At 31.6% G+C, this 58,791-nt stretch overlaps 7 protein-coding genes and 1 pseudogene across 8 annotated transcripts; 3 read left to right on the top strand and 5 right to left on the bottom strand.

The window, feature by feature from the left end:
* The first annotated feature begins 5,124 nt into the window (after window positions 1–5,124).
* LOC111292902 (protein RER1B-like) lies at window positions 5,125–7,046 on the top strand. The gene is made up of 3 exons (XM_022885527.2): window positions 5,125–5,680; window positions 6,323–6,503; window positions 6,634–7,046. Exons 1-3 carry the CDS (start codon window positions 5,337–5,339, stop codon window positions 6,682–6,684), a joined length of 576 nt encoding a protein of 191 aa, XP_022741262.1. The 5' UTR covers window positions 5,125–5,336; the 3' UTR covers window positions 6,685–7,046.
* A 286-nt stretch (window positions 7,047–7,332) lies between these two features.
* On the bottom strand, window positions 7,333–11,780 carry LOC111292901 (uncharacterized). The gene is made up of 11 exons (XM_089766659.1): window positions 10,243–11,780; window positions 9,981–10,091; window positions 9,846–9,878; window positions 9,309–9,486; window positions 9,026–9,207; window positions 8,454–8,590; window positions 8,235–8,330; window positions 7,997–8,066; window positions 7,835–7,909; window positions 7,720–7,765; window positions 7,333–7,610 (listed from the first exon to the last, which is right to left on the bottom strand). Exons 1-11 carry the CDS (start codon window positions 11,596–11,598, stop codon window positions 7,558–7,560), a joined length of 2,337 nt encoding a protein of 778 aa, XP_089622785.1. The 5' UTR covers window positions 11,599–11,780; the 3' UTR covers window positions 7,333–7,557.
* A 931-nt stretch (window positions 11,781–12,711) lies between these two features.
* Window positions 12,712–14,960, bottom strand: LOC111292033 (eugenol synthase 1-like). The gene is made up of 5 exons (XM_022884211.2): window positions 14,592–14,960; window positions 14,344–14,478; window positions 13,986–14,223; window positions 13,620–13,823; window positions 12,712–12,999 (listed from the first exon to the last, which is right to left on the bottom strand). Exons 1-5 carry the CDS (start codon window positions 14,772–14,774, stop codon window positions 12,833–12,835), a joined length of 927 nt encoding a protein of 308 aa, XP_022739946.1. The 5' UTR covers window positions 14,775–14,960; the 3' UTR covers window positions 12,712–12,832.
* A 569-nt stretch (window positions 14,961–15,529) lies between these two features.
* On the bottom strand, window positions 15,530–20,063 carry LOC111292159 (alpha/beta-Hydrolases superfamily protein). The gene is made up of 7 exons (XM_022884400.2): window positions 19,682–20,063; window positions 19,485–19,586; window positions 18,896–19,034; window positions 18,183–18,353; window positions 16,677–16,917; window positions 16,223–16,314; window positions 15,530–15,944 (listed from the first exon to the last, which is right to left on the bottom strand). Exons 1-7 carry the CDS (start codon window positions 19,782–19,784, stop codon window positions 15,671–15,673), a joined length of 1,122 nt encoding a protein of 373 aa, XP_022740135.2. The 5' UTR covers window positions 19,785–20,063; the 3' UTR covers window positions 15,530–15,670.
* Window positions 20,064–36,495: 16,432 nt separating this feature from the next.
* LOC111291858 (syntaxin-112-like) lies at window positions 36,496–40,102 on the top strand (annotated as a pseudogene). The gene is made up of 7 exons (XR_016345466.1): window positions 36,496–36,754; window positions 36,858–36,929; window positions 37,100–37,159; window positions 37,257–37,351; window positions 37,684–37,753; window positions 37,910–38,035; window positions 38,983–40,102. The product of XR_016345466.1 is annotated as a syntaxin-112-like (transcript).
* Window positions 40,103–40,884: 782 nt separating this feature from the next.
* On the top strand, window positions 40,885–42,787 carry LOC111291855 (Tetratricopeptide repeat (TPR)-like superfamily protein). The gene has a single exon (XM_022883952.2). It carries the CDS (start codon window positions 40,919–40,921, stop codon window positions 42,785–42,787), a length of 1,869 nt encoding a protein of 622 aa, XP_022739687.2. The 5' UTR covers window positions 40,885–40,918.
* An 18-nt stretch (window positions 42,788–42,805) lies between these two features.
* LOC111291856 (putative glucose-6-phosphate 1-epimerase) lies at window positions 42,806–46,182 on the bottom strand. Its single transcript, XM_022883953.2, has 10 exons — window positions 45,994–46,182; window positions 45,786–45,899; window positions 45,459–45,572; window positions 45,199–45,250; window positions 44,644–44,781; window positions 44,351–44,449; window positions 44,013–44,110; window positions 43,483–43,590; window positions 43,320–43,401; window positions 42,806–43,053 (listed from the first exon to the last, which is right to left on the bottom strand). Exons 1-10 carry the CDS (start codon window positions 46,059–46,061, stop codon window positions 42,988–42,990), a joined length of 939 nt encoding a protein of 312 aa, XP_022739688.2. The 5' UTR covers window positions 46,062–46,182; the 3' UTR covers window positions 42,806–42,987.
* Window positions 46,183–46,578: 396 nt separating this feature from the next.
* LOC111291857 (laccase-11-like) lies at window positions 46,579–49,031 on the bottom strand. Its single transcript, XM_022883955.2, has 6 exons — window positions 48,840–49,031; window positions 48,585–48,736; window positions 48,255–48,499; window positions 48,005–48,133; window positions 46,913–47,836; window positions 46,579–46,829 (listed from the first exon to the last, which is right to left on the bottom strand). Exons 1-6 carry the CDS (start codon window positions 48,945–48,947, stop codon window positions 46,699–46,701), a joined length of 1,689 nt encoding a protein of 562 aa, XP_022739690.2. The 5' UTR covers window positions 48,948–49,031; the 3' UTR covers window positions 46,579–46,698.
* Window positions 49,032–58,791: the final 9,760 nt, after the last annotated feature.

The following is a 58,791-nucleotide window of genomic DNA, read 5'->3' as shown; positions in this document are numbered from 1 at the left end:
AAATTCTATGTCCACAATTATATATTTTTTCCATATCATGACATATTAGCTATATTAGATATCAACCTAAAATGAAAACAAAAAAAAAATTATTTTTTAATTGAGATAAATTTTTTTTGAAGAAGCTAGCTTCAATAAAAGTTTTAAAAGAAGAAAGAAGAAATAGTCAACATATAATGTGAGTATTTAGGGTTTGAAATTGTGTGACTTCTTTTAGGTATTTAGCGAAGCTATTTCAATCTTTCTGTTTCTTTCTTTGATCCTTTTCAAATGGCAAAGAGTAGATCTACCTCAAGTTCAAAATCAATAAATCATTAAAGAAATTTGTTTTGTCATTGTCTATTTAATGCTCCAATTTACACCACCACTCCATGAAATAGAGGAAAGAAATTTTATGGTTGCCCAAATAAAAAGAGGTATGTAACAATATTGGACACTAAATTGGGTTTTGAGTTTGGGTTGATATTGAAATCTGCCTCTTTTGAAATTTACAACCAAATGTCTCAACTTCTAAATCAATTTCTCATTTTATAAGTCTATTCTAATGTTCCTACTTTCAAACCTTTAACCTACATTGTCACTAATATAAAACCCCAATTTCAAAGGCCTATCAATTGCTTTAAACACAAAACCCCTTATCAATTGCATTTTTTAAATCGATTGTCCTAAACCCCCAATTTCAAAGACTAGTCGATTGCCGTAAACACAAAACCCCTAATTGATTGTACTTTCTAAATCGATTGTCCTAAATACCACACTCCAATCACACAAAACCCCCAATCAATTGAACTTTTTTTAAAAAAAAAAAACAGATTTTTGAAATTCTTTATTATATCGATTAAAAAATAAGTGTTAATTTTTTTTGGGTTTTATAACCTATATCTTATGTGGATTTTGAATGATGTGAAAAAAATCCAGGTTGAAGACATGGACCTTTTTGATGACAAGGGATGTTATTTGAATGACCATTTAAAATACATTAGTTTTTTTTTTATAACGGAGTTAAATTTTGGAGTAAATTGAGTTATGAAATTAAAATTTAGGTATCAATCTGACAAAAAAAATTCTTTAGGTATTACTGTAATCAAAATTTGAAAGTTTGCGGGCCAACTATATATTTAATTCATTTTTGGTGCAAGTTTGTATAAGTCGTACGCATCTCAATAATTGAGTTTCTTTCTCAAGATTTTAGATGTCCACTATTATCATATTACTTTTTATCTTTTTGTTTTTGGTTGTATGCATAAAATGTATCATCTATTTCAAGTGTGATAGTGAATTCTTTTAGCTTAAATACATTGATTACTTATGATTAAGGTGGACATCTGTAATTTTAAAAAAATCAATCTCTATCCATTCACAATGAGAACAAGCTGAGAAAAGAAACTGGAAAGCCTTGGTTTCACCTCCAATTACTTACTTGAAACTTTGGTTTCATTTATTTATTTTATTTTGTTCTGATTATTCATTTGTAAATCTATCCATGGCTTAAAGCAGATCCAATTGATCATTTAAACTTAACTTAGGGTTTGACCCACCTTTATTCATTAGATTCAATATATATGAATTTTTTAATATATAATTATATGAAAATTTTTATTGTTTTAAAATATAATTTAAATTTAAAATTAAATAAATAATAAAATTTATTAATAAATTAAATTTTAAATTTGATTGCATCTGAATTTCAAAACTCATGTTTAATCTCAATTTATAATAAGTCTATTCATATATTATCTAAAGACAATTTATGAAGTTTCAATTTTATTGGTTAAGGGATTCTATTGTAAAAGTAAAAAATCAACTAAATCTACTTAATTTATATATAAAAAAAATCAATCGCTTAGTCTCTTTTTTTTTTTCAATTTTTTTGTTTTTTTGTCAATTCTGATCAAACTAACTTAAAAACACATTTAATTTTGAAAACCATATGACAGCCATAGCTGGACCTATAGACCTATAGCATATAGTTACATTTGCGTGACTAGACATGCATCACCTACTCATTATGCAAACAAATAACTCAAAAAAATTATAATAATAATAATAAAAAAAATCTCAATAAAACAAATAGAATCCCACACTTTTTCTTTAGTTTCTTAGACTTATTTTTGTGATTGGCCACCGTCCATGTACAAAGGAGTTACGCATTGAATTCAACTCATTTGGACCACAGAGTCTTTAACTTAAATATCACCATCATTAACAAGTAAATGAAGGAAATAAAACTCATTTCTTGTTTTATTGTTCATAGAAAATACAAAGGGCAAAACCAACAGACTTTTGATAAATTTTTAGACTTGAGGTCTGGTGGAGCAATGGTGTTATTGATAGTCGTGCCGAACTTACAAATATGGGGTGAACCAGAGACAGGCGGAGTGTGAAGCGAAGCATTGGAAAGACCAAAAGGCAAAGTGTGAGGAAAGTTTGAGCTTGAGAGTCTCAAAGTTAACTGATGAGAGGTTCACTGGCGTCTGATGGAGAGTCGAAGTGTGGTTGGGTGAAAGGGATAATGATGAGGGGTGTGAAGATTGAAGAAATGTCTCGAAATGTTGAAGACTGATAGAAAGTGGCTAAAGTTGTTTCTTTTCAGTTTTATCAATTTGATAAAATAAAATTATTAAAAAAGTAAAAAATTTAAAAAGGTAAAAAAGTCTTTTTCTTCAGTCAGTTTGGATCTTTAAAACTAATACTAAAAATTGACTGTATAAATAAATAGGTAAAAGAGTCAATAAAACTTTTGAGCAAAAATTTAATATTTATTTAAACCTCTAATATTTATTGCATTTAATTGAACCTTTAGGGGATGTTTGGCTAAGAAATTAATATTCCTCCCAAGAATTTTACTTTTTTGTAATGTGATTACTATATTTGGTTCTTGTAACGTGATTTTCTAGAGTTTTTTAAGATTTCCAATAATGTCATGAACAAGGGAAATAGCCTTGAATCATAAACTCTCTTATCCATGAGGTTTTTTAAAATTCTTGATGGGATGTAAAATTTATCTCAAATTTGTTATGGATAAATTGTTTTTATGATTTATTTTATCATTCAATATAAAAAAAATTATATAATAAATCGAGATCCAAACTGATACTCATATAATATTTCAAGTCTAATTCTTTGACACTTGATAATAACTATATTTAAATTTTTTTTTTAAAATATAAAATTAATTCAATTGAAACTAATGTATGTTGAAACTTTATTTTTAAAATTATGAAATTTTAACAAAGATCTCATTTTTAAAATAAGAATGTAGTGGATATTGAAAGTTTATTTTCAAAAATTTAAAATTTAACAAAAACCAAGTTTTTAAGATAAGAAATATAGTGGATGTTGAAACTTTATTTTTGAAATTCTTGAATTTTAACAAAAATTACATTTTAAAAAAAATAGATTTTGAAACATTATTTTTGAAATTATGAAATTTGAATATAGACAATGTTTTTTATTAAAAAAAAAGTAGTGGATGTTGAAATTTCATTTTCAAAATTTTAAAATTTTAACAAAGAATGCATTTTTAAGATAAAAAACATAGTTGATGTTGAAACTTTATTTTCAAAATTATGGAATTTAACAAAATTTGTGTTTTTAAGATAAAAAACGTAATGAATATTAAAATTTTATTTTTCAAATTTTAAAATTTTTAACAAAATTTTCATTTTAAAGATAAAAATATAGTGGATGTTGAAATTTTATTTTTAAAAATTTGAAATTTTAATAAAGATCGTGTTTTTAAAATAAAAAATACATTGGATATTAAAACCTTTTTATCAAAATTCAAAAATTTTAAAAAAAATTCATTTTTAAGACAAAATTCGTAATAGATATTATTACTTATAACAAAAGTTTAAATAAAAAAATATTTTTAATATTATTATATATAAAATCTAAAATGCATTTACTTAATATTATTATTTATAAAATTTGTTTTAGGGGAATACCACTAGGAAGGGATTTATCACCCCTTTCCAACCCTGTACGTAGATCTTATTGTGAAGATTAATCTGCGTATTTTCTTTGTATAGAGACAATTAACATAAGGATAGTAATTAGGATTGTAAAATTATTTTTGTTGAAATTATGAAAAAAAAAAATTTCAAAAATTCTTTCATTTCAACTAAAATAATGTTTGATTCCCGTATAATGTGTTATGAATGTATCGTATTATTCACGTGTAATCAAAGACAATATAGTAAAAGATTTTATTAGATAATCTTAAATTTCTCTAAACCTAATACAAACATTTTTTATGTGAATAAAACTAAAAAATCACACATTCTCTTTAATATCACTTTCTTTTAAAATCACTTTTTCTCTCAAAATTTAAAAATCTACAAATCAAACACCTTCTTAAACATTTATTTTTATCCCAATTGAACCATTTATTAAATGAAAATTAGTATTGATAGTTAACTAATCTTCATCTAGTAAGAATTTAATTGATGAAAATAGATATTTGAGAGCTTAATTGATTATAATAAGACTATAAAAATTTAAAAGATTATTAAATATGTATTCAAAGACCTTTTTACCCTTTTGCCAAAACACAACACCAAATTAGATCAAATTTTCATTTTGATAAATATTTTTGAGTTATTTCTTTTTTTGTTATGTATAAATTTAACAAAATTTATCAATTTAATAGTTTCAATTGTTAGTTTTAATTAACTGGCAAAAAAAATCTGTTTTAATTCAATCGTTTACTAATTAAGAATATATTTTTTAAATAATTAATACCTAAGAAAATTTGTTTCCTAAATAAAAACTTTAAGATCCGTGTATTGATTTTGTGTTGTATAAAATATTAAAATTTATATATTTTTATTATATTTTATGTGAAAATTATGTATTATAATTTATATTGATGTGAAAATATAACAAATATTTTTTTAATTTTATTAAACTCATATATAATTATTATTTAAATTTTAAATTATGTTATTTTTATATTTTTTTATTGTATTCATATTGTATTATTATTTTATATTTGAAACGAACGAAGAAACGGGCTTGGAGGCCCTCAAGGCCCACAAACCACAGCAATTTCCTCTCCTTGGCTTCCACTTTGACAGCCACGTAGCTCATCGCCTTATCCATATAGAAAATAATTTTCTTTTTGCGCACTTATTTCACTTCTCTGCAAAAAAAAAAAAAAAAAAAAAAAAAAAAAGAAAGAAAATTGAGAACCAGAGAATCAATGAAACTTTGCTGAAAAGCCAAAACCTTAAATTAACCTTCTTCTTTACCTGATTTTAACTGGAAATCCTTACTGCCCCATCCCTCAAACTTTTTCGGCCAATTACTAACTTTTTTTTTTTTTTTTTTTTGTTATGGAGGGATCGGAAAGTGATGGAGGTGCGACGCCAATAGCGAAATGGAACAGTGAATTTTCGAGGATATTTCAATATTTTCTCGATAGGTCAACGCCGCATACGAAACAAAGATGGCTAGGAACATTGGTGGTGGGGATGATGTACGCTTTACGGGTTTACTACGTTCAAGGGTTTTATGTAATTTCATACGGTTTGGGGATTTACATATTGAATCTATTGATTGGATTTTTATCTCCCAAAGTTGACCCTGAGCTTGAAGCTTTGGATGTGGCTTCATTGCCAACTAAAGGTTCTGATGAATTCAAGCCTTTTATTCGTCGCTTACCTGAATTCAAGTTCTGGTAATTTCTGATTTTGCTATTTGTTACATGTTAATAGTTTCCTTTCATTTACCCCAATTAAGATTATATTGGAAAATTTCCGTTTTAATCTTTTTTAGAGGAGAAATTATTATTGCATGGAATTTCTTACCGTGCCAGCTGAAGGCTTAGCAAATCAGATGCAATGTCTTATTAAATTTGCAATGTTACATGTCAGCCTATTCGGTTGTTAGTTGGGGCAACTTTCCCATATCACTTAGAACAAGCTTTTATGGTGAACTTAGCTGTTTTGTATAAACATGAAGATATTGGTAGCTATGGTTTTCCAAGAGCTTTTTTTAGAAGTGAGATTATCGGTGGTTGATTGTCGGAACTGGATATGTTTTGATCCGACATCTAATAGCTTTCTGTTATAATTGTGTGTAAAACTTTAGCTTAAGACAAGTCTTTTCATACTGTTTGAGCTAGCTTACTGCATATGCTTAAAGGGTTTTTGATGTTGTTTCTCTTGGTTGGTTTGATTTGATGCGTGTTCTTATGAACTTGTAGCCTGATTTTAACTTATGCCATTTATCGTAAGTTTTTAAGTTGTTGAGTTCTGTACTTTTTCGTTATACACTATTTTGAAGCATATTTTCACTAGATTTTCATTCATGGTTTCAGGTATGCTATCACAAAGGCTTTTCTTGTGGCATTTGTATTGACTTTCTTCTCCATGTTGGATGTACCTGTTTTCTGGCCAATATTGTTGTGCTACTGGATTTTTCTATTTTTCCTCACAATGAAACGGCAAATTCTTCTCATGATCAAATACAAATATATCCCCTTCGATATTGGAAAACAGGTATTAGTTGAATGACCTAAATAAGTTTCTTTACTTTCAGTTTTTCAATTGTTTTTGTGGATCCTGCAATAAGGGAGATTTATTCCTTTCGTCTTGGAACTTATGATGTAATATCTTTTCCTTTTGACAGAGGTATGCTGATAAGAAGTCTGCAAGTAGTAGTGGTACACGAAGAGACTGAAAAGTGATTGTGAAAAGTGAAATTTGGATGATAAGCTTGTTTTCCTGCTTTTAATTATTCTGGAATCAACATAGAACAAGCGGATATTAAAGATTAGAAGCTTTTTGGATAGACTGTTAAGTTTTATTCTGGGGTTCTCATGTATGTAGTTGAACACTGTTACCTATCCTGACTGATGATATTTTCTTGTTATATGGTAACACTAGGCAAAATGTATAGCCAACATGAAGGTTTTACTATGGGTTCTCATGTATTTAGTTAACTACTTTTATCTGCACTGGGGATGCTATTTTCTTATTGTGTGGTCATACTGGGTGAAAAATATAGCCCAAATACATATATCTTGGGACATTTTTTTTTTCTTTCTATTCTTCCATCCATGCTTTTCTCTCTAACATTGTAGTGGATTGGGTGTTGGACAGTTTTTTTTCCAGTTGTGGCACAATCTTGAAGGAACCAGATTACTCAGCATTTGGTCGAAATGTAGCATATGCCCAAAGTTTGAGTTTGGGGACCTAGGTTCAATCTAATTGTGACTTATAGTCACACTAATGTTTTAAGGATGACTTGATGAGGTTTTAACTTCCAAAAACCTTCCCTCAAACTATCAAACTATCATGAAATATTTTCACCAAAACGCCCTTGAAGTAGATCCAAAATTGGAACAGCATTTCATTCATTGATACAAGTCTAATATGCTTCTGTCTGACAATTGAGCTCCATTGTTCTTGTCCAATCCATTTTTGATAACATATTTCTACAACAATACCAGCAGGATTATGACCAATCTTTGCAACAGAAATTCCTATTCTGAAAAAGCCAGTATCTACTGCAACAAAATGATTTGAACAAAAGTATAGTTCAGCAGAAGTATTACACATTATAGGAACTCTTCGAATATATGCCTATAAACTTGGCCACGAACTCTGAAAAAGAAAAAAAAGGCGGAAACTGAGTATTTTTCTCAAAATTTAAGACCAATGTAGAAGCATCGTAAGAAATGACAAAGTTTGAACCTCGGCATTTTCATATTACCTTCTAATTTCAACAGGGCACTTGTTCCCGTTGGGAGCCTCTTGTCCTGTAACAATAAACTCGAGTTACTTTTGACTGCCTGCAGAAAAAGTAACAAGGGCAGGACAGAACTTACATAATAAGCATGCCAATAACAAAGTTCCCTTTTTAAACCAGCTTCAACTTGCTTAAGAAATTGTTCTACCAGCTTCTGCAGGTTGGGAAAACAACTATATCAGAAAAACGGGATTGTTGGTAAATTTATGATTGAATAATTCTAAGGTTTCAAATTCATCACCAGAAGGATCAGTTTAGGATGAACAAAACCCGCAAGAAGCTTTTGAATCTTTCCCCGTATTATGTATAATCTGACAAAATCATATATGCGGAATGTCACTTCTGTTTTTCCATATAAGCAAGAGAACATTTCGAGGTTTGTATAGTTTGAAGGACCATATTTCTTTCCGTCTTCATTCTTGAGGTGGAAAGAAAGAAGGGGAAAAAAAAACGAAAGAAGGAAAAGCTAAAAAACTTACTTATTATGTGATGGATCGGCCAGAATTTCTGATGTAAGCTCTATCAAGACCTCTTCCCATCCAAGTGGAATTGGTTGATCATCAGCAAAAGGATAGCTGCATTGGCAGAGCATCACATCTTAAGAACAAATATGGTTTGCGGTCTTTTTATGGGGTGGGTGGGGAAATGGGTTCTATAAATTTATTGGAAATTTAGGGAGATTTGCTTCAAGTTCTTACTTGTGTGCTTTGCAGGCTTCAAGAGCCATGATTGCTTTTCTCAGGTTTTGCTTTGATTTGGCAGCAATTTTAGCAGCGAAGTTCATGGAGAGATCAAACTCCTCCTTCCTTGCAATCTGAATAAGTACCTCCATGATCTGCAAAGTAACAGTCGGTAACATGATTACATGTAAGCACTTGGCAAGCAAGTTATCTGGTCAATCCTACACAACATTTTTTATGCCCCAATTGGCCAAAAGATTCATTATTACAAATAGTTTATTCATGACATCTCTCCATGACTGGTATTGGTCCCATCTTTTTGCATGAAAATCAAGAAAGGGAAGTCACTTTGCATTCATCCCTAGCCATCAAGGATTGAATTATAATGTTACTACAATACAAGCACTAAACCTCAAAATGGCGAAAATAGAGGCCGCAGGTTCCACCTTGAGGAGCTTGGAAAGGGTAACAGTAAGCAAGTCATTGTGCAAAATGAAAGCAATCAAGATATGTTGACATAATACGATTTCCATATACATTCAACTGTGAAAAGAAATGAGTTACACTGCAAAAATTATAGGAATGCTTACTTCATGAGTTCCTGGGGCATCTACTTTTATAACTTTGCAGCGATTCTTTACTGATTCTAGGATGTCTTTGCCATCTTCACAGCAGAGTATGAATTTACACGAATCTGAATAACAGTCCATAATCCATTTTATCAAGTGATGCATACTCTCTGGTGCCTTGTCAACATTATAAAGAACTATAACTGAAATAAACACAGAACCTTATTAGCTTTAAGTTGATTGCTTTAAACTGTTCAAGAGGAAGTTTGCTTGTACATATTAAAGAAAAAAAAAAGAATTAAACCTTTGTAATCTGCCTTGAGATTAGCAGTACTGGTTTCAGGGGTAATTGTATAATTGGTGCTTATTTCTTTGACTAATCCCATTAATGCATATCTAGCATTTGTTTCCAAGTTTACATTAAGCTCCACATGATGAGTACTGGAAGCAAGTGGAACAATAACTTGCATTGGCCTTTTCTCCTGTCCAGATTCAAATCACTAGATGTCAAACTCTAAATCTGTGAAGCTGGAGCTTAGTTTAATTCGTTTTAGGTATCCGCAACCCTTTCCTCTATTACCAGGCTGCGGCGTCTTTTTTTTTTAAAAACAAAAAAATCTAAATCTGTGAAACGTTAGATTTCATTCATATGTTCTACTAAAATTACACATTTAATTGGTCAGAAATTTCAAATTCTAATTAGATATATATAGCTTTCAAGAACAGGACACATTTAGATATCTAATGGTCATAGAATTTGAAGTCAGAGTATGAACTTTAAGGCTTTATTTAATATTTCTCTAACATGTTGAGAAATTCGCATAAAGAAATTATACAATACCTGCACCTGGAATTGTTTTAATTCATGAGATACCTGTACAAAATGGAAAAAGAAAAGACTAGAGTCAGCCTAAATCTAACAAATTTTAAAATGTCAAAAACAATCTAGTATTTTTTTGTGTGGCCAGAGGCACACATTCCAACTAGAGTCGCCGTATATTTCTCGCAGGAAAGCCATTGTTAGTGCTCTTTTCCCAGAACCAGATGGTCCTTTGAACAATATATGAGGATAGCTCTCATGTGATACCTGGAAGGTGCAACAAACCATAAGGGAAGAACTTTACAATAATTTTTCTGTCTATGGAATGAATTGCATCACAAATTAAAACATGATTGCAGCATATTCAGTGGATGAGAAATCAGATAAGGAACAAAAGACTCTAGGGTAAAGGACTTACAAGTTGCTTCAGAAGCTCAGCTTCTTGTTTGTGACAGGTGAATCCATTCAAAGAAGTTGGTTGATATTTATCAGCCCAAAATTGCCTCAGTTTTTCAACAACAAATGCCTTCGCAATGAAAAAGGCCTCATCAAAGGCTTGCTTTTCTGGTGATTTCTTTGAGGTCCTGCAGGGTCCTTTCCTCATCACACAAGCAAACCAGGCCTCACTTTGGCCCTTTAGTCTATTGGCTGTGAACTTACCTGAGTTTACACTACTACTCCTCCCGCTATTATCACTTATCTTACTACTTTCAGTTCTAAGCTTACCACTACTATGTCTGCTAGCAGCTGAACTAGAAGTCATAGTTGTTCGTGATAAGCTGGACCATCGAGCTTTCGGATCAACATTTCCATTAGCTCTCATTCGTTGATGGGATGTGGAATCTTTTTGGGCATACATTGGTGGCTTTGGAAGAACATGATTTTCAAAGCTACCATTATTTGGCAAGACATTCTTTTCCATTGCCAAGGCTGCAGCATCACGAGAAAAGAAGATATCACCAGGTGAAATGGACTCTGTGCTTTCAAAAATAGCAGCATTATATATAGGGCTTTTAGAAATCTTTTCATTGGCAACCATTTCATTGATTTCATCTCCTGATTGTAGTTTCACATGGGAAGCTTCTCTTTGCTTGCGTATCATGTTCCTTGAGATTGGAGAGAGTGTTCGTTCCCCTCTTTGCTCCACTTGATCATAACCAACATTGTTCTGTTGGTCCTTCTCTCTAAATCTTTGTCTTGGTGGTGCAGTTTCTGATCGATGATTATAGTTGGAATTTTCATTCCCTCTATCAGCCTCAAGAAGCTGCCCAATTGTTCCCACTTCATCTCTTGTTGGAGTTCTACGGCCTTGCTTCCTGTTTAAGTCTGCAATCTCGCCATTTCCCATTTCATTATGTAATTTATGCTCCTCTCTTCCAGGTTTATAAGGAGATACATGCCTCCAACGATCGGATTTTGACTTCGACAAGGGGCTAATATTTCTACCATCATCTCTCCTTGTCTTGTAAGGAGACTTGCTACTATTATGTCTCCTTGGAAGAGGACTGGTTCTAGGTGGAGACCCTTTATCATATTCAACCTTTGAAGAATGTTTTCGGCCGAGTTTCAAAGGGCTAATGTTTCTTGGCAAATTGGACTCAATTTTATCTGCCAATACAAGAGTGGATGTCCCGATCTTCCGGTTATGATCATGCCAGGGACTTTCATGCCATTCAGTCTCTGTATCTGATGGCTCATAACCACTCCGCCTTTGCTTCAATGGAGCAGAGGAATGAGGCTGAGAAGCTTTGTTGCTTCGTGACAAGTTCTCCATTTTTCTGAAACTCAACCAAAACTCTCAGCCAGCTTGTTTTTCTTATAATCTTTTTAAACAATGTTAAAAAAATCTTGGAGGGACAAGAATTCGGCAAAAATGTATCCAAAGAAGCGTGGATGAAGATGCTTTATGCTTATTAAATTTAAGGAATCCGATGGTTACAAAGCATATGCATCGGTGAAGAGTATGGCCTTTGGGGTGGACAGTTAAGGTTTTATTCCAGCAATTTCACAACTTCCATACTCTTTGTTTCCTGTGATTTCTAAGCTTCCATCGAGGATGCTTTTGTCTCGTCCTTCTCTGCCTCTTAGTTGCATTACCTGCTCGGCTTGTGCTGGACAAAGAAGTTTTTTAAGTCCTTGTTATTGAGTGCATGTCCTCTCTCTCTCCCTGGAAGCTATAGCTGCTTACTTGTCCTTTTTTCCCATTTAAATTTGATTCATTTATTGTGAAAGTGACTTTAGTTGCTGAAAAATTGTTCCTTTGCTGAACTATCAACCTGGATAATCTTCTTAGAAAACATAATTTAGCATCTGCCATTATTTTTTGGACTTTTTGAACTTGGACAACAAGGTCAGCTACTTTTGGCTGCATTGTTGATTGTCTTTAGTTGTAAAACAAGGTGTTGCAGAAACATCAAAATGACATTTTTCTTGAAATATTGTCATCTGGATTGCAAACAAGGCTTAAATATCATTCGACACTGAATGGTTTTGTTCGATCTAGGGTTTCAGATAAAACCTAATGAAGAATCCGACAATATTAGTGCTACCGGAAGGTATATTCCACAATCTAAACTAAAATTCAGCTATCAAACTGATTTTTACTAAAAATTCTGGATGACAGAGGGAAATAGAAAGAATTATCCCATTATATTGTTAAAATAATCTCTGAAAATGTCATTTCAGTTGGAGCTATCTGTTATAGACTGCTGAAATCATTTGTTACCATTGGAAACAATAACACATTTGGCTTTATCAACATTCAACAGAGAATTCCAGGAATGAAAGTTTGCTTGACCTATTGGGTTCAAAAGTTTTATGTTTAAATTAGTAATGTAGGCATATGGTAAGTGGAATAAACAAGGCCTACATGCAAAAAAGAAAAAAAAAGGACAAGCTACAACTGCTGTTCATCTCCATGAAAATGGTTACATTTAATTGTTTTTATTTTAAACATGGCCACATATTTTTGTTAAGCATACACATTTGCTGTGTTGTTTGCTAACATTTTAGACAAACTGATGCAGGTATTCATCAACAGTAGTATATTTCACTTCAGGATAAAGCTCAGATGCCTCCACACCAAAACAAGCTTCTATCTCGAAATTTGAAGCCTCTCCCTTCACCAACATAGGATGGCCGAACGACAAAATGAAATTCCAGGGGGTAGGTGACTCTGCAGAAAACCAAGCAGGACAGATTAGGGAGTACTGCTAGCATCTTTATATTTACTGAAGTCCGTGAACCATAAAAGAATCAGTCAAGTCCAACAAACTTTATGCCCTTAGTTTACTCATGCATAAACCTATTTGATTGAGCCTAAACACTTTAAATTAGTAGAATATGGGCACTCAAAATCCAAATTCTGGATCATCATGCTAATGAAGCACTGATAAATGATAATATAGTAAAATATTTCTGGTTTGTACCCCATGGAACTGCTAAATCGCTTTGGCTTCGGATGCAAGCAAAATTTATTAGATAATTCAGCTTGTCATCCATTAGTAAAAGAAACCAATAACCTAAATTGTCAAATACAGCTAGATCATGACAACAGATAGGTTGGTATTGTACCTTGTCTTTTTGGCCATTAGCATTTTACTTATTTAGGACGGTTAACTTTGACTTAAAGCTTTCAATTTTAAACTAATTTCGCCAATCGCCACCAACTCCATTTTTTGTTTTATATACTATTTTTTTTGGATGGCAAATTTGAAGTTCCCAGTACTTTGAATTATATAATCTGATAAGTGGAAATGGACTAAAAAGTATATAACAACTGGTATGAGTTTTTACCGTTAATGGTCTGAAGAAGTTGTTCCTCCGGAACATAGCTCTTTTCAAGGGTCTTGCCAAGTTTCCTCTCCCATAGGGAGACTATTTCATTGAAAGACAAAACATTGGAAGGGGGCCTCATATAAAGAATCTTGTTCAAGGTTCTTGGATCTTCAGCTGCTTTAATAGCGTAAGTTGCTATGTCATCTTCCTGGACAAAAATAGCTGAAACATGAAAAAACACCATAGCCCTATCAGCTGCAACCCTGTAATTGATCTAATATAAGTTGCATCAACAGGTTGAAGCCATTCCCTCATAATCAAAGTACAATTTAAAGCACAAGAAAGTCAGAATTATTCAAGAAAGATCAAAGCTTGTGCACATACCTTTGGGAATTCCATCTCCTAGTATGACTACCTTGTCCCTAGGAGGAACGGTGGCATTTTCCTGCATTAAGTTTGGCAAGAAATGCCCTGCAAAGGCATTGGATGAGATATAAGTGTATGGAATACCTTCTGCCTCAATTGCTTTTCGAATTTTAGCCTTGATCTTGAATATGCTTGCAGCTGGCTCCACCGCATGGACACGATCTGCATCCATGCCAAACTCTGATGGAAGGAATCTCTGAAACCCATCATTTCATTATCACAATTAACCTCTATTGCTTCTTCAATTCAACAAAAGAACAACCGAAAATCCAGAGAAAATGATGAAGTATTGAAGTAAAAAACTGAAACAGCATGCCTTGACATTTCCAGCTTCTTTGATGGCTTCAATTATCCCTACTTGATCTGCTAGCTGTTGTGTGCCTAACGTGGAGATCACAACATCAACTTGCTTGATTGCCCTTAACAAGCTCTCATGATCATAGATATCACCCTGTGGTAATTGTCAAAGCACCAAAATTGGAAAGAGCATAAAACTCAATAACCAAAACTTCCAGACTTCAGCTCCATTAAACTATTGAAATCACTCCAAGTATAAGAACATACATAAAGTAGTGTTACTCCAGAGCCCTTGAAACTCTCTATCAGCTTTGATTTTTCAGGATCAGAAACCGTCCTTTCCCTGACCAATACAAAAGTGGGGTGCCCCAGTTTGGTGCTTGCCTCCACAATGAATTTGCCCATATACCCGGTGCCTCCAATTATCAAAATTTTGCTTTTCTCAGCCATGTCAACTATATAAAAGAGGTAATCTGAGATTTAGTTTGAAAAAAAGGAGGCTAGTGACTCTCAGCTCGTATCTTCTGATGTTCCAAACAAATAGAATTTTGATTTCTTTCCTTTAATTAAAAAGTTTGAAGGGAAGTGTTGTTAGTCTGTCCTTACACGATGACAGTTCAGGCCCTCTTCTTGGCTATTTGATATGTTTATCTTTTTGTTATACTTAAACAAGATTGATGCTTTTATTTCAAAAAAAAAAAAAAAAACTAGATTAATGCTGGTGCTAAAATGTGAAAAATTAAATTTGTATTTCTTATAAATTAAAGCTTGCTTCATGAAAAAAAAAAATGATAATTTTAAACATGATATGAAAAAAATACGAAATAATAAGATTTAAAATTTTAATAAAAATTGCATATGAAGTTAGAAAAAATTAAAAAAATTAATTTTATATTTAACATATTGATATAAATTATGATTGAATAATTTTCATAATTTGTACTTATTTGATTCAAAATAAACAAATATAAATATGCGAATTATTATATATACTTCTGGCCAATGAAGAAAGGACAAAAGCAGATATATATATATATATATATATATATATATATTCATATTTTAGCCAACTTTTAAACTCAAGAGAACCTTGAATTGACATTATATCGGAAATAAGCATTCCATTCTCTTTACTGTTAACTAGAAAAACTTATGGTGGTCTGCTATAATTTGTTTCTGCCACTGAACAAAAATGAATCCAATAGTGATAAACAATGACCAACTATCTTGCATATATATGAAAAATATAGTGGCTTCAAGAATTTACTTCGACCAATGGATTTACAGTTATATTACAAGTAAACCAATAGTCATGTTGAGCAACAATGTCATAAAACTGGACATCTTCACACTGTTTGGAGAGAAGCTTTTGCTGCCAGAGTTGACAACCAGTCCACCAAAGCCTTATTAACAAGCTCTGGAACTTCATCATGTGGACAGTGCCCTGCCTGTAAGTTTACAAGAGTTGTGTTTGGGTAGAATTCTTTGATTCGGTTAGCCTTGGCAGGACCCACCCAAGGGTCTAAGTCACCCCAAAGTAACAGCAGTGGGCAAGTTAGCTTGCTCAAGAAACTGTCCAGAGTGTACTCAGATTGATTCAACATGAACTGTGTCATTAACCTGTAGATGATCAGCAGAATCAACATTAGAATAAAATGAACGTAGGGTTAGACTAGAATAGGAAGATAATAAAGAAAGAGAGATGCAGAACTATGAGTTAGCAGCTAATTTTACAGACGCCATTTTTTAAATCCCTGAATTGATGAACAAGCTGTTGAAGATGTACGGTACTCACTTTCATTTTGAAAGGTCTAGATAGGTATTCACATAATTGAATCCTCATCCTGAAGCATATATTATCTTTGGGACAGAATCAGGGAGTCCATAGACATGCATACCTATAGTACACTTCTCCAGCATTGGGATCATCTGCTGGTATTTTTATGGATTCCACTAGATAATCGTCCACATTGGAGGTATTGATATACAACTGCAGTAATGAAAAGATAGTGACTATCATATGCATAAAATCTCAAACAATATCACCATAGTGCATGATAGATACAACTTGACTTCAAGAACCTCAATATAGTAGAATGCTGTGAAAGTATGACAGATGGAGAAAAGCCATTCTCCTTCTCATCCCATGAAAAATCAGTTAGAAACATTGCTAAATCTGCACTATTATCGGTGGCTTGATGGCTTCAGGGAACCATAGAATATTGCTGATGCAATGTCTTAGGATACACGTATGGTTATGATAGACTTTGAGCTCATAAAAACAATCTAAACATTCAAAATTTCAGAAACTTTGTAAGGGAGCCTAATTAAATATGACAGTAAGTAACATACCTTTTTTAGGACGGATTCAATACGAGTAGGTTGCTTTGATTGCCAGAACAAAATCCCAAGAACTACACGCTGGAAAATTTCCTTCAATGGCTTTAGAATAAATTTCTGCAAGAATGTTTCCTCAGATTTGGTGGTTTTAGCCTTTGTGTCTCCAAATTGTCCAGCAGAATTCAGTAATGTGAGTCCAACCACTTGTTCAGGCAACCCCACTGCTGCAATCAAAGCAGTAAATCCTCCAAGACTGAAATTTACCATGAATAACAGACTGTTACTTTGTATGTTGTGTCAAAAGAGAAATAAATTGCTACATGAATTGTGAAAATGGCAAGACTTCAACACCTTAGAAATACATTAGAGGTCTGTTAGTACACCACCATCTTCTAGGATACAGGGATATATAGCACAGACCTTATAAACAATCCATTTTTATAGACCCCGTAATAAAGCCAATGGCTGCTAGCCTTTTTCCTTGTAGAAGTTTGAGATTTTAGGTGTGAATCTTGGTACATAGGGTGGTTGGATAGTGTGATGAGAGCTATATCCGGTGATGTAATCCAGCTAATGGGTAAAGAGAATGATAGTAAAGGAAAGAATAAACTATTTTCTGTAATGTACAGAATAGAAGAAAGGATTAGGTTATAAAATCAGTGGTGACTGGTGAGGTTAGCATGTGATGGCTCAGCATAATCTCATACATGATTTACTTAACGAGTTAATTGATCTCAGCATACAAGAATACAACTTATAGCATCTAAGGAATCAAAGAAATGAGCCAATGAATTTATGGACAAAAGTGCAGACCTGAAGTTGAGCGTTTGTAGAGAAGGGCATGCTTGAAGGCTATGCATTAGGGGGAGCAAGTTCTCAAGGGATGCATATGTCTCAGTTCTCAAATACAGCATTAAGGGCACCCAATATGAGAAGCCTCTAAACCCCTGACTCGAAGGATGAATATCCTAAGGGTATCTATCCTATAATGAAACAAAACCCTGCAGTCAAGTGGGTTACCATTGATCTTATAAAAATTAGAAATCTTAATAGATTGTTTGAAGATATATAAAATATTGGTAAAGCTGAAACCAGATTTTCTGGCCCAAGAAACTCATTGTACTTCTTTGTAACTGCAAGTACAAAACCAGAAATTCAAAATTGAAAGTAAAACTCACAGCAATAAGTTTTGTCCTAATTCAAAATTTGGAATTGTGGCTTGAGAAGATCAGGCTCTTAGCATGGAAACTACACCAACTATCATGAGAGCTTTGTTTCAAGATGTAACTCAGACTCATGTGTATAGCATATAATATAATCATGCATATAGGAATTTTTACTAGCAAAAAACCAAATTGCAGCTTGTTCCTTGAATATCAGACAATAGCATGTTAAGATTCATTTGTTGTGATTGCTGAAAGTCCTGAGTATTTAAACTTCTATTTTATCATATCATTTGATCATAGATGCAGCAGGCATGGAGAGAAGAGAAAACTGTTGCTTATTCTTGGTTCCTACCTGTTTCCAATTAAAACTGCTGGCTCTTTTACTATCTCCTTCAAAAAATCAACAACTTGATCTCCCCATATCATTGCATTATACTCAATAATTGCTTTCTCACTCCATCCAAATCCTAGCAAGTCTATGGCATAAACTTTGTAACTTTTAGCCAATTCAGGTATGTTATACCTGCAATTTGGAACACAGAAAGAGCATTTAAGGCAGATATGACTTAGAACCTGAGATCATAATACTATCAGAAGATAACAATAGTCAAAATTAACAAGTATGCGATGAATATTTTCAGCTTTGAGCCTCTAATTCTCATTGTTTCAGTTTCACCAGAAACTGCTATTAAAATTTAAATTAAAAGGTACACTAGTTACAGTTAACTGAAAACTAATCCAGAACTAGTTTGGGTGGGGTTAATGAATATATATTTTCATGCTAGCTTCTTGGGACAATACCATGCTCTCCAAAGGAGAATTAGTACAGGCAAGAATTTTGAATAATATCTTCTATTTTTTTTCAGTAACCATGAAATCATTTATGTTAAATCCTCAAATGAGCTACTAATTAAGCATATCTGCAACCGATTCATGTGGAATCGAGGCAGGTCTCTAGAATAGTTTGCAATTTTGGGAACCAAGAGAAAACAGGATAAATGTCTGCATGCTTAAAATTATGACATGGACACAGCCTAAAACAAAGACGAGCACACGATGGCAAACCTCCAATGGAAGGCAGAAGCACCAAATCCGTGAATAAGAACAATTGGGAACCCATCTCCTTGTACTACATAATGTATTTTCCGACCACGCCATGTCCAGAAATTGTAACCCTCTGGCTTGAATGGTAATCTCTCCACTCCTATAGAAAAAAAATTCAACTTAAACAAGTTCCATTTACACAAATGCAAGAACCTAGTGTTCAGAAACAGTTATGCCAAAATTCACCAAAAGGAAATGTGAAAAATATAGTAAAATTGTTGTTCCCAAAAGAATTCTATATTTGCAAATGTAGTTTGGTTGCAGTCTCATCCGTAGACTGCCCTATGTGAACAAAACCTAGTTATGCTTCAGCAATAGCTTGGTCCTACTCTAAGACAGAAGTTATCACAAAATCTCTGGTAAAAGTATTTTGTAGGGCCAAACTATCTTGAAATCTGTCACCAACTCACCTTTTACTAATATCGTTAGTTACCCAGATTCCGGGAAACAACAAAAGTAATTCCAGTTTTGAGAAACAAATAAACGATAGGATGGATGGATAAAGATGATAGAACAACAAGAACTAATAGGCTAATAGTTAAAAACTGACCTTGAACAGGTTCACTAGTCAAGGAAGAGCCCATGACTGAGACACCAGACGCCACAATTCCCTTTAAAGCAAAACCCCTTCTGCTCATCTCGCATTTGTTTCCTTCAAGTGAATGGCAGACATAGAACGATAAAGTATAGTTTTCAAAAATAAAAGTAAACCACAGTAAAGGAATAACAAGTTGAAGATTAGTTTACTTGGCTGACGATAGATTCTGGAAGGAGCAGGAAACGTGTTAGAGATTGGGTTTAAGAACTTAGTTCTCACTGAAGGTGAGACTGCTGCAAATGAAGAACACATTTTACTTCTTCAAGAATAGTTCTCAAACCCTGACTAACAAAAAAAAAAAAAACAGGTAGTCAAAGAAAGAGGAGTTGCCAAAGGCAAAGGGGATTTTTTTAATTTTAAGAGTTGGTTTTAGCGGCTAAGATTCTAAGCCCGCGAGTTATGTGGCTGTTGTAACTTGAGGAGTTGTGGCAATGTCCAAGCCGTGCGCCCGGTTTTGATTTCTCATTTTCCTCTATCCAATTTCTCAATTTCCGTGTATCTCATTTTACACTAAAAAATAAAAATTGTCTTAAAAAATAAGTTTGGTTGCATTTTTAATATATGAAAGGTTGAAGTTTCAGTTAGGTCTATAGCCTCCTTAATGCTAACAAATTTTATACATAAAATTTCTCTAATATCGGATATGAAACATTTTTCTTCTGATTATATCTTCATTAATCTTTCAAATCATATTCTAACAATCAGAAATAAGCAAGTGACAGTCTCTAACAAATAATGATAAAAACTTCCTGAACTCTTGAAAAATTTTGAATCTTCCATCAAAACGATATGAGCTTTGGACTTCTAAATAATCTGAATTAAACCAACTGTTAAAGCACTGAAAATACGTAGATTTGCAACCGAGTAGATGCTATAGGCTATGGCCATCTCAGTAGCTCTGATCTTCTTTCCTTGGCTCTCATTTTTCATTTTCTTTTAGATGTTTTCAATGTGGGAAAAGCCATTATATTTTTTGAAAGAATGTTTTGCACTTGTTAAACAGGCATGAACCCTCCGAGTACTATAATCCATTTGTTATTCTTGTATTACGATAATTCTTTCAAAATGGCTCCTAAAGAAACATTGCATCAGCACCTATTATAACGTTGCAGTCTTGGAAGGCAGAATGTTTGACAGGAAATTGAACTTCACTCATCAAGCTGATGCTATAAGATCATGGCTGAATACTTGTAAATTGTAATAAACAATGTTGTCGTGCTAAAGATGCAAATTAAAGCTTTCTTATTTCGAATATATTTGATTCTTAGAAGTTGGTGCAATGAACTTCAATGCTGTTGTTACCATGGACAATGAAGATTATGATTTTAAGCTTTTAATATGCTGGTACAGAGGGTAGACGACTTGTTGTATGTGAAATTTGTGGTTTTTTATTTGCTGAAATTTGTTTGAGTTAGGCTGCCTAGTCATTTGGGTTTCTGACTTTTGAGGGGTTATTCAGTAGGCATGTTTCTTGTGGCTATAATTACCACATTCATGCTAACAAGATTTTAGTTTGGCAAAGGTTTGTTAATATCGAAATCAATAAGGCTTTTATGAGCTAATTAAACATGATTAGTGGCCATTGCTTAGTTGCCAGTGGGCCAGTGGGTGGCCAAACTTTTAGAATGAGAGCATCCTTATGTATACTACATTCTCTATTCCCTCTGTGTCAATGATGTTGATTTAAAACTAATTTTCAGGACCAAGAAGTTAGGATCAGAAGTACCTGCCCTTAAGAACTAAGACTTCCCACCAAAAGCCTAAGATCAAGCTCCAAATTCTGCCATTCATTTATACAAACCAAAAGATTTCTTTTTCAAAATGCCAAGAAAAGAAGGATGTAAATTTAAAGCTTCAACTTTAAGCCCACACCATCGAACAACATGACATGGTAAATGCAATGTTTCTAGCTCCATGTTCTTCTCATGTTAGCTATTACATCAAAAAGATTTCTTATTCAATTTTCCAGCAAAATTCTCAACAAGTTTCCAAGTATTCAATAAGTAATGTAAAAGCAAGTGTTTGAAAGCATTAGTTACGGCTCCAAACAAGAAAGTCATAGATATTGTCGTCCCATAAGAAATAGTGGTGAGAAAAAAATTTTAAAAAATAAAAAATTGATCTCAAATTATTATAATTAACTAGTTTGTTTTCTGTGCGATGCACAAATTATTTTTATTTTATTTAAATTTAAATAAAAATATAAATTAATATTATTAAATTATTAACATGTTCAAAATATATATAAGATATAAATATTACAATTAAAATATCAAATCATAATAAAAATAAAAATTTTAATTAACAAATTAATAAACTTTAAGATATATGATAAATAATATTGGAGGTAGAAAAAATATCTAGAAGATATTGTAAAAAATATTATTAATTATGCCAACAAAATATTAAAATAAAAACTAAAAGTCTTATCACTTTAAATGAACTTTATTCAATTTGTATGATCTCGAGCTTCTTTTATCATTTTTGTATACCTACAAATTTATGTAATTTTAAGATAAGTTTTATTTGTTTAAGAGAAATAATGATTTTAAATGTTTAAATAATATACGTGATAACTTACTCCCGTGTACATATTTTTTTTTGTAGGAGTTCAGTAATATCATAATCTTTAGCATCTATATGACTTTTCAAATCTTTGTCCCTTTCAACTGTTTTGAAGTTGACATCTAATACGGAATTATGTTCTTGTAAAAACTAAAATGAAATAGTTTTAAATTTTAAATAATAGTATTAAATTATAAACAATGATTTAAGAAAATTATTGGCAAAAAGTTTTAATGAAATGTATTAAACTACTTACCTTTTGTATTTTTTCAAGCAAATATTGACTTTTTTTGTGTAAAGTATCTCATGAACATGTGTAACAGTCAATCTTGAACTTTCATGAAAAATATTGTAATCATTGAGTTTTACTTCAAAAATATATGAACGGCCTATCAACTCTTTCAATATTTTTTCCACTTTGGCATCTCCATCTTCTTTGTGAATGAGTTTTATAGAAATTTAATTAAATAACATTAATATTAATACAAATTTAGAAAATTATTTTGAATTTGATGTAACCTTATTTTTCATTTGAAACAATTGTTCAGCTGTATACTCTAAAATTCGATTAGCTTTTCCATAAAAAAAGACAAATGGTGCATTGCCAAGTTCGTTCGATATATTGACAATTAACTTGTACCTATGAAGGAATATTAATAATAATCAAACTTACCTTCAATTGAAAAAAAATGAAAAAAAAAGAAGTAAATATCCAAACGATTATGTTTTAAAAGTTACTTATTTAAAAATATCTCAGTAAATTTTGTTTAAATTGACAAATAATGATGATGGAATTTAATGATACCTTACAATTGGAAGTTGGGTTTGATATACACAATCCTTGCAAGCATAACTTCTATCAACTTCTAACACATTTTTTCTATGCACTGCACATGACAAATAATACCATCCATACCTCATGTCGATTTGCATTATAGTACCTTGACAGGTGAACTTTTTCTTCTGTTGGTAATAAAAATAAAAAGTATTTTTCTTAATTATAATACAATATATATTTAAATTGAAATATATTTAATTACTAAAGTCTATATTTCTTACCTTGCATGAATTGTTATTCATGACATGATAAATATTAGCTATCGATCTCTTATTTGCAAATAACATTTCTTTGGAAGATATGGTTTCTTTTATTGGTGTTAGATACTCTTGGACTTGAAAATCACCAACAATTTCATTGTATTTTGCATCGAAAATTATAAATATATATTTTGTAAGATGCATTATATCCTTTTTGTGCTTCAATATTTTTTACATAACTTTATATCTACTATTGATAAATATGTAAGTATATATTTAGAATTATAGTAGCTTGAGGTATATCCAAGTTTTTGTATACCTTTGTTGTTGACGTAGATGACAAATTGTATTTACCTAAATTAAATATTCAATATAAGAAACATTGTTTAAATAATTGGGATTAAAACTAAATTAATTAAAATATAGTTTTTTTTACTTACCTCTAAATTGTTTGACAATGGTGGACGTCACAACCAATATGATAGTTTCATTATTGTTTACTAAAATACTATCATTAAGTTGATATGCAACTCCACCCCAAAGAGTAATTTCCATTGAGTTTCCATTACGAGAAAAAAATCAAAATAGTTAGTTAAATAATTAATTTCAAATATGCATTATCTAATTAAGTATTTCCCAATGCATAACTTGCATTTTTTTATTTCTAATACCCTTTTATTTATTTTTTCACCTCGAATATCTTGATTCACGATTGAACTTATCTTGCTCAATTTTCTAATAACATCTTTAAGAATCAAATAGTTTTAAAGCATAATTAGTCAAATTAATATAAAATGTAAAATTAAAAAGAATTATATAAAGTTGAAGTCAATGGACCTATCAAATATGTTATATCACGATAACGTGATTGAACAGCATCAAACTCCATAAACTCAAATTTAAACAACTTAAGTGAACTATTTGAAGTATTAACAATCTTGACAAATGTATTGGGTTTGAAGTAGATCATCAAATCGTTTTTCACAGTTTGATAGGAGCCAGACACATTGCAAACTTTGAAATTCTGAATTATATAAACATTTCCTTCCATCAGTAGTGTACAATACTTGTCTGCTAAATTTTTGAATGCCACTACATGAATGTGATCATCCTATAAAAAAAAAAACAAAAATGTTTATTGAATAATTTTATTAGAGATATATAAAATGAATAATATATTATATACAAATTAAGGTAAATAAAGCTCTCACATTTTCATTTAATAGAATCATTCCCAAACCTATAACTTCTCCATTCTTATTAAAATTCAAAACATCCCACATTCGAGTGATTCTTACTTTAACCTTCCATTGGTTTCCAATTATTGAAATATGTCTAAGTATTGGTAACCTTGCATTATGCTCTATAAGAAAAGAATGAAAATTTTGAATTATTTAAATATTAAATATAATTAGAATAAAAATACACAAATTTTGTAATATATGCATATATTAAATAATTAAATATTAAATCAAGTGTGTCACCTTTGGAAAGCATCATCAAACACCTCAGTGTATACAACATTATTTGTGCACGAATGAATATCATGATCATTGTTTTCAATTAAAAATTTTAATCCCTCTGGTGATGTTACTCTGGAAGTAGCTACATATAAGTAGCTATGAGTGAAAATCGATTTTGGCAAGTATACGTCGACATTTTCAAATGTTTGTCCTTGACTCTTGTTTATGGTCATTGCAAAACAAACTTTGATTGGAAACTATCTTTGTGTTAGAGTGAACAACCATTTTGATTTTGAAAGAGACATTTTCACTCAAGAGATGAACAACCAACTCCCCACATTAGTCCTAGTTATTGTCTCAATTTCAATTACCTTAGAGCCTAATTTTGTGACAACCAATCTAGTACCATTGCAAAGACCAACGCTTTGATTTATGTTGTGTAAAAGAATAATAGGAACCCCAACTTTCAAATTAATTTCATGATTAGGTACTTCAGGAAACTTAAGTGAATTCAAGAATTCTTGAGGATATAAAATAGATTGTTTTTCAACATTAGCTAAGGCAGGTGAAATCCTATCAGCACTGAGATATTTTTTTACTTCACCAGAAAGCTTTGAAAGTATTTAAGTATTGACTTTATCAACTACTTCATTAGTTGGTGCTAATATAGCTTGATCTTTCAAATAAGATGGATTATTGAATGTATTTTCTAAATTAGGATATGTACAATCAATAATTTACCTTATTAAATCATTCCCATGTAGAATTAAAAACTCATCAAGAATATTAATCCATATTGAATTTGTACTTTCACTTGGTCCAACTAAAGGCAACCTACCATTACCTAAGTTTAATAACCATTGGCTAAAGTCTAATATTAAGCTGTATGATTGATTTTTCAATCTCATATTAATAGAGAGAGTAAATATTTGACAATGTTTCTAAATTTCAGATCTAGAAATTGTAGTGGCTACAATGTCACTTCTGCTACTTCAAGGAACCACTGGTAATATTTACCTAAAATCACCTCGTAATATCATTGTTTTTCTTCCAAAAATATTTTGTTCAGAATTAAGATCCTTGGAATGCATAATATCTCGTAACATACGATCAATAGCTTCAAATATATGTCTATGTACCATTGGAATTTCATCACATATGATCAAAGTTCCCCTGCAAAGTAATTCCTCAAGTGGACTGCCTTGCTTTACATCACAACATGAGTCTTTGTCTAACTTTATAGGAATTTTAAATCTAAAATGTGCTATTCTCCCTCCAGGCAATAATAAAGCAACAATACCTAAATATGCAATTGTAATAACAATATTACCTTGAGATCAGATCTTAGAAATAATTATTCTCCATAAAAATGTCTTTCCAATACCTTTACTTTCATAAACAAAACAAAAAATCTACCATTAACATTGTCCACAGAATATATAACAGCATCATATACAGCTTTTTGTTCACTATTGAGTTCATCATATAGGTTATTATATCTTGTAATAATGCATCTTTATCATAACTCATTTTTTTCAAAACTAAAAAATTGCGTTCATAAACAACTGACACAAAATTAGGGCAAGGAATAGTTTTAAACTCTTTTAATGATCTTTTATTTTGTTTCATTATCTTTTCGATCTCAAACAAAGTATAGTTCTGTAATTGCTCATGAGTCAAATTTAGGTCTGGTCGTCTATATGCCATTCTTTGTCAATATGAAATGTCTTTAGAGAGCAGCGCTCAATTCTTGTTTCATAACTCATTTGGTTTTGTAACTTCACAAAACAAAAGAATTGTAACAAATAGATCACATAGTTGATGTTTAGTAGCCCATAGATATACTTCACGTAACGTTTCTTGTCACTCATAATCACCTTCAAGCAATCCTAATGCTCTATAAGAAGTATCTTTATAAGTGTAATACCCCAGCCCAAATAATAATTGGGCTAAACTAATACTAAAGCCCATTAGTTTATTAAGACATTATTTAGTAAAAGAAAAAGGGCTGAAGTATTAGATGAAAGAAAATTTAACTATCGTGAAACAGAAAGAAAATAGAGTTCTTCTTCTTCATCTTTCTTAGGGTTAGAGAATATGAAAAATCAAGTTGGAGATTCACAATCAAAGGCTACAATCAAGTTAATCCCTTAAAGGTTAGTACATGCCCTCTTTTTATTTGAAAAGAAATATCAAGTTGATTGTTATTATTTGGAGTTGAAGTTTTGAGAGAAAAACTAAGAAAAATCATGAAATCCTTCATTAATCTTGATGATCTATTTGGGTAAATTACTGGGCTTTGTTTATTTCATGTTCTTAAGATTTATTGATGATTATTGAATGGAGTTTGAAGGCTGAAAGTAAGGATTTGAGTTTTTAAAGATTGAAGGAAAAATTCTATTTTTGGATGAGATGTTATGATTTGTAATAATGAATTAAAATAGAATTTTGCATTAATGGATAGATTATTGCTATGATTATTATATATCATTGGAAAGCATGTTGAATCTAGTTTCTAATGAAACAAACGAAAGTCAAATCTGAGTTTTCTATGAAGAGTTGTCTGATTTTAACTTAAGGATATGCAGGCTGTAAGACAACAGCATCAGGGTTGAATTACGAAATTCTTCTTAATTTGTATACAAGGATTTATAGATTAAGCCATTTTTTTTGGAAAGCTTATTGAGTCTACTTTCCAATGAAACAAGCGGAATTGAATTTGGAGTTACCTATGAATAAATACGTAATTTTTATGAAAAGGTATACAGGCTGTCAGGCAGCAGCACATGATGTGGATTACAAAAATTGTTATAATTAATCCACAAAGAATCACGAGACAGACCATATATGGTTAGAAAGGTTGTCAAGTCTAGTTTATAACGCATTAAACAGATCACAATTCTGATATGGATATATTGAGATATGATTGTTTTAATGAAAAGAGGTCAAGCTGCCAGTATTAATTAGTTAAGTTAACCCTTTGTGTAACTTAGTTGATTTTTGTATAAATGGTCTCAAAAAGGGCTGATTAAATTCTGATCTGTTGAAATGATCTTGGATAGGCCATTAATTATTTTGGGGGGAAAAACTAAGTGGTGGAATCGAATGGAGGTAAGTAGAATCTCACACACTTTGCTTGTTTTCAAATATGTATATATGTATGTTTCTAAATGAGTGAATATTTTATTTTATTATTTTCGATGTATGAAAATAGGATCAAGCATATGATTATTTTGTGTTTCTCTATATAAATGATGGATCATGCTTATGAATGAAATGAGAAAATGATTTATGTTTAAAGAATGATTTTGTGATGGCTATGTTTTTACATTCATGGGAAGTGGGATCATCGACACCAGAACTAGTTCTACGACCCTGGCTAACGGGTAATAGTATTTAGCAAAGACATGATCATACGACCCTGGTTAACGGGTAATAGTAGTTAGCATAAGCCCTGACTAACGGGTTATAATAGTTAGCAATGATCATGAGAATGAAATTGTCGATACGGCCAATGTTACGGGTTACAGCAGTGACCGTAGCTAACGATTTGAATGATAATGATGATTTATGATGATTTTTAATGATTGATCCATGATTTGGTTTGATTATGATATTTGAATGATAGCATATTTTACAATGATTTATGAAGTGACATATTTTGACATTGATTTATAAATTTATGAAATATTTGATAAAACGATGATCTTGAAATGTTTTGATATTATGATTGATGAATGTTTTGAATGATCTATATGATGTGTAAAAAAACAATGCTTGATTTGATAAGATGTGTGAGCCTATACTTATTGAGCTGTTGTTTGCTCATTCTCCTTTTACTTTTTCTTTACAGATGACCAAGTGATAAGTTTGGTTAGTCTTGTGTGAAGCTAAAAGATGAAATGGGTATGATTACTTAATCGTCAGAGAATATGTTGGCCAATGAGATTTTAAGAGGTAGTTTTGTATTTTATATGATTTGTATTTTGATATATAAAGATATATCATCAGTTGGATTAAAGATATGAATTTTACTTGGTATATTGTTTTATTGAAGAATTTTAGAATGTTTAAAAAAGAAGGTTTCGTATTACTTTGAGATTTTTTTTCAAGGTAATACGACCGTGTTACGTCTTGATCTCGGGGCGTGATAATAAGTCAGATAAATAATCCTATCAATTGTCTTTATATCTTCAAAAGATTTAACACTTTTTACGATATTGAGAAGTATCCTTAAAAAATATTTCTCCCCAGAAGATGGATGAGCATAAAATAATCTATCGACAGACCTTTCTCTCTTTCTAGGTTTTCATTCCTTCTTACTTTTTCACCAAACCTATGTTGTTGGAAAATCAACATAGGTTAAATTTCTTGCATCCTCATGCAACTCATTTGTTCACATCCATTTCGTGAACATTATATTATTTTACATTTGGCTTGCTTAAAACGTCATGTAAATCTTCATCATTACGAAAAATGATATTTTGTTCATGTGGTAGATGAAATGTTAATTGTTCTACAGCTAGCTCACGATGTTGTATATCAAATTGAAAAACTCTCTAACATGCTTCAGAAGTCGATACATAACAGTAATCCAAGTATCTTTTGATCTCATCAACTTCAATGTCAATTTCTCTACCAGCTTCATTGTCGATTGATGCATTCTATTGAATCAAACATGTCACTTTATCTTCTTCTTTACACATGTACTTAAACAAATATTTGATACATCTAGATTGGTTAAATGACTCAACATTAATGTAAGAATTATATTTTACAACCAAATTGATATTATGAGGAACAACACATGTATTATCTAATTCAATAACACATACAGTTACAATCTTTTTATCATTTTTTCATCTATAAATAGGAAATCTATCTTCATTAATAGTTGTTTGAGACTGAAAGTATTTTGGGTAATGCTTAGAACACTTGCCATTTATCATGCATGAAGATGTCGTGTTTGCATTTCACATGAACCATGCATCATGAATTGAACAATTACTTTGTAAGTAATACGATCTACTTATTAGAAAGTTCTGTAAATATCAAATGATCTATTAAGGATACATCTTTTAACTTATCATTCGAAACGAGAAAATGTATAATGTGAACATGTGGTAGACCTCTTTTTTAGAACTTAATGGTGTATATTATTACACTAAGATATTTGTAAATTTTATTCATTGTAAAAAAACTGAATAAATAAATTACTTTAAAGATAAAATTTGCTAACTTGCTCTAACTCATCCAAAATGTTTTAATTTTTTTAAGTCTTTAATTAATTTGTCTAACTTAATCTTAAAGACTCTAGTGACAGCATTAAACCTATCTTAAGGCTTTTGTCCAAGGATTAACTTTAAGAATTCTTTAATCTCAGGTCATTTGGGGTTATATGTGAAAGTTAAAAATAAATTTAGAAGATTTTTTCATTTACATATTGCCATTGAATCTTGTTAATTTTGCACCATATACCTTGGACTTCTAATGACAAATGATGGCAAAATTATCCTTTTTCAATAGAAAAAAATCTTGTGTCTCTTCTCAATATTGCATCTTCCAATCCTTGTAGGACGTCACATCGTAACTTTGGTTGATTTCTCATTACCCAACTAAATCTTTCTGCCTGCATGCTCATGAAACAATTAACCAAATATTGCTAGGTTAAACAACCACTACCAATTAAAGTGTTTTTTCATTTTCTAGAAATTGTAGTCGAAAAGCATGGTATTATCATTAGGTAAGTTTCTTTCTTTTTGAATTTTTACTTTCTATTTCTTTATGCATTATGTCAATATGATACCTATCATCTCTATATGAAAATAATAATGGGTATTGCATTGTCATAAAACTTGAATGTAGTTCACTAATACGTCGTAAGCTACCTCCATATTTTTATATAACCACATCTTTTTTACTTGTTGATTCATCATCATTTCCAACAATTAGAGCAGCAATTTCTGATGTGGTTGATAAATTATACTGTAAACCATCCTTTTTGCGTGTACCAATCAACTTGATACTTACAAGCACATAATCTGACTTTCAAAACCTATCTCTTGCCATTCTAAATACCTTTGCTAATTGGTTGTGCTCATCAAGCATTGCCAGCAAGCCACAAACAATTTCAGTATCCAAACTATTGCTAGATTTATTAGAGTTCATGGTCCCCAACCCATGGGTAACCTCATTTTGTGTATCATATATATACAATTGTGCAAATTTAGGCCTGACACCATTGGTTAGCAATAAAGAGTCTATCTTATTATGGTTTCGTCTACTAATTCTAAAAGTATATGGACTACAACCATCATTAATCTTCTTATCTATAACCCTACCAGTAGAAGTGAATGCAAACATCGAGTTATATGCTCGAATGTTATCTTTAAATTTTGCAGCACGTGGGCATCTATTATGATTAAGCAATCGTTTCAAGAAATCAGGGGACTTTTTCAATAAAGGTAGTTAAACTTTTCCATTTAGACAACATAACCTAAACCTTGGATTTCTTGTATTTTTGTGTTTATCAATTCTTTCTTCATACCACATTATTGCTCCACAACTTCTGCAAACTTCTGTGGGTCCTTCAAAGTTTCATGGTTTTAGATATTTTTCTATAAATAATATTTATAGTTGTTTGAATTTAGTATTAATTAAATTATTTTTTAACTAATATAATATAACTTATTTATAACTTACTTGTGTATGTCACTTGATCTATACTTTTTTCACCATCAAACTTAACTTGACAACCATCTATCTCTATAAGTTCTTCACCATCTACATTAACGATTTAAATTTAAATAAAAATAATAAAGAAATTTTTTATTTAAAAAATTATTTATTCACACAATGAATATAATGCACCTTGTGAGGAATAATCAACATAATTTTCAAGATGAAAAGTTGAATTAAAGTTTAAATCTGCCTGAGTCGTAGTTAATGGACACGTCGAGCTAAATGGCAATCTTAAAGAGGAATTAACAGGAGTAAAATATGTATAAAAATCTTCTCTTGACATCATTAATGGTTGCGAAGTTGGTAACAATGGTCTTTTTGCTAATTGCATTGTTATTTGAGATGTTTGAGTCTTGATTGGAATAGAAGGTAATTCCATCGATATTAGTGGTGTTGATGGAATGACTATTGTTTGTCTCAAATATTGCCATGAATTATGTTATGTTACTGAACTATTACCAGTAGAGGTGACCAATAAAGGTGACTCATTAGCAAATCTGATAATATTTGGACAAATATTCTCTATATTCGTTTGGGATAATCAAATTGGATTCATTAGTCGAATTGGTGCTGAAATGGTCGATGATGAAGCAATTGAAATGGAATAAGTTTGTTGATTTCCAAACAAAGAGTTACGTGAACAAACATTTCTCTTAGTTTCACATTGTTGTTAAATATCATGTCTTCTTTGCTTACGTTCTTTTGATTCCATTGACCTATTTAAAACTTTAAATTAAAAAATGTAATTGAAAAATAAAATTATTTTTAGATAATGTATGTATACGTCATATATCACAAAATCTATCTATATGTCTAACTTTCTATTTATTTATCAGTGTGCATGTGAAATAGGATTATGAATGACCATGCAGATTTTTTCATATTTAATAAAAAAATAAAAAAAATATATAGCAAAGTTAGCTTATAACATACCTTGTGTTGATTTGTCAAAAATGAGATAATTATGAAGGTAGATTGAAAATCTACACATAAAAATTAATCTTTAATTCAACTCAATAAGCAATTAGGTAGATTATAAAATAAAGACAAATGAAAAAAAATATTGTTAACATTTAAAGACAACCTAATGACAAAAGAACAAATTTTTATTATAAACAATATAAATAACTAAATGATGCATAACATCAGGTGATGAAGACAATAATTTTCATATATTTATTGAATTTATAAAATAAACATTAAAAGAAAAATAAAAATAAAGTTAATATGTAATATGATTATTCCAAATACTATCTTAAAAAGGCTTATACTTGCTACTAACACTATCTTCATCACTTGCATAATCATTTTTATCATCAATTATTTTTGAAGGATCATGGTCAACCTTCATCAATTATAATTGTTTTTCTTTTCGGACTCAGAGTATTTTGCAATTTATCCAACTCTTCCTTTGCAAGTTTTGGAGCAGTTTGTCCACAAAATGGCGAAAAGTCGCTAAATACAAGAACTTTTCTTGGCTTAAAGGTATAATTTGGAAAAGTTTTCCTTTGAAGATAATAACTCATCTGGCTGCTAGTTATTTTTTCTTCTTCTGATGATATCTCTTCAAAATTCTTTTTGTCACAAATTTTCTTTTTTAAAATATTTTAATCCATCTGATTCATTAAATTTGTGAAAAAAAAAAGTTAGTATAATTATTTAAATATTAATCCCTTGAGTGATTTTCTATCAAGGGAATAAATATACTATTTTTTTCAATAAAAAAATCATAACCAAATATTTTGATAAAAGTTTGAAAATATATGCTTTTATATATTAAAAAAGATTTCATTTTTTTGCAAGAGTACATAATTTCAACCCATTTCACTTTCAATCACTTGAAGTAGCAAGCGACCTACCATCTTTTAAGATAAACATATTTATTGAGATTAATTTCTATATTGTTTTTAAATCATAATAAAAACACAATATCATAGATGAGTTATAGGTAGATTTACAATGATTAAAACAAATAAAAGTTAAAGATTAATTAAGGGAAAAAAATTACCTGATTAAGTCAATGTCAAAGACAAATATAAAAGGCTTACATACGGAACCTATAAAATATAACAATATTATTACTCTAACTTTACACTTTGTAAAATATAGTATGTACTAAAACTTAAACTTAAAAACAAATTATGAAATATATTAAGATAAAACTACAATTGATATTTTAAAATTTTAAAGGATATTTAAAATTTTAAAGGATATTATCTAAATAATTAGAAATTAATTTTAAAAGAAAAAAGATATATCATATTTGATAAAATTCAAAAAATAAACAAATACTTAAGAAATAAAAAATATTCAAAATTTATCATACATATATTTGAAACATAGTATATCAATATTGAATCCATAAACAAATTTCATAATAAATCATACTAAATATTCATTAAGCTTTGTTCTTAATTAGTACATATCACTTTTCTAATAACGGGAATGGAATCTAAAAATTCCTTTGATAGTTTTACTTTTACATTTCTTATCCATGGATATCCAAGACTTTTTTTTTTTTTTTCTATTTCGAAGGCTTAAGCAAACAACAAGGGTTGCATTCCTCCTTGCTCCCATTCTCACATAATCTGTCATAAATTTCTTAATCAATGTTTTATAGTTGGGATGCCTCGTCCAAAACTCATGTAAAAGATTCTTTTGTGTAGGGGTTAAAGTGTATCTTTCAACAATTGATATTTCTTTTCATCTTTCTTAATGAACATATATCCAGACCATATCAATTCCTGAATCATGTGATTGACCTTGATAATATGCTTCACAATATCATTATCATTCGAATCCATTCAATATTGTGATTATTCCTTCATCAATCTTATAGCTTTCAAAAAATATGCCTCAGTTCTCATAACGATGAAAGTTTTAATGATAACAGTTATAATTTTTTGTAATGCATTAATTAAAAAAATGGTTTATTGATTTATGGCATGCGTATAAGTTTAGTTAATTGCAAGCACAAAAGATCACATGATAAGAACTTCTCTTATAGTATTATTTATAAAAGATTTATTCATGAATAAAAATAAGATAAAAGGAAAACTTAATTCTTAAAAATATTAGTCAAATATAAATGATAAGAACTTCTTTGCTTAGAAATTAATTACCAATTTCACTATAATTTGAATCTAACCTAAGCTCAAAGTAAGTTAACTACAAAACAATTATTTATTTTTAAATTAAATACCCTCATATGCTTTATTTTTAAATTAATTTTTTTAATATACTTTAAAAGATATATATTATATTGTTACTTTCTAATGAAATCTAAATGAAACGAGATAATTTTCTTATAGTTAAATAAGCACATCTTTTAAATTTTACTCTTTCTAAAAAATAAAATAATTTAGGCTTTTTCTGGTTTGACTAGATAGTTTGGACCAGGCCATAAGTTGTTGATTGATAAACTAAATCCCTAAGAGCCCAGTGCTTATAAAATTTTAAAAAAAGAAACCCTAATTTTCCTTTTAATCAATATCCTCCCAAAATCCCAATTTCAAAGCTCTGAAAATCTTTTAAAATTAAAATTTAACTCGAGACATGCTATCACATCCAATTCATCAAAGAAGAAGTAGAGAGCAAAATGAAAGTCACGTGCATAAAAATGGCAGCCTCATCGCCAGCCAGGATGAAAAATGCCACAGAAACAACCACGAGGACAACTACGATGGGTACAACTGTTGCTATTGCTCTCAGCTTTTTACTTGGTTTCCGATGGATTCTGTCAATAATACTTTTATCTGATATTACATTAGTCATTATCACATATAACCATTTAAAAATAATAAGTTAGAATACTCACACTTATCTTCTTTTCTTTAACATTTTTTTATGACAAAAAAAAATTTTATCTTATGTAATTGTGATAACTCTTAGAAGTAATAAACTTGCTTCTTTATTGGCAAAGTGGCTATGCCTTGACACAAGTTCATACTTTGCCCACTATTTTCATTTTTTCATCCAGTAAATCATGCCCCAAATTATATGTATAAAAAACAAAATACTTATCAAGGCTTCAAACAATAATATATATATATATTTTATTTAAGCAGTTCATGAGTAACATGATTAAAGATTTATTACTTGTTTAACATGAAAAACATAAATTTTATTTTTATTTTTTTGCCATAATGAAACATATAAAATATTTTTTTGTGGGTACATGTAAGATAAAAACATATATATAATACATATTTAGATTAATTGTCCCCAAATTTATATGCATTAATATTTCACAATTTAATTTAGTTTGTTATAGTAATTAAATACTCATATTTATTGTAGATAAAATAAAAAAGATAAATTATTTTAAAATTGATTTTAAATTAAGATAAAGTGATATATATGATAAAAGAATTTCATTAGAATTTAAATTGATTTTTGATTAAAATATAAAATTTTAGATAATTTAATAATTTTTAAAATATATTTTTTATAAATAATTTAAAATTAATAAATATTTTATGTGTCATCATAATGAAAAGTTTTAAGATTTATCTTACGTGTCGAAAAAAAAAAACTGTTCACGTAAGCGTTCATGTCAACAATTATTATCTGCTAATTATGTATGTTATAATATAATATATATCTATATATGATTTGATTTGATTTGATTTTTTTATTTAATTCAAATTAAATTTAAATATTAAATTAAATTAAATTTAGATTAAAAATAAATAATTAAAAAATTAAATTGAATTAAATTATATATTTTTATTAATATTTATATATTTCAAATTTTTATAAAATAAAAACAATTATTTTATATTTAAATCTATTTAAATATATTAAAAATTATATAAAAATAATATATAAAAATAACAAATTTAAATTTAAAAATGGATAAATTAACTCTAATCTATAATATTTAATTTAAATCAAATCAAATCATTTAAATTTTAAAAATTTATAATTGTATGTATTATAAATAAATAAAATCATTTCATTGGATACGAATTATTATCACATGACGGGAATCCAGAATCACCATACGACAACAACAACAGCTACTACTACAACCAGATTAGGTAGATACATAGCTACCTGAAAGCTGAAACCGTCCTACCAGACAACCCACAGCCTTCCTTTCTAAGTTATAAACCCAAGAAAAAGATTGAAGTCGTCCAGGTTCGGTGTACCTAATCCAAGTCAACAATATATATGTATTTTCTCGTGACCTGCAAACTGAAACTTTAGAAAAAGCAGAAGAGAAAAAAGGTTGTCTCTCTTTAAGTTCGTTCGTTCTGTTTCTGTTGTCTGATATAGATGACGATATTGGAAGACCTAAATGATCAATCAACTTTGGTGAATCCAAAACTATCGCCACCAAATTCATATGGTGCCGTCGTTCTTGGTGGCACCTTCGACCGCTTGCACGACGGCCACCGCCTCTTCCTCAAAGTAAACCAACATCTCTGTTTTTTCTATTATTATTATTGCTTGTGTTTAACTATATTTCTTCATCCGAATATGAATGAAAGAAACAAATTTGTGTTGGAAATAGTTAGCAGTGGAGCTGGCCAGGGATCGAATCGTGGTGGGTGTTTGTGATGGTCCCATGTTAACCAAAAAACAGGTGACTTTACTAATTTTTACATGAATTGGTTGGCTTTTCACTCTAGACTATAATCCCTACAATTGCATGAAATAATTGAATCCTAACCTTGATTGCTTTCTTTAAATAGAAAAAGAGAAAAGATCTTTCATTAGTTGTAGTAATCCTTTTTTTTTTTATTATTTTAATAGTTCGCTGAATTGATACAACCCATTGAAGAAAGGATGCGTAATGTTGAGAATTACGTCAAGGTATGAAATGAAACTATAAAGGAATATTTTTATCCGAAAAAATATAAGACATTGAAAGGGTATTGGGGTTATAATAATTTTGCTTATATTTCTGCAGTCTATCAAGCCAAAGCTGGTAGTGCAAGTTGAACCAATTACAGATCCTTATGGACCTTCAATCATTGATGAAAATTTGGAGGCCATCGTTGTCAGGTTTGTCATTGACTAAACGTGTTATTAGTTATCTAAGATAAGGATACAAAACAGCCGATTTTCTGAGAGAAAGAGAGTTGTTTGGTAATTTTGTTCACATGAATACTTTGCTTTTGGTTCTTGTGCTTTGAACTGCAAAAAAATCGGGCGGCCTTTTTATCCCATTGCTGCACTGGTCCTTGCAGTTTCAGTTTTGTTTTTCATTTTTGGTTTTGCTCCGTTTGGCAATGAATTAAATCTGTGATTCAGCTGTATTTGTAAAAGTGCAACAGCAAGAGATGAAGTACTTTAAATTAATCCTTGATAATGCTAGTTGAGTGGTTTCTTGACAGCAAGGAGACAGTACCGGGTGGAGTATCAGTTAATAGGAAAAGAGCTGACAGAGGCCTTTCACAGTTAAAGGTTTGTTTTTCTCTGGTTGATTTTTGTGCTGTAGGTAGGATTTGTATGTAATATACTATTTCTGATATTGACTTTGAAGTTGAGGTGAGAAATTTTCTTTAGAATTTCACAAAATTTGTCAAAACATTAGTCTTTAATATTGTGAATGTTCTGCAGATTGAAGTCGTAGATCTAGTTTCTGAAGAATCTGGTGGAGGCAAGTTGAGTTCAACAACATTAAGGAAGGTTGAGGCTGAGAAGGCCAATAACCAATGGTCTGCCACAAACTTGATATTGATAAATTGATATGCTATCAATGGCTGCAAGAAAATTTATATATGTTTTTGTTCCTTGATAATTAGTCAGTCGAGTATTTGTACCTTGATAATTATGTTTTACGCGATGTGTTTGAGCATCCAAGATGATTACTTGGAGAAAAATGAATAGACTTAATACTATCATAGCACTAAAATATTGATTGAGATGCATGGTGGTGAACAATTTTGATAGCAGACAGGAAACTGTTACGATTTTTTGAACGAATTTTGTTGCTGTCATGGTAATCAAAGAAAGAACTCTAATTTTAAGAAAAGAGATCTTACTAAACTCAAACATTTAGTATTAACTGTTAACAAGTCATGTGAAGCTAATTTTCCATTCCCTACTGCAGTCGACATTCAAAGGCCAATGAAAACAAAGTTAAAAATAATAGGTGAATGATTGATACAAAACGGTTGCGTTTAATGTGTAACCTATTCTGGCGGACTTCGATTGCCTCTCCCAAAATCCAACGGCTATCCTCTGATAAACGAAAATTTAAATTCCGTAAATGCAGAATCCCGTTTCCTGATTCACTTCAAAACTTCCTCATGCAACTGTTTTTCCTTGTTTTGGCCCCAAAAAAAAAAGAACAGAACTTTATTTTTTTCTTTGTATTTTGCTTTCGATCATTCACCTCCAAACCCCATAAACTTGCAGAGAAAAAGGGATACAGAGAAGGATTCTTGGCATTTTAGGAAGGCTTTGAACACTTAACAGAGAAGAGCTATGAATTCTCCTTGGTTTTCTTGGAATCCCAATTTCAGTTTTCCTTCATTATGGGTTTTTTTTTACCTTAAAAAAGTTTTCACTTTCTTTATTACTAGTTTTGACTTTATTCAAGCAATTGTTTTCCTGAGTTTGTCTCGGTCTCCATGGTGGATTTAGACACCTGAAGATCTGTTTAAAAGAAGATAACCAAGAATCTCTAGAGCTTTATCCAAAGAAGGGTTAGTTTCTCTTCTTTTACAAGCCAGTGTGTTTTCATGTTTTTGGGTTTTTCACCCGGAAACAGTTTTCAGTTTCTATTCTTGATTGTGTTTTGCAGGAGGGTTTTTCGTAAAATTCTTCCAAAGATGAATGATCTGATGAGTAATTCGTTCTTAAGTTATCTAGAACTGAAGAAACAGGCAGAGAAAGACTTGGAAGCCGATCTTGATATGGAAAAAGGCCTAGGCCAACTCCAACCCACAGATGAAAAGAACCTCTCTCAGTTCTTCCAAGAAGTGGAATCAATCAAGATCACAATGGAAGAGATTACCAATCTCGTGTTTGATCTTCAAACCCTTAATGAAGAAACCAAGTCCACCCACAGCGCCAAAGTTCTTCGAGGGTTAAGAGATAGGACGGAATCAGACACAGTTTCCATTCTTAGAAAAGCAAAGGTTGTCAAGGCAAGGTTTGAATCACTCGACAGATTCAACGTAACCAACAGGAGATTATCAGAAGCGTATAAAGAAGGGGACCTGTGTTGATCGAACCAGGATTTTAATAACCAATGGTTTGAGAGTTAAACTTAGGGAAATGATGAATGATTTTCAGGTCTTGAGGGAAGAGATTTTATCAGATCATAAAGAAGATCTCAAGGGAAGATACAATAATGCACCGGCGAGCTACCGAGTGAAGATGTGCTTGAAAGGTGGTTTCAGGCGGTGAAAATGTTAAGTTATTTGCAGAGAAAGGGGAAATGTATTTGAGGAGCAAGGCATGAAGCACTGATGGATATTCAGCGAAGTTTGCAAAGGCTGCATCAGCTGTTCCTTGACATGGCTGTTCTTGTTGAGGCACAAGGGGAAAATATGCATGGTATTGAAGAAAATGTTGCCGATGCAGGTGATTTTATCTGTGGTGGAACCAATAGCCTTTTCTGTGCAAATCAAATGAAGAAGAAGAAGAAGAAGAAGGCATGGGCATATTGGGTTTGGGCCGTTGGACTGATTATAATTCTAGTTTGCATTATTTCTATGTTAGTTTCCTGAGAAGCACTAGAGCAGCTAACGTTTTGGGCACTTAAAAGTGGCTTGTTGCTGTTAAGGGGTTCTAGGTCTATAAATTCGTTCATCATTTGTCTTCTGATCAAAGTTTTGTCATCATTTTCATTGACTTATTGTTATTTTGGTTCTGTTGTCTGACAATAATGCCCATGGAGATTGGAATTGCTTGGTTGAGTTGGTCTCAAATTTGGAGACTGCTCCTCTTTCTTAGTTGCTGGCTGTGTCTGTTTTCCTTCTGGTTTTGATTCTGTTCAATTGATCACTTTCCTGTAATACCCACCTAATGGGGCACCAGTGTTGGTTTATTTGATGGTTTCAACATTTTTAATAAATGTTACTGTGCTATAATTTCAGAATTCATCAGTTTGTAATTCATGTCCAATTTATTTTGAATCAGGCTTCTGCCTTTCTAATAAGTAAGTTTTTGTAGTATGATACTATTACTGTAAAAAAAATGTACAAAACATTACTGAGCAAGGGGCCTAGATTAAGAGCATCATAAATTTGGTCGTCATGGAAGCCTAGATTACTGAACCATTGATTCTCAATGGTTTTGGGCCTGAACTTCTAGGGCGGCCATTAGCATGCACCTGAATGGTAAGATCCTAGTTACAGCTAAAACTTACTTTGGCTATATCGCGATGCTTTGACTCGTGGTTCGAACTTCAGTTTGCAAAGGCGATAGCTTGGCGAAATGTCGAACAGGGACCACATAAAGGAATCAGCAAGACTGTAGGAAAAAGATATGAAAAGGAAATGTAACGATATTCCTATCAAGTAACCAAAAACCTTATCTACATTCGTAAATTAAATTGAAGAAAGAAACTGTTGTTTATCACCTTTGTTCTAAGGTCATTGCCTCATTAACCAATAAATGCCATCCATCACTCTATCTCCAACAAAGCAGCTCTCCCTGGAATTAAATGCCACCCAGACCCCATCTCTGCTTGAACGATGTTCGAAAATGGAGGAACTCAAGCGGATTCATGCACACATGTTCAAAACAGGTCTTGTTGCAGATACCATCTTAGTAAGCAAAGTCCTTACTTTCTGTGTGTCTCCGAAATATGGTAATCTAGAATACGCCCAGATGGTTTTTGATAGAGTAAACAGACCCAATACTTTCATGTACAATGCCATGATTAAAGGATATGCAAAGAGCAACAAACCAGAAAAAGCCCTTCTTCTATATCAGCATATGCTGTATGTTTCAGTTCCACACAATTCCTACACTTTTCCGTTCTTGCTTAAAGCGTGTTCCAGTTTGTCAGCCATGGAAGAAACCAAGCAAATTCACGCTCATGTCATAAAGTTAGGTTTTGCCTCGGAGGTTTATGCCACAAATTCCCTGCTTCATGTCTATGCAACATCCGGCAGCATCAATGCTGCACGTCTGCTCTTTGACCAGGTCTCTGAACGAGACATTGTTTCTTGTAACACAATGGTTGACGGCTATGCAAAGTGTGGCAAGATGGAAATTGCATATGAAATTTTCAAGGACATGCCAACAAAGAATGTCATTTCTTGGACAACTATGATTTCTGGCTATGTTGGGGCGGGCATGCATAAGGAAGCCTTGAATTTATTTCATGAAATGCAGACTGAAGGTGTCAAACCTGACAATGTTGCCCTGGCAAGCACTCTTTCTGCTTGTTCATGTCTTGGAGCACTGGATCAAGGGAGATGGATTCATGCATATATTGACAAAATAGGAATTGAGATTGACCCAATCTTAGGCTGCGTTCTTATAGACATGTACGCAAAGTGTGGTGACATGGAAGAAGCTTTAGAACTTTTTAAGAAAGTGAAGAAAAAAGAAGTCTCTTTGTGGACTGCACTAATTTCTGGATTTGCAATTCATGGCCGTGGAAGAGAAGCACTTGACTGGTTTGAGAATATGCAAAAAGAAGGAATCAAGCCAAACCATATCACTTTTACTGCAATTCTGACAGCATGCAGTCACTCAGGACTGGTTGATGAAGGAAAATCATTGTTTGAGAGCATCAGCAGAGTTCATAAATTGAGCCCAAGAATTGAGCATTATGGGTGCATGGTTGATCTGCTAGGCCGAGCAGGGTTCTTGAAAGAAGCAAAGGGATTGATTGAGAAAATGCCTGTAAAACCAAATGCTGTTGTTTGGGGAGCACTGCTCAATGCCTGCCGTATGCATAGAAATGTTGAATTAGGTAAAAAGATAGGGAAAATCCTGGTTGAAGACGATTCAGACCATGGTGACCGGTACATTCACTTGGCAAGCGTTCATGCGGCAGCAGGGGACTGGGACCAAGCAGTTCAAACAAGGAGGCAGATGAAAGAACGAGGGGTTTCCAAACTTCCTGGGTGCAGTGCAATTAGTCTGAATGGGGTTGTCCATGAATTCTTAGCCGGAGGTCGGTCCCACCCACATACAACAGAGATTTACCACATGTGGGACAATATTGCTGAAAGACTTAAAAAGGAAGGATATAAACCTGCATTGCAGAATCTACTGCTTGATCTCGAGGATGAAGCCAAAGAAATGGCAATCAATCAGCACAGCGAGAAGCTTGCTATTGCATTTGGATTACTTAGAACTAAACCAGGGACGACAATTAGAATTTTCAAGAATCTTCGGATATGTGAGGACTGCCACACGGTAACAAAACTTATCTCAGAGATATATGATAGGGAGATTGTCATGAGGGATAGAACCAGGTTTCACATTTTTAGGAATGGCAGCTGTACTTGTGGAGATAAATGGTGAGGATGGAGAGAACACCGCTTTATCAACTCACTCATTAATACAGAAACTTGAAATTACATTGTTAAGGAACTTGGAATAGTTCATGTAGCTTGTAAGCTTTGCTAAACAGAAATCAAAAGGTTTGCCTCCAAAAAATAAAAAACAAGGGAGTGCACTTATTATGTAAACTTCAGAAACTGTACAATCTACACTTCAGCAGTTCAGCCAATGCTGAGGTGCTGTTTAGCTATCCATAATTGTTTGGGCTCTAGCTGAACGGTTCCAATCTGAGTGGCCATAAATAAAAAGAAAACATCAATTTGGAAATAAACAGTAGATGCCAAGCTTATTAGGAGGGCCATCTGAAAAAGGACTTCAGTCTCTCCTTAGAAATAAAAGAAGTTTTAAACCATTTGATAGGATTTTTTGGAGTAAGAATATAGTGACTGTCGCTGACTGAACCCTTATTAGCAACCAAAAAAGTTGAATCAAGAATATAAACCCAACTTCCACCAAGTTTATCCACTTACTATTGAAGAGAGTATCTAAGTACCTTTGCATTTTCAACACAAACAAAATCTTTGTAACATGCTTCCATCTGCAGATGTGGGTTCCATAAAACAGCATCTGACCAACTGCAAGGGCAAAGCAGAAAGATGAGGAAAATTTTGACCCAACTCTAATAAAACAGAGATGTGAGACTTGGACTTGCGTACTTTGTATTCCGGATGGATATTACATCACCTAAGCCATTATCAAGGTGCACCTCATCAGGAGCATCCAAGTAAATGCAATCTACAAATCCAGGAAAAGTGATGACATCCCTGAGTTGTAAATAAAACAGTTAGAAAATGCAGCAAAATTGTTTTCATAAGAATCTTTAACACTCATATTCTCAGATAAGTTGGCTAAAAAGTATAAATATGAAGACAGAGTTGATATTAAAAGTAAGAACACCTAAAAACTACAATTTATTTGGTCTTAAGTACAATTGTAGTAAGGAATTGAAAGATTTGCGTAACAATGTTAATCCTTCAACATTCAAAAATCAATATCAAGATTTAGATAAAATCAATGAAATAAAGATTGTTTGAGCTTGGAAAAATTTACAATTTGATCAAGTTAGGAACTTAGTCATTGTTATAAAGAAGATCCTCATGAGATCTTAATAAGCTCTCTCAATAACACCTATAGTTCAAATACTGAAGTTAGCCTCCAATAATAATTCTGTGCATAATGCACTGACCTTTCCTCCCTACCCTCAATCGGATTCTTTGGATCTGGATCTTTATTCAGAGTTTTGCACCCTTTCAAACCTTTCACAGATACCCCTGTTATAGATGCCTGCATCAAAATGTCCAACATCAATTTCTAACTAGCTTCATTCAAGTTTAAATGCCAAGCAACTCAATTATAATGCATAAGATATAATATTGTGCTGTTTTCCTTTTTCCCATGCAAATAATTCTAAATTCCTTTTTTTCATTATCACCAAAAAAAATCCACATTCCTATACAAAGAAAATGCTAATTTGGGCATGCTAGAAGAAATGCATCTACCAACCATGGAATTATAGGTACTTACACGAAAATATGAATGCAAAGCACTGCTGAATGAAAATGGCTTCTTGTCTGTGTTTGTAACTATTAGTTCAGTGGAAATGCTCTTTGTATTTAGAATGACCTGAAGAAACAAAAAGGAACAAACTGCCAATTCAATTAGTAAGCACAAACTACAATTACAAAGGTGAATCAACATATCTCATCTGGACTATTCCAGTACCTTTAAACTAACACAAAAAATAGCTTAGAAACTTCTGTTGTCATAATGCAGAATATCATTGCCCTGCCCATACTGGTGAGTAATCAATTACAAACCTTATATCTAGCCTGAAAACTGAAATCCCACATGGCACGGCTATAAGGACCATCTTTTAACTCAAGAGTTACAATAGGATTCCCTTCCACGTTTTCAGACTCCACAAGCGACCAATCCATATTCCTTGCAAATCCATGCTGTGAATTACATAAACATTTCCACAATTCAAACAAAACTAGAAGATATAATATATTAAAACATAAAATAATAGTAGTTTAATTGTTCCTTTTCTTTTTCTGGATGGTCTTTTGCAGGTATAAACTAAAGACGATAGACTGGAAAGAATCATTCAGATTGACTTCAGGGCAGTATAATACTACCCTCCAGATCCTAGCACCATTCTCAAAAAGAGGATGGAAACTTGAGGTAAAATATGGCACTCTGTCAGGGTCATAGTTGCACCACTAACCGGTCCTCAGACCATGTCAAATGTCACATGATAAACAAAAGGAACCCATAAATAGGAAATGCAGTAAGATTATTTAAAGCTACTAGGGGTAAATGAAGGCAATTAGCGGATATTAGAATTTTGAAGCACAATTAGAAGGGCATACCTGCTGCATTGGGCCAGGTCCAAACTGTGGGAAACAATGTGGAATACCTCCGCTATCCAAATAGTAAAAAACACTGTCAGTATCTGAAACATTCCAAATTATTATTACTAAAATCGATCTCTTGCCCCAAAAAACAACCATAATCTACTTGTAATCAGCTTAATTCTACAAGCTTTACCAAACATTAGATTCATCTAACTTTTCAAATGCATATTTTGAAATAGCTAAAATCAAAGTAATGAAAGAGGTGCAGCAATAACCTGATTGGCTTCTTTTTGTTAAATACAGCATCAGGCCGCACAAAAAGAAGGTCTCTCCCACTTGGGACTTTCCAAGATGTAATGCAACCACCAAATAGATAAATCTCAGCTTCACTATAACACCAAAAAGAAAAACCCAAACATTCAATCCATCAAGGTCCAAGCAAGTATATCAAACCATTCATTTCAGACCCATATCAATAAAAAAAAATTCCTCACCAATTAAAGCAGAAAACTTGGGAGTTAAATGAATTTGAAAAAGACCCAGAAAAGAAAATTTTACAAGAATGTAGAATTTTTTTCAATATTTAAAGATTTGAGGTTTACCTGCCATGATCAGAAGTGAGCACAAGCTTGGGTAAATTGCCTTCCCCTTGTGTTATTTTGACACCCACAGAAACAGCTTCCTGGTTTGATGTTGCAAAATCCATGCCCGAGTATCTGCAGAAGAACATGAACTAAAGGATTGAAACTTTTGAAGTTATCTAAGTACGCATTGTTCTCTTTGAAAACATGAGAGAAAACAGAAACTAACCGCTTGGTGGGGCGTAGATTAGGAGAGTTTAAGGAAGGGACAGAGAATAGCATCGAAACCATCGCCATTTTCTTCGATTTGTAAGCAGAAGGGTCAGCGCCAGATGTGAAGTGATAATGGATATGACGAGAAAGCAAGTCACTTTGAAACCAAGCTTTGCAGGCGTTGGAGTCTCCAGCCTTTGATCGTTTTTGTCGTCATGGTATGTTCGTAAATATTCGCATATTCTTCTTTTTTTTTTTTTAGTTCACTTTTCGGATTTTTTACTTTTTTGGGTTGTTGAGGACAATGGGCAACTGGGAGCCCATGATCATTTGGGATTTTCTCTCTTTTATGGGCCCACCTGAGTGGCTGTCCACATTTCTTTTGGATTTGGCTTTGTTTTTGTTTTGGATTTTCAACATTCAGTCAAGTTTTTCTTTTATAAAATTTCACGTTGAAAGTTGAGAAATTCAGTCTCTCAAAAATGGAAAAAAGAAAAAAAAGAAAATAATAGGGAAAACTTTAAAATAATCATTTGCCTTTTCAATAATTCATTGCAAATTCAACTACACACAACTCAATCATGAAACTTTTCATGGAGTTTATTACAGTTGTAGTATCAAACAATTAGAACTTTCACAATTTCTACCTTGAATTAAATTTGGTTTATACACAAAATTTTTTTTGCTGTTGTTGTTGATCTTTGACAAACTTTTCAAACAGTTAGCATGATGGCAAATCCTTGGGTGGAGGCAGAATTGATTGATCAGCTCCCGGTCCATCTTCAACCACAAATGCCATTTTCAATCCCCACCCAGTATGGAGCTCCAAATGACAATGCATAAACCAAACACCTAAACCAGGAAAATAACATAAATTATTAATCATATGGATTTTAATCCTAGTGTATCAAATTTTGTTTTGTTAAAATAATTACCAGGATTGTCTGCTTTAAAGCGAATGGCGGTCCAACCCCCGGTGGGAACTCCAACTGTGTTCCTTTCAATAGGATCAACCAAATTGTACTTGGCTGGGTCTTTGACAGGATCAAAATTTCCTATACCAGTTCCCACGACAAAGAAGTTATAGCCATGGAGATGGAATGGATGTGACTCAACTGTTAGAAGGTTGGTGTCTTGAAGCACTAGCTCGACTGTAGAATTGAAGGCAATCTTGCTAAGTCTTGTACCATGTGCAGTGCCAAGATTGGCTGTAAGGGGTGCACCGGTATAGTTGAATGGCTTAGGAGGTTTGTCAGGGAAATCTGTCCTAAAAACTCCTTTCATATTGAAGTAATGAGCTTGGAGAAGCCCAACTTTGGGCATCACGAAGGAGATGTTGTTCAAGGAGGCTAGGAGTTTTGTTCCGTTTAAGCATGTTGGGCAAGGATCTTTGCCAAAACCAATTGTGTAGAAGAGTTTTCGATCAACTTTAAGGGGCACATTTGCAGGAAACTTTACAGAGTTTAAGCTCCTTAGCTTTTTGTTGTAGTTCAAAGTGAAAGCCGTGTCATTAGGAGCTGGTAATTGGGGAAGGGTAGGAAGAACAGTGTTAGGGATTCCTTTGTATTGGACTATTCCTGTTGCTATTTTGTTGTCGGTAGGAAGTGGAACATCCATGAAAGGCCTAGCAGCCATGAAATATCTGCCAGGCAATTGGTTGGCTTGGACAAGAACGTTCGTTGTTTGCCCTGGGGCAATCAGTATAGCTTGAGTGGTGAATGGCTTTGTATAAACTGCATCAACCTCAACCACTGTCATGTCGTGACCAGCGATAGCAAAGAAAAGCTCATCGTTGAGGGCGGCATTGATGATTCTTAGCAAATATGTCTTGCCTGATTCAACCTCCATTGCAAATGTATCTATAAACATTCAGGATTGAACAATGAGCATTACATTTTTCAGCAAAATAGTCTTTAAGGTTCAGCTACCATAACTTGAAAAAATGATTACACAACTTCAAGTGATATACTGATATATTTTTATGTACCGTGGCTTGAAGTCTTTTCTAGATAATTAATTTTGCTTACGTTTCTCAGAACATGGAAAAAGAGGTCCTGGCTTCCCATTGATTGTGTGTGCATCTGACATATTTGGTGGCAAGCCCATGTTAGTTCCTTGCTTGACAAGCTCTTCCACATCAGTATGCCACCATTCGCCTGCGGCATGAACAAACAAAATTTATAGCTAGCTTCAAGATTTACTAAATCAAAAACTCCAAAATTTTCAAGGTCAGAAGGAATTTGTAAAATCAATCAAAATGTCGACCCTAGAACTGACCTAATATTATAATCTGTTCCATGTTTGGCTGTGGGAATGGGAATGGCGTTCCTTGTTTTGGCATGATTACAATTGCTCCATATACTGTAGCCCTCAGCCAAAGAATGTGCGCGTGCCACCACAAAGTTCCCCTCTGCCCTGTCACATTAAAGTCGTAAGTGTAGCTATTCCCAGTCTTAATTGGACACTGAGTTATGTAAGCTGGTCCATCGACCCAACCGTTTCGATGCTGCTTCAATCCATGCCTAAAGAGATTACCGAGCAACACATTATAAGTAGAAGAAATTTTGCTTCAATTTCTTTTCTGCATATAGTTAAATGAAATCCCACCAATGAATGGACATGTTATATTTTGCATGGTTAGTAACATTGACAATAACTCTGTCTCCCTCTCTAGCATAGATCGTAGGCCCTGGAAACCTCCCATTTACAGTTACAATTGGCTTTGCATGACACAATCTGCTAACTTTCTTCACTTGGATCTGTTCAAAAGACAACATAAAGACATCACCAAGTGGAACAGACAAAGAATTACAAAATGAAGTGAATGTAATAAATGAAATGTGCATTTCTGATTTGACTCACATCAAACTGGTACTTCTTTACAGCAGCTTCCGCTGGAAAAGAAATGAATGCAAAGAACCCGGCAAGAAAAAGGGTCATTCTGGAAAGGGAACCACCATGGATAGTCATTTGTCTAGCCAAAAAGTTTTAATTATTCTGTGCTTGTTCGGACAAGACATGAAGGTGAAAATTTGAAGTATTTATACAAAGCTAAAAAAGGGTAACTAAAGGTAGTTTGTCAAGGAGAAGGGAATGCAGCTGATTAGGTAGAAATTGAAAGGGGCTGTCGTATGCCAAAGCTTGTAAGCAAAATACTGAAAGAGACTTCAGGATCATTAACTGGCGTAGAGGCTGAGATTACTACACAAGGAAGAATTGTTTTTGGGGAACTTTCAGAATTCAGGGTGCTTTTTAGTTCTCCCATTTCCGTTTTTCATGGCTTCTCCAATTTGATCTTCATATTATATGAATGAAAGATATATACCAATTACCAACCTAATCCCACATACAATACTAAGCTTTACCATTAAGGAAAAGGAAAACAGTTTTAGGCTTCTATGCTCCAAGGGCACTTTTTAACAACATCCATGGTCATTTCTCCTCGATAAAATGTTTTGGTCAAATGTCATTCTCAATAGGCATTTCTCTTTATTAATCAGTTGCTTCTCATACCTCCAGTGAGTCCTCTGGCAATATCAGAATCTAGCTTTTTACAATGGTTTATCCATTAAAAAGTCATTCAGAAAGGCTTACTTCTAAGCATTTTGTAACATTTCTTTGTAAGGCCAGTTTGCTTATTTTTGGACTCATATCCTTGTTAAGATGCTTTGCTGAGAACCTTTGTATTGCTTGTTACCACACCATTTTCAAAATAGAAGAAATAAAAGATGCAAGAATACCAATCTTAAAGTAAAGGAATGAGATACAAGCATGCAATAGTACTTGAATTCCTGAGTCCATAAGTAGAACCTCTGTTTTGGGATGGATGATCATGAAGAGGGAACTGCTATTACTGCCTAAATTTTCTTTTCTATATTACACTTTCTGCCTCCTTAACTGAGTTGCACTAATAATCACATGTTTAGCTTGCCAAAGGTGCAAATGTGCAGCCAGGAGGTCCCTTCAGCATTTAGCCAAAAAGTGCATATATTAAGAGGCAAAAACTTGACAAGTAGCCTAGCTGCTAAAGAATGGAAGCATTGCCTTGTGAAGTGAAGTTCTCCATGGCAAGAGAAAATGTGCTTTCCCTCTTCTCTCCTCTTGTTCTTCCCACAATGAAACATCAAAATCTAAATGGTTTAAAACTTTATACGTGAATCAGGGAGGTGAATATATAGATCTCTGATTATCGAATTAATCGCTTTTCTACTAATTTAATATAGTACATTTTTTTAACCATTAGAATGAAATTATATCTTAAGTCAAAATAGGTGATAAAATTATTTCAATGAAGGTTATTTTATAAAACAAGTGGTAAAATTATTTCAATAAAGATTATTTTACGAAACAACTATTCATAAAATAACTTTTTTATAAAATAACTGTTTATAAAATACTTATTCAAAAAAAAACTTTTTCACGTAACAATTGTTCTCGGAATAACTTTCTCAATAAACAAGACCAACATTTTTATAAAAAATTTTTGAACTTCAAGAGTTATTCCACGAAATATGCTTCACTAAATGTTATTTTATCAAAAGAAAAAATAAAAATAATCTCGAAATATGACATGATTCTTGGATTAATTTCATTATTGAAATGTTTTGAAGAACTTGATTTGATGGATCAAATATGGAGATAGTTAAGAGGTTTTCTCTTAACATTTTCATAAAATATAAGTGTTTTTCTTTTTCTTACTGTATACTTCTATATTTATTATGCCTATTATTAAAAAGTTAATTAAATTATTATTAAATAATACATTAATATCTTTTATAATGATCAATTCTTCCATTATTTCTATTTAATATTCAAGATATATAATTTTTATTCTTAAAACTTATAAATAAGAGTTTTTACAATTTATCGGAAAACTTTTGGACTTTGACAAATTTCTCACAACTTTCTCTCAAAAAACTTTCTTTACAATAATTTCTTCCTAAATCCTTCCTTCCGCTTTATTCTATTCTTTTTTCAACCTTATTTTATCATCTACTATCACTTGTTTTTGCACTCAATACTTAATAGTTTGTTCAATTTTTCCTTTCTATTATCTCTTGGCATATCTTTTTTTTTTTTTTGTTTATAATGCTTCATCACCTCAACAAAGAACCTGTTTATCAAATTTAGTTTTGACTTCTGATCAAGTAAAGTTATCAACCTTACTATTTATCTCGGACCCTACAATATCGTTTTCTTCCTCCTTTCTTTTTCCTTCCCTAGAAAACTTTTCTCTTCATGCTTTTTGCTTTTCCAAAGCGCGCAGATAAAAGAAGCAAAAGGATTTGATCTTTTCACATGATTCTGCAAATCATAATTCCCCTTTTTTTTTGCCTGATATAGCTTTTTTTCATCTGTAACAAGGCTTCCAATGACAATAAAATTTCCTAATGGCAGCCTGAGTTTTTAGATGGACTTCATCAAAACCTTTGCCATGCTCACTGCTGCCGCACCAAAACCTAAAAAAAAAAAAAAAAAAAAAAAAAACCGACTGCAATGTTAAGGGACGCCAAAAAAAAAATTAAAAAAGAAAAAAAGAAAGACCCACTCAATCTCATAGTCTAAGCAGAATCTTGTTGATCAATGCATTTACAACTCATAAATAAGCAAGTTATATTTTTCTTGTCCTACTGAAAAACATATAGAATCATCAATATTTGACCACACAGAAAAATATCGATGATCGGTCGCCTGCGGTATTTTAGCTAGGTCAGCTGGTTAGGTTAGGTCGTTGTCATTTGACTTACACTTGAAGGATCCAAGTCACAGATTTCAACCTATTTTTCAACCTATTTTTCGCCGTGCGACAGAAATCACATGCACGATTACACAAATCGATGTGCTTCAGCTTTGACCATATAAAAAATGAGGAAAATTAAATTTAAGTATTATCTTTCAATCATACAGATACTAACCTTTGATTTTTTTTTTTTTCAAAGATGAATAGCAATCGACCAAACCAAAAAGGACGAGGAAGAAAAAATTGCAGACACGAGGGCAATAAAAGTATATATACAGGCAACAAGACGATTAATGAAAACAAAGATTCACATAAACAGCCAAAGAATTTTCAGACAAAACTTGAATTAGTTATAATGAAAGATGTTTAGTACCTGCTTAATCAATAGCCATAACTTTACAGAGACAGATTCCAGACACGGGTTTTTGTCGCTTTTTGCAAAACAAGTTTTCCCACAGCTTTGTCAAGATCCAGCAACAAATTTAAGACAGTTCTGCATTTGTTACTTGTATAACGTTTTAATCTTTCATTCTCTTTATTTTAAAAATTAAAAGTATGTTCGATTTAAACTTATTTTTGGAATGATAATTCATAAATTTTATCTATGATTTTTTGAATCTGGTGATTGGTTGCTTGCTCGAGTCTAACTAGGTAATGGATTTGAAAGTTGGAATGACATGTAATTAAAGGAATGGCCAAAAAGTTCCAGAGGCAAGATTCGGAACATGTTTCGACTCTTTTAAGTCTGTAATGTGTAATGGGTAAGAAAACGTGAAGAGATTAGAGGGATAAAGAATGGGAAAGAGTAAAATGAAGGTTTAGAATTAGATATTTATAACCCCATCTTATCTGTTATAAAAATTGATGTTGATATGATTAATTGACTTATGATGATGTGGCAGTTAATTTATCCAATATTGATTAAGTGTTACAACAGTTGAAATATTTGCTAACACAGTTATCAATAAGTATAGACTTACAATCAAAACATTAACTTCATAACCAAAGTATAATAAAATTCTTAAAAAAGAAGATTAAAAATATTTTTAAATGACGTTTGGTTCGTGAAATATTGAATTTAAAAAAATATATAATATTCATGGTATTTAATTTTTAGATTTTTGTGTTTGATTAGAAGAATCTTAGTTTACTAAATCATATATTTTTATCATAATATCCTTAATAACATAATAAACATAATATTTTGTTAAAAAATAATTGATAAATAATGTAATATTCGAACGATGAATTATAAAAAATAAAATAAAATAGTGATCAATAAGTACGTTTATCTTCAAAGGAACTCAATATTTGTTTTACTTAAAAATTTTAAAATATACAATTATTGTGTTTATGTAAAAAAAAATACAGTAATTTAAGTTTTTTTAAAAAACAATAACGAATAATTATTGTGTTATTTTTTAATAAACACAATAAATAACAATGTTAATAATATTAAAATAATCAATTATTACGTAATGAATAAATAAATATCTTAATTAATTATTTTAAAAAATAATTCGACTCAATTATTGTATTTTTCTTTAAAAACATAATAATTGATCATTTAACATGTTTTAAAAAAATTAAGAAAAACAATTACTGCATTTATTTTAAAATAAACACAATAATTGATATGTTTAAAAAATTATTTGGGGATTGTAATCGGTGGCTGTGTGCTGCTGTTTGTGCTAATTGCCCTTTGGGTGATCTGTTGTCAGTCTAAGAGACAAAAGGAACCAGGAATTCTAGCAAAGTCCCCCCAAAAATAGGTCTCTACGAAGAAAAAAGCTTATGAGAATCATCATAAGAATAATGGGCTTGTCTTCTTCGAGGGTTGTAATCTTGCATTTGACTTGGAGGACTTGTTGAGAGCATATGCAGAGGCGCTTGGTACTGGTACATTTGAAGTAACATGCAAAGGACGAATTCAGGATTTATATTTAGTGGATAGATAATATTAATTATAAAAATATATAAATATAAATGAATTCAAATACATAAAAATTATTTTATTTATATATAAAGATGACACATTATAATTAATTTTTATGAGTTTCTTAATGCGAAAAAATTTTTTTTAAAAATTATCTCTTTCATTAAATATGAACTTATTTTGTAAAATGTTGTGTGTCATTATTATTGATTTCGAAATATTATTTTAAATAACTTTTTTTTAATGAGATATTTTTTCATAACTAATTAAATTAGATAATTTAGTTTATATAATTTCTAAGAAATAAGAAGATTATATTGTAGTTTATATTAGATATTGAAATGTAATTATGAAAACAAAATTAACATGCATATTTTATTATGTATTTTGAATATTATTTAAATTATATAATTATATATATATATAAAAACATTTTCATAATAATTAAATTATTTTATTGATCAACTTAAGAAAGTACAACATTCTTCAATCTTAATCCACTTAAAATATAAATATAAATAAATCATAAATTAAGCCTCAAATCAAATTATTTTAACAATATAAAAAATTTTAAATAATAAACAAATATTTTATCACATAAACAAATAATAATAAATACAAAGAAAAAATTAAAAAAAAAGTAATTACTTACTTAAATATATTGATGGAGGAAAAGAAAATATTCATTTCTTAATTTGCTTTTTTGATTTATTGGCTTTTTTTTTTGTCTTCATGTTATTTTTGTAATTTTATTTTCTATCTATCGGAATTTTTATGGGTTTATATAAAAAAAAAAATTATAGGCGAAGTAAAAAAAATCACTTTTTATTTTATTTTTATTGGTTTCTCCAAAACCAAATGCCTTCATTATGTTAATTTGTTAGTTAAAACGATTTGTTCTTCACAATTAGTGTCAAATTAGCAAAGAGTTTTAAATTTTGAACTTCATGCTACTACTATTATTATATGATTACAAATTCAGAAAATTCCTTTTCCAACGGACGATTTGCCCATGGCGATAGGGCATATCAAATGGAAAGGTGGCAGTGACAGCAGTGGAAGAATGGGTGCCAAACCTGATAGAAAAAAATCCAACCCAAATTTACACACAAAATGAGGAGATTGAAGCTTGAGCAGTCCCATTCATCCAACTAACTCTTGGTCTTATAAAATATGTATAATTGAGAGAATCCGTGAGCGTGAATGAAAAGGGATGGGATCCACAATCAACTTGGGCGCAGCTAAACTAAGCATTGAAAATGATGGCTCTTCTTTGACATTAAACGTGCACGTAACTAAATATTTCAGTGGTTATCTCTTCTGTCTCCTCTCTAATGACATGCCTCGTGGATCTTCCTACTGTTTTGCCCAATAATTTCTTCAACCTGACTGAATTCTGGTACTGCCATGACCTTCCCACCTTTCTGTTTGTAACGTATAAAATAAAAATCACTAATGTTGGTAAGATATTTTTTATTTTTTATTTATTTTCTAAATCATAAATATCGGTTAAAAATCTTTCTAGCTTTATTAGTAAAATTTAAAAATTCTACAAAATGACGAATGAATTTAAATTTTTTTCACAACATAAATATTAAAATAAAAAATTGTGAAGAACGATCCATTTATATCAACGTAAGTTTTATATATAATTTTTTATTTTTGAATCAAAATAAATAAAATTAAAATTATTATTTTGATTTAAATTAATTATGGATTTAATTTTCATTTAGCGATTTATACTGATGTAAATGAATTCTTAGTCAAAATTTATTGAAAATGACAATTTGAATATGTTCTTCCTAGCACAATTACAAGGGAAAAAAATCTATAATAAAGCGTGCTTTCTTCTTATTCTATTGCATGAAACTATGAAAGATTGTTTAGTTTCCTATTTAGGATGCAATGATACTAAGCACATTGATTAATCATTGAAAAAGATTGCAGGAAGAAAGAATATTTGAAGTTGAAGAGGCTGACTCTGCTTCTGCTACAAACTTTTGGACGGATAACGTTGTAAGCTTAGCACGAAGTGGTCCACGAAAAAATATAAAGAAATCATGTAAGGAGAAACAATCAAGCTCACTGACCACTGGGATGGGCTCCGGCACGTGATTATGGACCTCCTCTGGGTCCAATCTGACATGGGAACTCACTCCTCCCACTGATTTGTGGTCTTCTTCACATGGCTCAAGCCTTTGACCCCACCAAAGCTACAGCCCCGGCTGTCCAGGTATGCCTTTGACACCGAGCCTAAATGGCACGAAAACCGGGTTCAGCCTCACTCAAGGGCCAAGGCCGGAATTTCACTGAGGGTGGTGGCTACTGGCTAGGCCAGGCCATTGTCTCCTATTTATGGGGCTTGGATTTGGTTCAATAAACCAACCACACATTTTCGATTGTTATTGAAAGGCAAGTCGGAGAAATTATTGGGATTTTAGGATTTCTCTTCATTGTTTGTATCTATAGATGTCAATTTAAACTTTTGTTTTTGATTTTGTTATTTACATTCAAAAAATGAAATTTTGAATTTTACATTTAAAAATTATTTTTTTAATTGAAAACTTATCTTAATTCATTTATGCAAGAAACTACATCAAATAGATTTAGTTTTACATTTTCACATCTGAAATTTTTTTTTACGTTATCTCTAAATTAACATTTTTTATTAAAAAACTGAATTCCTTTGAGTTATTGTAATCATGTTTTTCTTTTGTGTTTTTTTTTTTCTCTTTGGATTTTAGTATTTAAATTTTTATGGATATGAATTTACTATCTTAACTAAGTCTCAAATTTTCATAAATTTAAGACAAGTTTGGATAATTCAAGTGTAAAACAAATTATTAATTTGGAAATGAGATTTATTTTTTCAAATTTGAAATAGAAAATTTTCACATCAATTTATATAAAAAATTAATTTATAACTCGTGCGATGTACAAATTAATTTTATATATTTAAATACATATGCATAAATACAAATTAGATTTATACTTATTCTTATTACTATAAATATCATAATAAATAATTAAATAAAAAAATAATGAATTGAATTGAATTTGTTTTGGATTTTATCATGGAGTGTGCTTACCAGTAGATCATATCACCATTGGAGTTTTTGAAAAGTTGTTTTTTATGCTAACTTTTTTCTTTAAAAAATTTGAATAAGAAGGTAATTAAATTATAAAAAATTATTTGACATATCATTATTATTACAATCTTAATCAAAATGATGAAAAAAATTAAAAAAGATAAGAAGGTGTATTAAAAAAATTAATGTATTTTTTTAAGAAAAACAATGTATATTATTTTAAAAAACAAAATATATTCATAAAAAATATTTGCATACCTTTGTGATCTAGACTAAATTGTTGAATAAAATATGTAAATGTTTAATTTAACCATTCACAAACTCAAATTGATAGAGATCTTATTCAAAGAAATGAAAATTTTAAGAATATGAGGAGATATCGAATCATACATGTCAAAATAAAATGAATTAAAAAAATGATATTTTAAGAACAAAATCACAAAAGTAATATACCTTTAAAAGAAAAGTTGCAAATTTAAAAAATGATAAAGGATACACAATTTACATAAAAAGAATTTTGCATGACAACCAAGAGGTATATAGATGACTTTAGAATTGCTAATTATATTTTGAATTTAAAAGTAGTAAAATATGTGAAATGTGTATTTTTGAGTTTAAGAAAAAATTCAAATAATAAAAAATAATTATGAGGAAATTTATGAAGATAAAAATTATATTTGAGATTTTTAAATTTAAAAATAAATAATTTGCATATTGATTTGTGATTATAATATGCGATAGATTGGATGTTTATTTTAGATATTTTTAAATTTTAAAAATAAATATTAACTTTTTTATTTGAATTTGAAATCTATTTTACATGTCATAAAGATAAGTTGTTCGTATATTTTATTCCGTAACATACCTTATAATGTATGTAGACACCGGTTTTGTTCGGATTTACTATTTTATTTTTTTATAATAATAATAATATTTAACAAAAAAAAAAAAAAAAAACAAAACAAACAAAAAAACAAAACGGAAATCAGACAGAAGTCAAGGAGTTGGTACGGCGCCGAATTGCCCCGACCAACTCCGCGACCAACTCCTTGTTAGCCATTCAACCAACTCCCCGACCAACCCAACCAAACCCCCCGACCAGCCTCCTGCCAGCCACCCTACAGCTACCAACTAACCACCCTACGGCCAACCAAATCCCACTTAATTGAAACTCTTTAAAATCAACTCAAACTCTAACAAAAAAAAAAAATGAAAAAAATTTTCAGGTGAGAGTTCTGAAACAAAAAATTTTTCCAGCTTGAGAGTTCAGGAACGAAAAATTTCGATCTACCCACCCAAACACCTAAAATACCCAAACACAAAAACCAACCGAAAACAACCACAAACAGAACCGCCACAAAAAAAACAAAACAGAAACAAAAATCAAAAAATACACAGTCCTCGCCTACAGCGAGGAACCTCAGCACCAAGCTTCCTGCACGAAGAAGAGAAAGAAAGGTCAGCTTCAAAAAAAAAAAAAAGAACGCAAAAAAAAATTTTTTTTTGGTCGAAACTTTGAAGACAGATCTAAGAATTTTGAGACTCCTTTTGATGAAAAAGAGGTCAGATCTACGCTCAGGGGGTCAAGAAGAACTTGTGGGAGAATTTTGGAATTTTTCGACCACCCGAGACGGCGACCGGAGACCGGTTGTGACGACGGACGGCGGCGGCACCAATGGTTGACCGACGATCGGCTGAAGAAGAAGAAAAAAAAAGTTTTTTTGGAAAATGAAAAACTGACAAAAAAAAAATTTGAACCTTTTATATAAACTGCCAAAATCAAAACGACGTCGTTTCATTAAAGGCCCAAAACGACGTCGTTTTAAGCCCGAAGATCCGCGCGTCAACCCGCGACCCGACTAGGGGTCCGCGCGCCAGACCCGCGACCCGTTTCCTTAATCAGCTCTGTCCGGTCTGACTGGACCGGACCGAATCGCCCAAAGAAAATCGAACCGGTACTGAACCGCCGAACCAACCAGACCAAACCGAACCACCGATCCAACCGTCGAACCGGTCAGATCGCCCGGATCAACGTTGATCGGACCGTTG

Source organism: Durio zibethinus, chromosome 10, assembly GCF_047325235.1.
Source record: "Durio zibethinus cultivar Kanyao isolate XHJ-2024 chromosome 10, ASM4732523v1, whole genome shotgun sequence".
In the NCBI taxonomy this organism is placed as follows: domain Eukaryota; kingdom Viridiplantae; phylum Streptophyta; class Magnoliopsida; order Malvales; family Malvaceae; genus Durio; species Durio zibethinus.
The sequence above is the reverse complement of the archived record's forward strand: the minus strand, read 5'-3'. Positions and strand labels throughout refer to the sequence as shown.

Coding starts and splice junctions, on each gene's coding strand:
- LOC111292159 (XM_022884400.2), bottom strand. CDS start 19,784: ATGTGTTCTTCATTTGCAGCAGTCTCACCTTCAGTGAGAACTAAGTTC. Junction 19,587..19,681: donor CAGAATCTATCGTCAGCCAA/GTAAACTAATCT, acceptor ATTCACTTGAAG/GAAACAAATGCGAGATGAGC. Junction 18,354..18,895: donor GCTTCTGCCTTCCATTGGAG/GTTTGCCATCGT, acceptor TCCAAATTGCAG/GTATAACATACCTGAATTGG.
- LOC111292901 (XM_089766659.1), bottom strand. CDS start 11,598: ATGGAGAACTTGTCACGAAGCAACAAAGCTTCTCAGCCTCATTCCTCT. Junction 8,591..9,025: donor ATGCCCCAGGAACTCATGAA/GTAAGCATTCCT, acceptor GTTACTTTGCAG/ATCATGGAGGTACTTATTCA. Junction 8,331..8,453: donor GAAGCCTGCAAAGCACACAA/GTAAGAACTTGA, acceptor CTGCCAATGCAG/CTATCCTTTTGCTGATGATC.
- LOC111292902 (XM_022885527.2), top strand. CDS start 5,337: ATGGAGGGATCGGAAAGTGATGGAGGTGCGACGCCAATAGCGAAATGG. Junction 5,681..6,322: donor TTACCTGAATTCAAGTTCTG/GTAATTTCTGAT, acceptor TCATGGTTTCAG/GTATGCTATCACAAAGGCTT. Junction 6,504..6,633: donor CCTTCGATATTGGAAAACAG/GTATTAGTTGAA, acceptor TCCTTTTGACAG/AGGTATGCTGATAAGAAGTC.
- LOC111291857 (XM_022883955.2), bottom strand. CDS start 48,947: ATGACTATCCATGGTGGTTCCCTTTCCAGAATGACCCTTTTTCTTGCC. Junction 48,134..48,254: donor GGAACAGATTATAATATTAG/GTCAGTTCTAGG, acceptor TTCATGCCGCAG/GCGAATGGTGGCATACTGAT. Junction 47,837..48,004: donor TTTTCCATGTTCTGAGAAAC/GTAAGCAAAATT, acceptor GAATGTTTATAG/ATACATTTGCAATGGAGGTT.
- LOC111292033 (XM_022884211.2), bottom strand. CDS start 14,774: ATGGCTGAGAAAAGCAAAATTTTGATAATTGGAGGCACCGGGTATATG. Junction 14,224..14,343: donor AAGAAGCTGGAAATGTCAAG/GCATGCTGTTTC, acceptor GATGGGTTTCAG/AGATTCCTTCCATCAGAGTT. Junction 13,000..13,619: donor ACTTCTTCAGACCATTAACG/GTAAAAACTCAT, acceptor GGTTTTCTGCAG/AGTCACCTACCCCCTGGAAT.
- LOC111291856 (XM_022883953.2), bottom strand. CDS start 46,061: ATGGCGATGGTTTCGATGCTATTCTCTGTCCCTTCCTTAAACTCTCCT. Junction 45,573..45,785: donor CTCACTTCTGATCATGGCAG/GTAAACCTCAAA, acceptor TTGGTGTTATAG/TGAAGCTGAGATTTATCTAT. Junction 44,111..44,350: donor CTTTGCATTCATATTTTCGT/GTAAGTACCTAT, acceptor ATTTTGATGCAG/GCATCTATAACAGGGGTATC.
- LOC111291855 (XM_022883952.2), top strand. CDS start 40,919: ATGCCATCCATCACTCTATCTCCAACAAAGCAGCTCTCCCTGGAATTA.